The sequence below is a fragment of the Candoia aspera genome, chromosome 2 (assembly GCF_035149785.1).
Source record: "Candoia aspera isolate rCanAsp1 chromosome 2, rCanAsp1.hap2, whole genome shotgun sequence".
Lineage (NCBI taxonomy): Eukaryota > Metazoa > Chordata > Lepidosauria > Squamata > Boidae > Candoia > Candoia aspera.
Window position 1 is genome coordinate 197,416,375 of NC_086154.1, and position 72,089 is coordinate 197,488,463.

At 38.4% G+C, this 72,089-nt stretch overlaps 1 protein-coding gene across 1 annotated transcript; it reads left to right on the forward strand.

Moving 5' to 3' along the window:
* Nucleotides 1–7,090: 7,090 nt before the first annotated feature.
* On the forward strand, nt 7,091–55,711 carry RORB (RAR related orphan receptor B). Its single transcript, XM_063296709.1, has 9 exons — nt 7,091–7,204; nt 8,712–8,853; nt 13,685–14,086; nt 49,990–50,111; nt 51,480–51,612; nt 52,061–52,168; nt 53,352–53,462; nt 54,089–54,201; nt 55,556–55,711. The coding sequence occupies exons 1-9, from the start codon at nt 7,091–7,093 to the stop codon at nt 55,709–55,711; spliced, it is 1,401 nt and encodes a 466-aa protein (XP_063152779.1).
* The last annotated feature ends 16,378 nt before the right edge of the window (nt 55,712–72,089 follow it).

Genomic DNA, 72,089 nt, shown 5'->3' on the forward strand with positions numbered 1-72,089 from the left:
TGCTTAATTGTGGTTTATTGAATAAGTCACAATCAGCTAGTTCATATATTGCACTAAGCCATAAACTATGGTTTTCTGACAACAGGCTAGATTCCCCCCTTCTTTCCCCGAAGTGCAACTCAACAGCTCAGTCATTTATATGCATCTACTTCACATAAGCATATTCATTTGCATCAGTTCAGCTGTACTGTGGAATTGTGGGGACAGATGTAAAAACAGTCTTTTGAAAGTTAATTTAATATTCTATCTACCATCCATAGTTAGGATGGCAACTGTAGGCCAAACATTTTTGGAAAGTCCCAGGTTAGGAGAGGCTACTATATAATGGCACTATTTTAGAAGCTGAAGATTTAAGATAGAGGATGTTTGATGGAATAGCTTGCTGCTTTAGAATTGATCTGAAGCTGGTGCCCTCCAATTCCCAGAATTCCCAGGCAACATAGCCAGAGAATCCCCTGGCAAGTTTGTTTATTTGTTTGTTTGTTAAATTGGTGTAACCACCCATCTCAAACCAGTGACTCAGGGTGGCAAACAATCATAAAAACAATTAAACAATTAAACACAGTACAAAAAGAAATTAAATACAAATAGCAGCTAAGAGATATTAAAATCCGTCGGTGTCAGCACAACCAAGAAAGGGGCCCTTCACACATGCGGGACCTGAGGCCTGGGCACATAGCCAGGTCTTCAAGGCCTTCCAAAAGGCCAAGAAGGGTCAGGCCATCCTAATCAGAGGAAGGAAGATGTTCCAGAGGTCAGGCATTATGGCAGAAAAGGCACGTCTCCTGGTCCCCACCAGTCAACATTCCTTAGCTGACGGGACCCACGGCGTGCCCATCCTGCTGAACAGATTGGATGGGTAGAAACAACTGGGAAAAGATGGTCCCTCAGGTAACCCAGTCCAAAGCCATGAAGGGCTTTAAAGTTGACAACCAGCACCTTGAATGGCACTCAGAAACACACTGACAACCAATGCAGCCCCAAAGCAGTGGTGTTACATGTGCTGAATAGCTGACACCATTTACAACCCATGCAGTTGCATTCTGTACCAGCTGAAGTTTCTAAATGCTCTTCAAGGGCAGCCCCATGTAGAGCATGTTGCGGTGGCCAAATGGGAGGTCACAAGATATTATGGAAATATCTGGAAGGCATTCGATGGGGGCTATGATTTTTAATCTGAGCTTGGTTTATGTCCCTTTTTGTCTTAGGTCCCAGCCTTATTAGATTTGCTAGGCTCCCGTTAACATGTTGTCTTCAAGAAATCATGGGAAAAAATCTCAGCCCAGTCTGAGAAAAAGCGTTCACTTTTTTCATCTGCGCTTTTTTTTTTTTTGCTTGATTCTGTTCTTTGCTCCACCTGAGATATCTTGATGCTGTAATTGACCCCATTTTAGAGTGAACAATAAGGATACACATTCTTCACATTTCATTCTCTTTCTACACATTTCATCTGTGTTGAGACTGGAATAGATAGTGGATGAATCTATTGTTATACATTCATAAACATGAGCAATAAGCCATCAGGCTAAGGGCACATCCTAGCATTTCTCTCCAGCCATATATTGCCAGACAATTATGCTTTTTTCAAAATATAGTCCTACCCAAAACAAAAAATACTTTTCTTAGTTTTTTAAATTCTTAGAGGACAAACTTTGCAAAATAAATGAATACAACATGGGGCTGACAAAAGTAGAACCTTCTTCAACATTACCAATAAGGGAGGGTGATGAAAATAAAGGAATTTTCTAATTTTCATGTGTGAACTTTTAAAGGTATAAAGTAAGGAATGTCTAATCCTTATATTGTAATATTTAAAGTGCTGCATTCACAACCCTCTGAAACATCATACTAATATTTTGAGGTAACTATATCATCAGTATATTTTTTTAAATATGTGTGTGTTATGTATGTGTGAGTAATGGACACACACAAGGTATGTTGTATATTGTACAAAAAAAGCTAATAAAGTTTCCTGAAAATAAAAATAAAATATTCTACCTTTAGTGAAGATGTTTTCATTTAATTTTCAGCTATGTAAAACAAATGGACCTTTTTTTTATTTTTGATACATTGTGGAAGAATGTGGGTTATGGAATGCCTCTCAAGAGAGGCTTCCAAGTTTCCTAATCTTTGGGCACTGGGTAAAGACTCCTTAGTCTCCAAAGATTTTAGCCTTTTACTTTTTACAATGTATTGGCATTTTTTAAATCTTTGAATTTTGTCTAGCTAAAAGGGCAGGAGATGCCCTTTGAGAAATGCCTGCTCAACGCATCCTTAGATACCCAGGACCATTGACTCTGGTAACTAATAAATGGAACTAATTAGTCTTGCTTTGAGTGGGAAAAAAATGGCATGGACAGCAACATACCTCCATTTATCAGATAATATATATATATATATAACAGCATAAAAACAGTGTACAATATACGTTAGTATTTGTTGTTTATTCATTTAGTCACTTCCAACTCTTCGTGACTTCATGGACCAGCCCACGCCAGAGCTTCCTGTTGGTCATCAGCATCCCCAGGGATGAGTCCGTCACCTCTAGAATATCATCCATCCACCTTGCCCTTGATCGGCCCCTCTTCCTTTTGCCCTCCACTCTCCCTAGCATCAGCATCTTCTCCAGGGTGTCCTGTCTTCTCATTATGTGGCCAAAGTATTGCAGTTTGGCCTTTAATATCATTCCCTCAAGTGAGCAGTCTGGCTTTATTTCCTGGAGGATGGACTGGTTTGATCTTCTTGCAGTCCAAGGCACTCTCAGAATTTTCCTCCAACACCACAGTTCAAAAGCATCTATCTTCCTTCTCTCAGCCTTCCTTATGGTCCAGCTCTCGCAGCCATATGTTACTATGGGGAACACCATTGCTTTAACTATGCAGACCTTTGTTGTCAGTATGATGTCTCTGCTCTTAACTATTTTATCGAGATTTGTCATTGCTCTTCTCCCAAGGATTAAGTGTCTTCTCATTTCCTGACTGCAGTCAGCATCTGCAGTAATCTTCGCACCTAGAAATGCAAAGTCTTTCACTGCTTCTACATTTCCTCCCTCTATTTGCCAGTTATCAATCAAGCTGGTTGCCGTAATCTTGGTTTTTTTGAGGTTTAGCTGCAAGCCAGCTTTTGCACTTTCTTCTTTCACCTTCATCATAAGGCTCCTCAGTTCCTCTTCGCTTTCAGCCATCAAAGTGGTATCATCTGCGTATCTGAGATTGTTAATGTTTCTTCCAGCGATTTTAACTCCAACCTTGGATTCTTCAAGCCCAGCTTGTCACATGATGTGTTCTGCGTACAAGTTGAATAGGTAGGGGGAGAGTATACAGCCCTGCCGTACTCCTTTCCCAATCTTAAACCAGTCCATTGTTCCGTGGTCTGTTCTTACTGTTGCTACTTGGTTGTTATACAGATTCTTCAGGAGGCAGACAAGATGACTTGGTATCCCCATACCACTAAGAACTTGCCACAATTTGTTATGGTCCACACAGTCAAAGGCTTTAGAATAGTATAATATAAATTGGCCCTTTCTGTTTTATATTATACAGGAAAGTATAAAAAGAACTCTAGATCTAGTGGTCTCTACAGAAGCATCCACAGTAAGGAGCAAGGGGGGCAAGTGATGAAATATGCATTGTAATGTATGATGCATACCCATGACTTAGGTACTTGCATCCAACTTTATGATATTGCGCTGCCATTTTTCATAGCTGTAGATTGTAGCAGATGCTTATGTCTGTTAACTGATTGGCAAGAAAGATTAAACAGTAATCCAGTTTGATCAACATGGCTTAATCCAGTTCAGGATTCTGGATTGTGTTATAAATGTTTGCTTTACATTTTTCCTATCATAAACTACAATACAGGGACATCTGGGACATCGCATAAGATAAGGTAGGCAACAGTGAGAAAATTAGGAAAATGTCATTCCTTCTCTATTATTTCAGCAGACTGTATTCACAGATAAAATGATCCTTTCTGCTTATACCTTCTTCATAATCCAAGCCATCGTTCCACAAAACTTTTACAAAATTTCAAATTTGTGTCCTTGGATAAATTTGGAAGAGGGCATTCACCTTTCATCTAAGCTGAATGGAAAGAAGCATAGGCTAAACTAATTTGTCAATTATCTGCCTAGCTCCATGGGGGAAAGGTGAGTTGAAGATAGAGGAGGGAAACCTCATTCTCAGTTGTCAAACAAAGCTGCAGTGTCAACAAGATGTAGGAGATGCTGGCCATCATTAAATCTGCAAAGGAAACCTGGTACACTGTGTGTTAATTACAGTAATTCAAGATGTTTCAAGGAATATACTCACTTCTTTCAGCTGTTAATTGATTCAAGTTTCTGTTACAAGTCCTTAAATTGTGTTGCTGTCTTCTAGAAAAAAAGGATCATGCCATTGTCTGCATTTCCTAGCATATGTTTGCTATTGCAAAACAGGAAGCCTGCCTGTTTCTCTTTCCCTTTTGGTTAGTCTTCCCATACATTATTAGGAATATCCTGTAAAGATGCAGAACATGTCTGTTGTAATATTACCAGTCACTGCTGTCAAAAACAATATAAGACATTTCAGCCAACCATTGGCTCTTAATTCACGTGACTCTCTGTACTGAGGCTTGACGTTTGAATAGATAATGAAGTTCAGATGTTAAGGTGTCTCAGAAAGAAAGAAAGGGGCTGGTGGCACAAATGTGACCATGGCATATATTTCATGTAGGAGCTGGAGATAACAGACTCAAGAGAGAACTTTTTAGTTCCTCTCTGGAAGCCTTTCTATCCATAGATCTCCATATATTAAGGTTAATTTTTTTTTAAAAAAATCATGATACTCTGTAGAAGCTATATAGTGCTTTGAATATGTATTATATAAACTTAACAAAAAGTTACTTTTTTCCTGATAAACCTGTGTCTTGTCAGATTCCAGACTCCAGTTTGCAATTCATTTGTTCATAATGAATGTATTCATGTATATACAATATGTGCATATAAATCATTTGTAGTTCTGGCTTATGAATTAGCCCCAAAACAGTCATTGTTATACTGTATCATTTTATATAGTAATAAGCCTTATCCATACATCCTGATTGTCGAGCAATATATTTGCATAATTATGGGATTTTTTTAAATAGCATTATTTCCTGAGTAGTCTATTAGGTAACTGTGAAGCATGGTACCATGAGATTCCTTCTTTATATAGTATGCACACAAAGGGCCTTGATCCATATTACCTTTGAATGTCTTTGATTGAAGTCCTTAGGGCTGACTCATAAATGACTTTTTAACAGGGTAGAATTCTCATGTGGTGAGCTTTATCACCTAATTATGCATGTTTGTACAAAATAGTCCCCAAATGGAAAAAATCAAAAGTTAACAGCAGAAAAAACTAGCTTCCAGCTATTTTCTCTAACGCAGTATTTAATTTTTCTTATTGGAAACCATTTCAGATAGGGATGCACAGACCACTTGAAATCCAGCTGATTATTCCATACCTTCTGATAAATCTTCATTTGTTGTTCAAAACTTTTACTAATATACTGTACATAGTTTTGTGCACATTGGTTCCTAATACGTGGGGTTTTGCATACAACTTTCTGAATTCAAGTAGTGTAGATAAATAGTGTCTTTTGGGATGCATATATAGATTTCTTTACAACATTTGAATGCAGAGTGATAAATACTGTATTCATTACTGTCTGTCTAGATCACGTATTTCTTTTACATCCTTAACTCCATTCAGACACCTCATAAAGGTGTCCTGAATCTGCTTTATAGTAAATATGTGGCTGTTGCCATGGCTTTTAGGCTTCTGTGAGTAATTTTATGTCTGTATGGACAATACTTGTAATGCCAGGGTAAAGTAAAGATTTATTCCATTAAAACCAATGCATTTCTTAAGATCACCAAATAACTTAGGGCAATCTTACATGGAATGGCTGTCCAGTGCTAGCCCTAATCCTATTCAGGTTTAAAAAGAGCTACAAGAAAATCGAATGTGAATCTGAAGTGTCCTATCAACAATTTCCAACTGGAAAGCAGATTGAGAGACATACTGTACTGTAGTGACCTCTTGGACAACTTCATTCACACTATTTTCTTCTTATATATATTCCAACTTTCCTCTGAAAAGCTGAAGACAGTTTATGTGGAACCACACCTCAGTTAATCCTCAGATCAACTTTGTGAGGTGGTTGGGACTGAAAGATAGTAACTGGCCCGAAGTCCCTCAGTGAGATTCATAGACAAGTAGGAACCTGAAGATGGTCACCTAGAACTAAGCTTAACAATCTAATGCCTATATGACATTATGCTGAAATTTATACCAAACCGATTAGTTATCATAGGCTGGTTTTAATGCAAACCAGTATCCTTTTTCTTGATAATGTTGGATGGTCACTCTAATGCATAGTGGTATATAGGGAGAGAAGGAATTGTGAGGAAATAAAATTTCATTAACTTCCAATATACAAAGTGTTGCAATTTGGGTAAAAATCCACAGATGCTATAAATAGATTGGTGTCTTTTGATGACCTGGATATTGCTAATACAATATTTCATGGGGAAACTGTGGATCAATAATGTTTGTATTGTGATCATGATATGAACTGTACCATGACAAGTGTAAGTAAGAGGAATTATTAAATTATTAGAAGGTTGATGAGAAGGAGAGGCTAATTTATAGAGAAGAATAGATTTCCTTGAGATGTAATTATCAAAGAAGAATTTTGACTTACTGGCAAGATAAGTAAATGTGGGATGAAATCTATGGAGCATGCTCTCTAGAGCAGTCTAAGCAGTGTTTCTCAACCTTAGCAACTTTAAGATATGTGGACTTCAACTCCCAGAATCTCCGTGCTGGCTGGGGAATTCTGGGAGTTGAAGTCCACACATCTTAAAGTTGCCAAGGTTGAGAAACACTGCTCTAGAGCGATGGGAGTAGCTTGAAAGGAGCAATTGGAGTAGTTCTAGATTATTTAAAGTGAAGTAGGTGTTTGAGAATTCACAGCATTATAGGATAGAATTCCATAGTCAAAGCTGGGTTTCATCAGCTATCTATTCCATGATGCAAAATTAAGGAAAAGAGAAAATTGCACAAACATGCATCAACTCTTTCTTTCTGTTCCAGCACAAATTGAAGTGATACCGTGCAAAATTTGTGGTGACAAATCCTCTGGAATACACTATGGAGTCATCACATGTGAAGGCTGCAAGGTATGATATGTTTATATGTCTGTGTCATCATTGCATTCTGTAGCAGCTTCCATCATACCTGGATTAAACGAGAGCCTCCCGTAAGTCATTTCAACAAGGATTTTCAAAATGGTACAAAAATGTCAGGCTTTCTCCGTGATCTCAGACTACACATGCGATTTTTCCAAAATGTTTTAGGGCACGTACGAGTAGTGTGAAAAGCATGTGTTCTTCGTAAATATAAAACAGCCTCTCAACAAATACCAATACAGACATCTCTCTAGCTCAAGATTTCCTTCTAACTCTTATTTCAAATGGGTGAGAAAAATTATGACATTTCAAAGAAAAAGACTTGGGTTCTCCCCCACCCAGGCTAGTCAGGGGGAAATAAAAATTGCCAGTGCAGCAGTACTTCCCAGTTTGCCACACTTGCCTCAGATGTCAGGGAGGGGGGAGGGAAATGTGTTCTAAACTAAAAATGGAGCAGAAATATCTATTTAAACCAAGAAGGCATTGCATAGCATGCAGTGTTAGACTTTACATATCTGTTCTGAAATATCACTGCATTGAACAGGGTTTACTCCCAGGTAAGCATATGTCAGATTACAAATATTTAGCAGCTCATATTATTCAAAGCAATAGGAATTAAGATTTGAACAGTAGTTCACAAAGCTTAACAAACCCATCCTACCCTTCATATTCAGGGCATGCTACTTCTTTCTTGCTTCTTTTTCTGAGGATATCAGGTTTTCTAGAACCTCTGAAAATATAGTTAATAAAAGTCTTCCCTTTATCTATAGAAGTAGCTTCATCATTTTTATAGATGGTACAGCTGAGCACTGCCAGTCAAGAGGTTTTGGAGATAAATCTTGACTTAAATGTGGTTACTCTACATCAGTGTTCCTCAACTGCAGGTCCTATGTCTGGACATCAACTTCCAGAATTCCTCAGTCAGCCTGCTGGCTGAGGAATTCTGGGAGTTGAAGTCCACACATCTTAAAGGTGCTGCAGTTGAGAAACACTGTCTATATGGCATCATAAATTTCTCACTTTCGTATCCTGCCAATCCCTCCAAACTCTTTGGAGCTGCTGGGAGGAGTAGGCGTGTGGAAAATTATCCTAATTTGATCTTTACAACAACTATGAGAGAAACTTGAAGTTGAGAATGCAGGTGGACTAGCATTGTCCAGAGCTGTGTTTCTCAACCTTGGCCACTTTAAGATGTGTAGACTTCAACTCCCAGAATTCCCCAACTAGCATATGCTGGCTGGGGAATTCTGGGAGTTGAAGTCCACACATCTTAAAGTGGCCAAGGTTGAGAAACACTGATCCAGAGTATCATAGCTAAGTAAGGACTTGTGTTCAAGTGCTAAGGCTAACGTTCATGATTATCCCAACTTCATTTGTATCTGGCAAAACTGGTTTCGAAAATTGTAACACATTCAGAAACTAGTTTAATTGCAAGGATGGTGCTGAGATGCTGCCTTAAATACAGAGATCTAGCTGCCTTTCTTTTTCCCCTCACTAGGGATTCTTCAGGAGGAGTCAGCAGAACAATGCCTCATATTCCTGCCCAAGGCAGAGAAACTGTTTAATTGACAGAACCAACAGAAATCGTTGCCAGCACTGCCGACTGCAGAAGTGTCTTGCCCTGGGAATGTCTCGAGATGGTAAAGACCTTGCTCTCTGATTCACAGATCAATCCTTTGAAACTGTTCTTCCTTGCCGTCTGTTTTCCCTTCCCCAAAGGAAAGGCATGTCTCTGCTCTGTGACATAGATCCCTGCTGTTCCCAAAACATAAGGCTTTTTAACGAGGGGTTATAATGTCAAACAGAGAATAATATTAATCCAAGCACGAGATGTCACAATGGAAATTTGGAACAGAATTGCTGATAAGCATTAAACTAAATTTCTCATCAACTGTAAGGTGGTTTACCAGATCTTGGTTAAGCGGACTTTGGAATGCAATAGACACATACAGCATTTGCTATTTTATGTATATGTAAAATGGCATTATGCATTTAACAGACCTTCAGGTCTGTTAGGTCCCTTTCCCTCATTTGTCTGTTAAATTGGGGGAATACTTTAATTTCAAAACTCAAACATCACTCACAACATGCCCCAGGGTAGCCTATTATGATTAATGCTTTTGCAAACCCCTAGACTGTGCCTCATACTACTACTACTACTACTATTATTATTATTATTATTTAAATTTATAAGGCCACCAAATTAAAAAAAGACTCAAGGCAGCATACAAAATTAAAAACACCATAAGAAAACACAACCAGACACAGAAATACTAGTGCATTGAGTACATACACAAAAAAGAAAATTTCAGCCACCAGTTATAAATTATCATTGATAATGTGGGCAAATGCCTGTACTGTCTGTGCATGTTTGGGGGACAAATGCTGGAAATTTTTATTTATTTGCCTCTTGTTTTTATAAAAGAAAGGGGAAGGACCAGAAGCATTACTAACTGGGAGACAGAGCATTTATCAACTGGCAATTTTAAAGAGAAAGCACGCCGGGGTTGGTTGCATTCTCTGCACTCAGCTGTTCACTAGTACAGGCTGAGCAATGAGTGGCTGAAAATGTTGCCAGTCAGCAGCAGTTTCCAGGACTCTTTGACCCTGACCAGTATCATAATCAACTTGGACATTTTGGGAAGGAAGCAAAAGCAACTTTACCTGCAGCTGTTATGTAGCACAAGCAGTCATGGGCATTCCTTGGTATGCCCAGGTAACCCCTCTGCCTTACAAGCTGCACTGGTTGCCAGTAAGATTCTGCTTATTATCTATAAAGCCCTACAGTGTGTGTGTTTGTGTGTGTGTACACCAAGCAGTTTTCTTGGCAAAATTTTCTGGAAGTAGTTTGCTATTGCCTTCTTTTTCCCAGGACTGAGAGAGACTGGCCCAAGGTCATCCAGCTGGCTTGATGCCTAAGGCAGAACTAGAACTCAGTGTCCCACCTGGTGCCTTGACCACTAGACCAAACTGGCTCTCTGTGCCTACAAGGCATGGGGCTTAGTTATTGTCTGTCTCCCATGGTTTCTGCCCATCCTGTCCATTCAGACAGAATCAGCATGCTCCAGGTCCATCCATTAAGCAATGTCATCTGATGGGATCATGAAAGTGTGCTTTCTCTGTCACAATACCTGCCATTTGGAACAGCATTGCCCCAGAAATTTGAACTTTGTTCTTCTTCAGGCAAGCTTTAACGACTCAGATATTCCCCCAGGCCTTGGACTAGGGTGAGCAGAGGGCTTCTTTGGGAAGCTGGGTACACAAGGCAGGTAGTGGGTTGTTCCTTCCCTTCCTGATTAACCATTCTTTTTTTAGTGATTGTTTCCATGCTTTGTTTTTATTGTTGTTCACCACCCAGAGTCAGACTTACAAATATGGGGTGGGGGGGAGGGGAGAGAAAGAACAAGAGAGAGAGAGATTTCTGTTCAGGTATAGCTGAAAGCAAAATGGTAACATGAAAATCAGTGTGGTTAAATGCCCATTGTGAAGGCAATTTAGGTGGACTTACTAGCTTGTTCAGGGGCTTTCTTTTTTTAAGGAGACAAGAGACTGGACTAGAATCCAGTGTATATGATAAGGGAGTTTACCACAGTTAATACATTTTGCCTTGAAAATAAATGCAACTTCTTGAATGTTTTCAGTAACCTTTTAGGAAGAATGAAGCATAAGATTGAGGAATGCTGGCATGTTAATTTACAAGAAGCTGCATTTATTTCTTTTATTTTAATTAAGAAGACCAAACCTCTTACTCCATAAAACTTTCCAGTCCTCATATGGCAGCTGGTCAACTAGTGATGATGAAATGAAAGATTCCAGAACGTTTGAAATATTCATGCTACTTCTTAAGTGCTATCCAGAGAAAGGATGTCATTTCCAGCAGATGTAATGTCATTTGGGTGAGGGGGGGCAAATATTATCTCAAACTAAAAAGAAACATCTATTCATATAGGTGTCTCTTATAGTACATATTGTAGACCAGAGGTGATGCCTTCAGATGTTTTGGGATTACAGATCAAACGAGTCCCAGTCAAGATAGCTAAAGGCTTTGGTTGATAGGAGTTGCAGTCCAGCAATTTCTATAGGACCACATTTTCCCTGGTCAACAGCATCCCGGATGTGTGGGTGAAAGAGAGAGAGCAAATTAGGTCAGAATGATGAAAGCAATGTTGTGGCACCACAACATGAGCTCTGCCCCTTTGGTATGTGGGTCATGATGTCACTCACTTGTAGGAAGGCAGCATATCTTGCAATGCTTGACACGGCTTTCACCATTCTGACAAAGAGCAATGTTGCTGCCCTCAGCCCAGTCGCAGCCTATTGAAAAAATAGCTAATGAAGATGGCAATATTACTTTGCTTTGCCTAATACAAATGACAGAGATTTAGTTTCACATTATGACTGACAGTTTTCTCCCTTTTCTTGTCAGGAGAAATGAACCCTTTTATTACTTTAAGGTTATGTGTGACAAATCTATTCTGGAATGTAATCCACAAAATGTGCTTCTTTACAGGAAGTGCGATTCCTGCAGAGTGTTTTCCTTGGTCTGTTATTTCCCTTCATTGTAACCTGTAACATTCTTCCCCCCTCCAAAAAGAAAGTGTGTGAAGATAACAGCCCCGTTGACAGATTGTGATAATGGAGATTTAGGGGTTGTTATCTTCCGAAAGTACTAATCCTGTTAGTGCACAGATTAAAGGTTTGAGGAAAATTGATAAATCACACAGGATACGAATCTGAAGCCTGTACATTTTTAGAGAGCCCTGGTTTGCTCTGCAGTGAACACAGAGCGATGAAAAAGCAATTGCAAGCCTGCTCATTCTGCACAGCAGGATGTTGGTTGCCTGGCACTCTTGGAAGAATGTTCTCTTGATTTCAGTAGAACTTAGTCTAGGGTGAGCGATTGGAGTGAGCGAGCCTGGGAGCCTGGGTCCTTTGGCTCCATCTGTCAGGAAAAGGCAGCTGGCAAAAGAGTGTATGTACAAGGACAAGAGCTTGTCACTTTGTGTGACAATATCCTATGGTCTAAGTGTCCCTGTCAGAGTCTATCTTTATGTGCTTTAAAAAAAAATACTTAAAATATTCTGCTTTTCCTCAACAAAGCTCAAGTTCAATTTAAAAGAATTTTTAACTAAAAGGGCATCCTTATTACTTTTAAATAATTTGGAATAGTCTCTTGCAGAGGAAAGTATCACATCATCATCTTCCACTGTATTATCAACAGGCAAATGAAGTAAGAATTAAAACACTGTATTGATAGACCAACATTAACTGATGTCCTATACAGTATAAAACAACCAACATGTTACTTTAGAAAAAAAATCATCGAGTACTTTACTAAACTTTTTTTAATGAATGTATATCTCATCTATAAATTGAATTTGTAGGAGGATTAGACAGGGCAGACTGCTTTGGCTGAAATTTACATGGCTTTAAAGGAGAAATCAACTGTAAAACAATCCTGATAACCTTGATATGTGAGTCTATGAAAGTAATGAGTTTGGAGCATCATCTGTTAAATACAAGTATCCATTAAATCTAAATTACATATTTGCATTCATTTATATAATATCTGTAATTATGTAATTGACATAAATGGCATCATTTGCAGTAAAACTTTGATTTAATAGACAGACCATTAATTTAACTAACAAACTATTTATTAAATGGAATGAAGTTCAAGCTAAAATGTTCCTGTTGTATCTGAAGTTAGTTAAATTTAGATCCATTAAACTGAGTTTTTACTCTCTAGCAAATTAATCTCAAGATTACCAGTCTTAGGGTAAAGTTGCTGGGATTCCAGGGGAGTGATGTGGAGACATCTTGATTCTGTACTTTAATAGGTATATGATAAGCAAAGCTTTTCCCACCATGGAGTTAAACAGATGGAAATAAAACTGAATTACTTGAACTATTAAATGAACAGATTTTCTCTCCCATTAAAAAAAAGGATAAGATCACAATTGCTCAATATTAATTCTCTCTGAGTTGCTGCACAGGTCATTTTCTTTTAGCATCTGCACAGTAAGGATCAAATATATAGGACTGTGTTCCTATGTTGGTCTAATTGGGACAAAATAATAGATTCAGTTGCAATGATTTTCAAGAAGATTGTAACTAAAAGCAATCTCCCATGTGCCATGGTGCTTCTTAAACAGAAACAGAAACAAACAAAAGACATGGGGAGTTCCAGTGATGGACATCTTATACCATATTTATCATGAATCTAATAATATCAACAAGTTCTCTCAAGAAATCTGGTTTCTTAAGTTCCTTAGCTTTCTTATATGTGGCATAAATCCAGTCAATTGTGCTTATCCAATAACCATTATTAAATCACAGATTGGCATAATCTTTAAAAATTAATGATCTCTAATAGTTTGAAGCACTTTGTACGCTACACCTTGCATATAGCTCAAACTGGTATTTTAAAATAAGAATACCAATGCATTTTTAAAATTGTTATTGTTTCAGCTGTAAAGTTTGGAAGAATGTCCAAAAAGCAGAGGGACAGTCTCTATGCTGAAGTACAGAAACATCAGCAACGGCTGCAGGAGCAGCGCCAGCAACAGAGTGGCGAGGCTGAAGCCTTGGCCCGTGTCTACAGCAGTGGCATCAGCAATGGCTTAAGCAACCTGAACAATGAAACTGATGGCACTTATTCAAATGGGCACGTCATTGATCTCCCGAAGTCAGAGGGTTATTACAGTGTGGATTCTGCTCAGCCCTCCCCAGATCAGTCTGGCTTAGACATGACCGGAATCAAACAGATCAAGCAAGAACCTATTTATGACCTCACTTCTGTACCAAACTTGTTTACCTATAGCTTTTGCAACAACGGACAATTAGCTCCAGGGATAACCATGGCAGAAATAGGTAAGACAATCCTGTCTTTAGTGGTCAACATAATTTTCACAATGGTTGTGTGTCCATGCCTCAAGCTGCAAGGTTTCATTTGAAATGGGTTGATCCTGAACATATGTCTGATTAGGTTAGTTGTAGAGTCAGTTTACAGAATTCTAAAATGTTTACATTCCTTAAATGGAGCAATTCATGATCTGTTTATGAAGCTGAACACCACAGTCAGTGATAAATCAATCAAATGATAATTACTAAATAGGGAGCTTGTATCAAAAGAGCTCATTATCAGGAGGGTTTAATGATCTTTTTGACAACTATACACATTCTTGTCAACAAATCGCTCTGAAAGAGGATCATTAATAGGACTAGCATGGAAATTAATTATAATGCAGAACTTTGTGCTCTTTCATTGAACACTCAAGATTTACATCAGTAAATCTCTACTCAGCATTTGGAATAGTAGACTTCACACTGTTAATTCTTTGGAGAATTTTATTTCATGTGTGAGGCATAATTTCTTCAGCTGTGACTCTGATAATTGGAGTGTAACCTCATTGTTAGGTGTCTTGTGTAGCAAGAAAGGTGATGTCTTTATGGTGACCAATATTTTCTACTTGCAGCTACATTCAAAAGCCATCATTAATTTTCAAACAATGATTGTTGTATTTGTTATAATAATGATTTATTAAACTTGTATGCGACCCAATAGAATGTGCTTTCTAAAAACTCTTCTACTTAGGCCAAACTTAGCTGACTCTCTAGCTAGAAAAATACAGCCACAATTATCTGTTATGTTAGTATTTAAATACATTTATGAAGAGGAATAAAATAGACTACCTCTGGGCAATTACTCTTGGTTTGATTTGGAGATGTATGTTTGCAGTTTGAGGGCAAACTAGTGTGATCCAAGCAACTCCAAAATTCAGTTCAAAACAGATTTGTATATATTCGGTAATGGGAAAGCATCAAAATGCCTGCAGCTGCTTTTCTTCCTTCCTTCCTTTGGCAGAATAAAATGGTAGACCTTTTAGAAGGAACTGACCCTGCCATGTTTCAGTCACTTGCCATTCAGTCAAGGACTCCACTAAATGATTGAAATATTTCCCTGATGCCTCTTTTCAGGCAGAGATTAACAGGGATGAAAAAAGGACAGCACAGCAAACTCCAAATTGTCCCCCAAAGGGCCTATAAAGATGTGTTAAATCAATGCAGAAAGTATCCGACCTCCAAATGAAATATATTATTTTTCAAAAATAATTTAAACAGTATGCCCCTAGTTTTCTGAGATCCCAGGCTTCACATTATAGTGAAGAATTCCCACTGACTTGCCCTTCTGATCAATACATTTTCTGAAGTACCAGATAGATTGGAATAGTACCACTCTGTCAGTTCATTAGAACAAGTAGGCTGGCACACTCTGGTAAAAGGCCATAGAGATAGCAGACCACGAACAGGTTGGCCCAAAGAAAATGGCTTTGGGCTTGCTGCTCTCTTATTCTTAAAAGCAACAAACATTTGGGCCAGCACTTGTGAATCTTGTCTGAATCTTGATTTGAAATTTATATGCTGCCCTTAGTCATTGAAAGAAGCTGGGCAGCTTTAGAAATGTGAAAAATAAATAAATAAATGTTAATCCATTCACTCACAATTGAGAGACTTAAACCTGCACGGATCATGCAGAATTTAAAAGTAAGATGTGGCCCCAAAGGGCTCCTGGACTGGTCAGCTGTGAAACCACATTCAAAATGCTAAGAAATGAAGAGTGCTCTAAAATGGCTGACAGGACCATCCCAGATGTGTATAACATGGCTAACCTTACCACCCCAACAGAGCTCTGATAGGCAGAGAATTTAATGAGGTGATAAATTCATTGGCCAATCTCTTACTAAATGTCAGAAAAATACTGACCCCCCCCCACTCTCCCCCATTTTCTCCATATATGGAAATAAAGAAGCAAAATTGCATTTTCTCTGTAATAACCTCAAAAGCAGCAGAAAAGCCATTGAGTCTGTAAACCACTTTGGAACCATCTGATTCAGTTTGCTACATGAAAGCAGGTCCCCACTTCATTTTGTGAATCTGCTTCCATGGGAATTTAACTGAATCTTTGTCAGACCGAAACACCCCTTTGAAGCTTTGCATAGCCTTAAGCTCTAGAGCTTTCCTAAAACCACAGACTAATTAGAACAAAGCAATAACTCTTCTGGGGCTGTCTTCTCAGATCAGCTGGGTGTTAGCTGATTATACTACACAGACTGTACTTAGAACACTAAGTCAAAATGTAATTTATTTGTTTTTAGCTTACCATATCTCAACTGGGCTGCAAAAATCTGGATGACCACTAGCTGGCATCTAAAAGAATGTTAACAGTTTTAGTCTTTGCTGCCAAGTTGTGATCACCTGGATTTTTTGTAACCCGAATCTGGCAGTGCTAGCAAAACCCTTAAGCTAACATTTCCCTTACTTCCATCCCTTGAAACACAGGAGTCAAAAGTAGGGATGTGGCAAGAGTTCCTTCCAGAGCATCCCCAGCCCCAGAGCTACCATTCTAGTGGTCATCTGGAGCTTTGCAGCCCAGATATGGTAGCCCAAGCTCAGCAGTTATGTGATTATCCAATCCTCGTGGTTTATGAATATATATTTTTAGTCTGAGGTAGCTATAATAAATCTGATAAATATAAATATACAGTAAACATACATGATTTATGATATAGCATAATATATGAATTCAATCGATTTGCTTGAATTTACCATCATATTATAGGTTAGTGCAGTATTTCCAATTCACGGAAGAGTTGAGGGTTCTGAATTAAGGCTCTCAATTCTGAATTGAGGATTAAGAGACATCTAGAGTGCTGCTAGAGGAAGACAAAGACAGAGTCCGACCAAACACAAGCTAGAGCCACTATTAAGGCCTATCTTGTGGTGGTAAGAGTGGTGAAACATCAATATTTCTCCTCTCTTATTGCATCTGCAGAATGCCTCCCAGCGACCATGTTTAAGGACACTCGATCCCTTCTGGGGAAGGGGGGCCCAGTGACCTATCTTCAGGGCCATGCTGAGGAGTTTTCTGAGCATCTGCAGGATAAAATTGCTCGGATCCATTCTAAGTTGGACTCCAAGCGTGAGGCAGGGTCTGTGGAGATGCCGAGGGAATGGACTTACCTTGTTATATGGGAGAAGTTTGACGTTGCTGGGCCTGAGGACAGGATCCTCCAGACTGTAAACACCATCACATGCCAACTGGACCTATGCCCCTCCTGGCTAGGGAAAGCAGCACGGGAAGCGACATGTGATTGGGTCCAAGCAATGGTAAATGCATCTTTGAGAGAAGGGGTGTTACTGGCAGCCTTTAAGGAGGCGCTGGTGTACCCCCTCCTCAAAAAACCATACTTGGATCCTATTGTTTTGGACTATTTTTGTCCGGTCTCCCACCTCTCCTTTTTGGGGAAGGTGGTTGAGAAAGTGGTGGCACTGCAGCTCCAGAGGCTTCTGGATGAAACTGATTATCTGGACCCCTTTCAGTCAGGTTTCAGGCCCAAATATGGAATGGAAACAGCATTGGTCGCACTAATGGATGATCTCTGGCAGGAGTGGGATGGAGGCAGTGCATCCATCCTTGCTCTTCTTGACCTGTCAGCGGCTTCCGATACCATCGACCATGGTATCCTTTTGGGTCGGCTCAGGGAGTTGGGGATAGGCGGCGTAGTTCTGCGGTGGTTCACATCCTTCCTCCGGGACCAGTCCCAATTGGTGGTGATAGAGAGCAAGAGATCCAGCCCACGGCCCCTTATCTGTGTGGTACTGTAGGGCTCGGTACTCTCTCTGCTCCTTTTTAACATCTATATGAAACCACTGGGCAGGATCATCCGTCACCATGGGATGAGGTATCATCAATATGCTGATGGTACTCAATTATACATCTCCGTCCCAGGTGAAGTAAGTGATGCTGTCACCATCCTATCCCAGTGCCTGGGGGCTGTGGGGGTCTGGATGGGGAACAATGGGCTTCAGCTGAACCCTGGTAAGATGGAGTGGCTGTGGGTGGGGGGCTCCTTGGTATCTGGGAATTTAATATCTTTGATTCTAGATGGGGTCACACTGCTCCAGACAGATCCAGTGCGTAATCTGGGGGTTCTCCTGGACTCATGACTCCTGCTCAAAGAGCAGGTGGCAGTTGTGGCTGGGAGGGCCTTTGTGCAACTTTGTGTTGTGCGCTGCGCCAGTTATGCCCTTTCCTGGACCAGGAGGCTCTTCGCACAGTCACTCATGCCCTGGTCATTTCCCATATAGACTACTGCAATGCGTTTTACATGGGGCCACCCTTGAAGGGTATCTGGAAGCTACAGCTGGTCCAAAATGCAGATGCACAGGCAGTTCTTGGTGCCCCTAGATTGGCACATGTTACACTGCTGCTTTGTGAGCTGCATTGGGTACCGGTCTGCTTCCGGGTACAATTCAAGGTGTTGGTTATCATGGCATGGGTCCAGGGTACCTGAGGGACTGTCTCATCCCCATTGCATCAACCCATCCCACCCAATCATGCAGAGAGGACATGTTACAGACCCTGTTGGTAAGAGAATTCCATCTGGTGGGGTCCAGGAAGTGGGCCTTCTCTGCAGTGGTGCCCACCCTCTGGAACACTCTTCCTCCAGAGATAAGACGGATTCCATCTCTTGCAGTCTTCCAAAAAAAAATTGAAGAGTTGGTTCTGCCACCTCACTTGGGGTGAGAAGGGAAGTAATAACACCTGGAGATGGTTAGTGCCTAAAATGGCCCCTTTAGATACACATGAATGATATTCCAACTACCGTCATCTGGATTTTATATTGTATTTATATTTATGTCATACTTGTATTTATTTTTTAAAATGAATCTTTATTAATTTATTTAAATAAACATAAAGTTACATACAAACAATAATATCTTACAATACAAAAAAGAGAAAAAGAGAGAAGAAAAAGAAAAAAAGGGAGGAGGAGAAAAAGAAAAGAGAGAAAATGAATATATATATATATATATATATATATATATATATATATATATATATATAAAAGAATAAAATGAAAAATAAATAAATAAATAAATAAATAGAAAGATTTGGGTTTCCAACTTTCTAGACGGTACAGCTTAATATCCTAGCGTATTATTCTTTTTCCTTAATTCTCTAAATTGCCTTCATTAATTCTAATAAGAGATTATATAATTAAAATAATTTGCTATTTACATACTATATGTTCATATTAACTTTTTGAGTCCATTCCACATATTTAAAAAAGGATGTCCAGTCCTTTTGAAAGTCTTCCATATTTTTATCATTTAGTTGGTCCGTTAGTTTTGCCATTTGTGCCAAGTTTATGGATTTAAGTATCCATTCTTCCACAGATGGGATTAATTCTTCTTTCCACTTTGCGGCATAAGTAATTCGGGCCGAAGTAATCAAATACAGTAGAAGTTTTCCATAGTTTTTTTCCAAATCTTTGTTCATAAAGCTCAATAAGTAGAATTCTGGTGATTTATCAATGTTTACTGCCAACATTTTACAAATTATATTATGTATAGATGACCAATTTTTTTTTGCTTTTTTACAGGTCCACCACATATGGTATAAAGTTCCAATTTCTTTTTTACATTTCCAACAGACATTTGACGTATTTCGAAACATTTTCAATAATTTTTCAGGAGTAATATACCACATGTACATCATTTTATAAAAAAATTCTTTTAAATTATAATTTAATGTAAATTTTAATCCCTTAGTCCACATTCTTTCCCAAACATCGTATTCAATATTGTATCCAAAATTTTTCTCCCATGTGTTCATACATTACTTAATTTGTACATTTAATATTCTCATTTGTAATAGCATTTTATATGTTTTAGAGATCATGTGGTCATTATTAGCATAGATTTGTTCATCCCACCAAGATAGTTTTTTTGTAAATTTGTAACTTTTGGCATTTTAAATTGTTCTTTTAATTGAATATATGTAAACCATTGACATGAATATCCTTCATTTTCCAGTTCTTCTCTTGTCTTCATTGTAAATTTGGTCCCTTCAAATTTTATTAAATCTGAATATTTTAGCCACTTATGGTTTCCTATTGTTTCTCGCCTTACAAAAGCTTCTTGTGGGGAAATCCATAGTGGTATTGTCGATGTTAAAATAGATTTATATTTTTCCCAAATTATAAGAATGGACCGTCTAATACAATGATTATTAAATGTTTTATTTACTTTCAATTTGTTATACCATAAGAAGCCGTGCCATCCAAATTTTAAATCATGTCCTTCTAAATTTAGTAATTTATAATCTTGTAGGGTAATCCATTCTTTTAACCATAATAGACCACATGCCTCATAATATAACCTGAAATCGGGAAGACCCAAGTCTCCTCTTTCCTTATCCTCTTGTAGTAATTTGAATTTAATTCTTGGTCTTTTCCCTTGCCAAATAAATTTTGAAAGATCTTTTTGCCATAATTTAAAAATTTTATCAGTCATAAATATTGGAATGGTTTGAAATAAAAATAGCATCTTTGGCAAAATATTCATCTTAATTGCAGAGATTCATCCCATAAGTGATAAGTTTAATTTTTCCCACCTCAATAAATCTTGTTTAATTTCCTTCCATATTTTAACATAATTATTTTGAAATAAATCACTAGTTTTGGCTGAAATCTCTATCCCTAGATATCTAACTTTTTTAACAGTCATATTTGTATTTATATTTATTAGAGTATTTTAATGTTTTTATCTTTGTTGTAAACCACTCAGAGTCCTCCCTTTTGGGGGAGATGGGCAGTAGCTAAATTTAATAAATAAACAAACAAACAAACAAATAAAAAATAAATTTCTCAAACTTGGCCACTTTAAGATGTGTGAACTTCAACTCCCAGAATTCCCCAGCCATCATGCTGGCTGGGGAATTCTGGGAGTTGAAGTCCACACATCTTAAAGTGGCCAAGTTTAAAAAACACTGGGTTAGTGCAATGTATAAATCAGATCAATGAATAAGAGATTGTACAGTCAACCATATGAATTTATCATAAGAATCATTTGGTAGGTACTGGAGATAGAGGAAGATTCTACCTCCATCAACAGTATTTTTTCTTAATGGAATGTTGTGATTTCCATATACCGTAACACCCTAGGGCTTCTCCTCCCCCACCCGAGGAACCTTTAAAATAGGGCCAGTGAGAAACATATAGACACATAGACACTGCTTTAGCAGCACAATCTTACCTATAGATTGCTTTTTTTCCAGAGCCCTGCTTCTTGGTAACTGTGTAAGACTGCAGTGTAACTTTGTTACATAAAGCAAGTGGTTTGATGATTTTAAAAAATGACTTCAGGTTGTAAACATAAGTCTACCTCAGATTCTGATGGGGTTGACATATGATGAGCCATGGTTTGGTTAACATGGTTTACTAAATAAACCATGCCTCTTCTCTTGCAGAATTTATTAGCTGAGGTCTAGAGCATTAGCAAAGGTTAAGGTTACACCTAAGTCACTGAGTCCAAGAAACAGTTTCTGAATTTAGTCAGCAAATATTTCCTGTGTAACACCCAGAGATGGAGAATTCTGGAGATTTAAAAATATTGCACAATAGTTTTTTGGTCCTAATAAAGGTATTATTTGTACCCTGCAAGTTTGGGAATACAATAACATATTGAAAATACATAAAATACACAGGGCTGGCAGAATAATTTAAATATCCCATTCCTTAACAGCATACCAGAATTAAGAATTATAATCAAAATGTTTTGAGAAAGATGATTGATCTTTAACTTACCATTACTGTAAAATTAATCATGAGAAATGAGAGGAAACCAAGCATTGTACTATTTTTCAATTTTATGTTTTCACAGCAGCTTAAAATGGAAAAAATTAAGTAGGAAAGATGGTTCCAGCAAGGGAACAGAGTTACTGAGAATGCTTTTCATGTATTGAATTCCTCTTTATCCGGCAGTTTGTTAAAACCTCACAAATGGGACCAGCATTGAAAAAAAGTAGTAAAAAAGGTAGAAGGCCCTGTCCCTGCAAACTGCAATTCCAAACAGAACATGAGAGAACGGCAAGCTTCTTCAGATGGAATAGTTGTATTAATTTTTTGGTTTCTGGTTGCACTAGTGATAAACAGAGAATGACTCAGTAATTAAGGAAGGAGTGGGTACACAATGGCAACCCTGTTAGGTTGTAGGCTATCCCATGAGAAAGACATGATCAAGGGTTGAAAAGGTTCTAACCACATTTTCCAGATTGGGATCATAGCACTCAGATCCTTGCAGATCTAAACAAAGCTTCCTTATGCTTTAGAGCTGCAGAGAAGCCTTGAATACTCAGGTCACTATTTTAAACCCAAAGTTGGGACAGGAATTGCCTTGCTTAAAAGGCAAATTACCGCCTTTTAAGCAAGGCCACTAACTGAAGCATGTGCTACAGCAATATTTTTCAACCTTGGCAGCTTTAAGATGTCTGGACGTCAACTCCCAGAATTCCCCAGCCAGCAAGGCTAGCTGGGGAATTCTGGGAGTTGACGTCCAGACATCTTAAATTTGCCAAGGTTGAAAAACAGAGCGCTACAGGATTGCCAAAATGCAGAGCAAACAAGAACCCTGGTGCCTTGCTTTGTCATCCTTAGGTGTTTGCAGGTGCCTTTTTAAAAGAGGAGATGTTGGAAATGTTGGTGCTTATTTAGCCGTACATGTATTTTTACCAAACATAAGTTGTTTTTCAAGCTCTCCTCAATGGTAAAAAATTCTTAAATGGGCTGAACATAACTTCGGCTATTCTCATTTTTCCTGCACGTGTGTTTGCCCGGGCTGGGTGACTTTCACTCACAAGAAAACCCAAGAATTGTTGCTAGCTTCCTAAAATGGCAATATTAGAGATCCTGTGGCTGTTCACAGAAACAGACCTGGATTCTCACAGGAGGAGGATGTGGAGGGGGAATAGAAAGTGTTTTAACCATTTACATCTATTGAACACCGAACAGAGAAGCTTGTGGAATTCTCTTTCAGCATCAGCATTCCAGGCTGTCATTTGCAGAATTTTCCCAAGACAGTCCAGACAGTCATTTGCAGAATTTTCCCAAGAGAAAATTCCTGTCCCAACTTTGGGTTTATTTACTAAGTATCATTGAGCTCCAAAACATCTCTCTCTCTCTCTCTCTCTAATACATTTACTCTTATCCTAAACCTCTTCCCCATACACAAAGTGATTTGCCTAGGGACTTCTTATGGCACTGTTCTCTTTTATCTTCCTTACCCACAAGTAATTTTAAGATCCCTCTTAGAAAATCGTATTTAATTATTCTGGCTTTAAAGATTTATTGTATATATCTTGCTTACATAGATCAAGGTTGCCATCTAGTGAGTATTTAAGTCATCAGATTCTTCGCAGATGCAGTTGGAATGCTGCTTAATATGTGGAATATATTGCAGATTGAGTAATATTTAGAGGTTAATACAACACTGTGCCTGAATCTGGTATGGAGGGCAGATGGGCAACAGCTAGGACTGCTGCTGATTGCTCCAGTCTAAGCTCCCCGCCCCCCGCTCCTTTCTCCTGGTCACTGGGCTCCTGGCCTAGAGATTGCAACCTGCCCAGCGCACACATGCATGCAAAGAGACACAGGTACAACACAAGAGGAGAGGAGAGACACAGCATGATAATTCATTATGCATAAGAAAATATGAAGCTTCCTATGGCCACTCCTGGTAAGAGGCTTGGAAAGAATTCCAGCAGCCATGTTATTCCTACCTTGTTTTTAATAGGTATTTTAATTAAATAACACTAATATATGAGATGCTTACATTGTAAAACATGATATGTAGGGCTCTAGCACCATTCTTATTTATAGAAATGCCTCTGGGCCTCTCAGTCCTTTAGGCAGTTACTGATTGATTGATTCCAATTTATACGGTCACCCATCTCAGAAACATGACTCTGGGAAGTGTTTGAAAATGCAACCTCGTTTGTGTCTGGAGCTATACCCACCCTGGTTCCAAACAGCAAAGACTGAGAATACATTGTAGGGAAGGCTAAAGTTAGAGTGGCAAAGTAACTTTGTGAATTTATTTTCTAGTAAGTTGGCTGATGGAGGGATTGATGGATGGATGGATGGATGGATGGATGGATTTATTGTTTTTCTATCCTGCCTTTATTCTTTTTATAAATAATTCAAGGCGGGGAACATACCTAATACTCCCTCCTCCTCCTATTTTCCCCACAACAAAAAGCCTGTGAGGTGTGTTGGGCTGAGAGTACCTGGCCGTTTTGTGAAGGGGACAAAGGCTCGCAGTCCTATGCATGCCTTCTCAGGAATCAATTCCACAGAGTTCAGTGGGATTTGCTACTAAGTATGCAAGCTGAGGATTGTAGCCTAAATAGTGAATCACAGAAGATGGGGATCATTGCCACATGAGTGCACTGGCAGTTGAAGTCCCCATAAGTGCATTGAACTTTATTTGAAGGCTTGTAAAATAAAGTTCTTTAAAAACTACTTCATTGATTTTCCTTTTTCAGTATCTATTGCTATTTTACATATTAAAGTTACTTAAAACTTTATTTAGATACATAGAGGTAGTGAAAATTCCTCAGAATATTATGATAATCTTCAAAAAAATGTATTGTTTAAAATAGTCAAATGAATACTGTAACTATTTTGACTTTTTGGAAGAAGGGAAGACATTTTATGTAAGCTGCAGTTTTAGCTGTTTTTGCTTTTTGTTTTGCTTTATGTTTATATCACATCCTGCGGCTCTCATATCTGAGCTGAAAAAGTCAGATGGCCATTAGATGACACCAAACAAATATGTGTTTGTGTGTGTGTGTGTACTGTATATATATATATATGTTTTTTAAATAATACAAATTTTGAAAGAAAAAGTAAAGAAAGGAAAGTAATAAGTAAATAAAAGAAGTGCAAAGAAAGAATGAGAGAGGTTAAATAGATATTTTTAACTCTTTCCTGCCATCTAGTGCTTGTCCAGAGATTTGCAGTCAATATCAGGTCAGGTAGCCCTGTCATATCTATCGCTCCTGGTCATGAGTGAAATGTGCTCCTGAGGAATAAGAGAGATATATTAGAATTCCATAAAATATCATGAGATGCACAAGTTGAAAAGTTGAAAAAAGAAACTTTACACCAGCGCTTCCCAAACCTGGGTAAATTACCCAAAATTGGGTAAAAGTGTTTTTTTCTCTGGGTAACCACACATGGATTCATTATCCAATCACAACAGGGACATTAAATTGAGTTAAAGCAGTGTTTCTCATCCTTAGCCATTTTATTGGCTTAGCCTTACCCCACTGCTGGCTGGGGTATTCTGGGAGTTGAAGTCCACACATCTTGAAATGGTTAAGGTTGAGAAACACTGAGTTAAGTGTTGCACCTACATTGGGTAAAAAGGACTTTCTGATAAACAGTTTTGGGTAATGAAGGAAAAGGTTTGGAAAGCCCTGCTTTACACTCTTGGAAGGGTATAAGAGAGAAGTGAAAATAAATCTACTTAATTCCTTACATATTTGCGGAATGGGGATTTCCTCCCTCCCTCCCTCCCTCCCTCCCTCCCTCCCTCCCTTCCTTCCTTCCTTCCTTCCTCTAGAGAAATGCAGAGGCAATAAACCTCCACCAGTCAAGAACCATTTCCCCCACAATGACTCAACCAGAGCACTGAGCATCCTTACCAGCATAGTATTGGATATGGGTCCATGTTTGCATACAAAAGAAACATTCCAAAGGAATTTTACTTCTCTTTAAACAAAGAGTTTTTTCTTCTCCCAAAACTAAAATGAAGAAGGGGGAGGAAATTAAACTCTGGATCATTTTAAGCATAATAGATGAGCCTTCTCAGCACAACTCTCCCTCCACATGTTTGAAATGTCTCAGTACTTGAGTATTTTTCTATTCTTGAAATAGAAAAAAAAGGGTGGGAGAGCAGACTGAGCCAAGCTTCTGGGAGAGTCAACAATAGTAGGTGATTGTGCGGAAGCATGGCTAGAAGGTTGTTCTTCCTTCTTCTCTGGTGTAAGATCCTTGTGGAGCTTAGTTACAAATACACATAGTAAGACCAATTTATGTAAGATGTTAGCCCTGCATGAGCTAAAATCCTAGGCACTCCCAAATAAATATGTAAGAAATATTGCACACCCTTCAGAGATTTATTCTGGCAGTGACAGCCATGTTCAGAATGAGTCTGTGCAGGGAAAAATTATCCAAAATAAATCAGTTTTAAAATTAATATTTTAAAAGTTTTTTTTTCTTTATTTAGATGGTGGAACTGTCTAAACCTCTAGGGCTATACAAGCTTCAAAGGAGCTTCATTTGATTAGGTTTAAAACAAAACCCATCTTCAAAGCAGCTTCATGAAGCAATGGGTCTTCTTGCATCTAAGAGTGAAGTGACAGTATTTTTTTCATTTCACTGTGCTTCGTAGCCTCTGTCAGCCTTTTCCCATAGCACTTGCCCTGCAAAAGGCCAAGAACAGCCCTCTCCTGAAACATTAATCAAAGGGCTTCCACATTTGATGACTTCCTTGTAGCGTGGAATTGCCCACAATGAGTTCTTAAGGTGGCCGGCCTCAAATCCTTTCAGCATGTTCTGACTTTCTTCTGTGGGCATTGCAGACAGTTCTGAGGTCCACACCAAGGTGTTTGGAAGCACTTTGGGCAACATTGCAGGAGAGGATCCCTCTCCAAGCACTGGCCCAAAACTCTTTGAGGCACCATGAATTGTTTTACTAAGATGAATCACCTCACCTTTTCACTTAAATGGAGCATCGCCTCCAGGGGCCCACACACTACTTTATTTGAAGGTCATTCTCACATTTTTGTGGCAATATCAAACACTGGTAATGGGGCAAGGAAAATATATATTTGCACAGGACAGGGACAGAAAGAGAAGAACAAAACCAAAGATGATGTGAGGGAAACAGGTAACTGGATAGAAAAGAAAAGAAAAAAAAAGCCCTGTTTATTAAGGGTAAAATTCAACAGGCAAGCAGCTCTTTACAAACAATTGCTAATGCTCAGGTCCCTTGTTAAAGGCACCCATGTTTTTCAGCAACAGTGTCCGTAGCCATTGAACCTCTTGCTAATTTGTTTGTTTTCAACCATTTATTATGTTTTCATCCAGGAATGTAAGAATGTAATTGTTAAATTCCTGGTTAAAATCTAAGACTGACAACTCCCCAATTTATAGACAATTATTTGTGGGAAAATACTTGTCTTCCTATATGTAAATACAATATTGAATATCCTATTCAAACAAATATTTTATTGTAAGCTATCCATAGTCCCCCCATAGGGGAGAGATGGGCGGTGAATAAATGTATTAAATAAATAAATAGATAGATAGATAGATAGATAGATAAATAAATAAATAAATGGTCCCGAATGAGTAACATGTGGAATGGGACTGAAAGAGTAGGTGTTGCCCTTAACCTCTGTTTGTTATAACAGACACACTGCATATATGATATGCAGCCTGCCAAATATGTACAGTATGCATTAGATCAGGAACAAGGGCACAACATTACTAAGCCGTGGGAGGTGACTGCCTTGAGGCCTGCAGATAGAGTGGGCCTGAAAGTACTCCTTGCCCCACACCTGGTCATGTGGGCCTCACACTCAATAACTACAGCCTCGGAGGCCAACTCAGCATTTGACCTCTCCCACCATTGTGGGGGCCATCTAAAATGTTTGACAGGTCTTAAGAATACTCTCCTTACACACCTGATCAGGAAGAAATCCTTCAGTTCAATCTTACTTCTTCTAATTCATTGATTTATTTATTGTTGTATGTATAAACCATCTAATTCTTTAGTTTTAGGGGCATTCAAAGAGGGGAGGGGTGGAAATGGCAAGATGGAGGCCATAACCCCATGGCAGGGCTTGATTTTTTTGCACGCTGCAGAGATTCCTGAAAACTTTTCAGACACCTTACATACAAAATCCCAAGAACAGCAAAAAGAACCATAACTGGGAAGCAGAATTATCAATGGACTTAATTAAAATTCACTAAAAATAGAAAAAAAATTAAGCCCCAAAGACATGGTGCAAAAGTTACTTTCCTAAAAGTCACCATAAAAGCATTCCATAGAACTGGGGCAGCCATGTATATTAATTTATAAAGAATCTGGAATGTAGAAAATGCCTATATTGCTATACCAGAATTTTTCTCCTATCCTGAATTCAGTGGGACATGGTGGGAGTTTTTTGACATGACCAATTGCTTAGCATGTTCTTCTGATGTCCAGCCATCCTCCTTCACTGGCAGGAATCACTGGAGAAAGTGAAAAATCTGTCAGACTTTTCCTAAAGTGATACTTGAATCAAAAGCCTTGCAGGCAGGGAATAAAAGGCACAATTCTGATCAGATTGTTCTTTTGTAACAGATACTAGAAAAGCTGTTAATGCAAAGAAAACCAGCAACTGCAAACTGTAAGGCTCAAGATTCAAACCTTACTTCTCTCCCCCTCACCTCCACCCCCCACCCCGGGTTTTATAGCAGGCCAAAAGCCACTTGGGAAGAACATTTGGCATCTATGCAATGTTTCCATGATAGATATCAGCCTGTTCTCAGGCCCTTTCTTTCTGACCTTGTTTGATAGAGCCCTTAATCTTAGATAAGATTATGACCAAAGCCAGTGATGGATAGAAGAAGGGAGGAAGAGCAGAAAATAAAGGTTTATCCTTACACCCAGCTGTCCTGTCACCAGAGTGAGACAGCAACCATTTTTTGAGTGCAGAAATGGAGGATGTCTATCCTAACAGTCAGGAACCACTCTGAGACAAGGAATAGGTCTCTAATGTTTTATTACTGCTACATTAGACAGAAAATCCTAACAAACTGAAGAAGCGTGGGAAAAACCCAGACAGATAAACCACAAAAGTTAAGGCGGGTCTGATCTGTGTCTCTTTGAATGGCTGCTTAACTCCTCAGTACTACGCATGCATTTTCCCCCCTGGATAGGGGCCCCCTCCTGCTCACCATCAGTACTCATGACATCACCCTCCCCTCCAGATTCACATTCCATTTCAGCCCCTTCCCTTCCAGAGTTCCTTCTTCCCTCCAGAGTCTCATAAGAGTCCATCTCCCCCTCCAAGCTCCCATGGGAACTGGGCAACGATGGAAATTCTTCAAAGGAAAACTCCAAGGACGAATCAGTGCTGCTCTCCAGGTCTGATAACGCTTCTGGCCCAGGTGGCTGCTGCTGGAAAATAGCTAGATAATTAGAAGATTCTTCCCCCCTCCCCCTTGGGAAATGCAAGCCGGAGGTGGAGGGCTGCGGCTCCCCCTCCTCCTCTCTCTCTGGCCTCAGAGGCTCTGGTGGGGGTGGAGGTTGCCAACTTACGAACTCCTCTGCTTGGGATTCCTCTGCTTGTTCAGTCAAGTGAGGAATCTCTGCTGGAGTGCGAGGCTTGGGTTTGTGAGGGAAAAGCTGATGGAATCGTTGAACCAGCGTTGGTGCATGCACATCTCTGGCATTTTCCCACGTGCGATCTTCCTCAGGGTACCCTTTCCAGTGTATTAAATATTGGATGCCCCTTCCCCTCCTCCTAGAGTCCAGAATTTCCTCGACTTCGTATTCCTCCTCCCCCTCCACAATTACTGGAGGGGGGGGGCATTTGCAATCGTAAGTTACTTGGGGGAGGGTCTTTGGCTAGCAAGGCTCTGTGAAAGACTGGATGGATTCTCATGGATGCTGGCAGCTTTAAGCAATAAGCCACTGGATTTATCTGTTGTACCACAGTGAAAGGGCCCACAAACTTAGAGTCCAACTTCTTGGAGGGCCTGGTAGAGGTCAAAAACTTGGTGAGAGAGCCACACTTTGTCTCCTACCGCAATCGCTGGCCCCTCTTGTCTGTGAGCATCTGCAGCTCTCTTGTAAGCACTCTTTGCCCTGTTCAGCTGCTCCTTTAATAACTCCTGTGCAGCTTGTTGCTCTTTCAGAAAATCAGCCGCGGCTGGAACAGCTCCCTGCTGGGAGGAGGTGGGCAACACCCAAGGGTTAACCCCGTAGAGTGCTTGGAAAGGAGACATCTTGGTAGAGGATTGCACAGAGTTGTTATAAGTAAATTCTGCCATGGGGAGTAGGGCTGGCCAATTGTCTTGCTGATAAGTGGTGTAACACCTGAGATACTGCTGTAACCATTGGTTAATTTTCTCAGCTTGCCCGTTACTAGCCGGATGATGCGATGATGATAGGTGGATCTGGACCCCTAATGACTGGAAAAGGGCCCTTCAGAACCTGGAAGTGAACTGAGGGCCTCTGTCACTCACCAAGTGATTTACCATGCCTCTATACCTAAAAACATGGTCCATAAACAACTGCGCTGTGACTTGCGCAGATGGGAGGCCCTTGCAAGGAATAAAATGTGCCATTTTAGTGAAAAGCTCCACCACCACTAGTATGGAAGTCAGCCCCTGGGCTGGGGGTAAATCAGTGATGAAATCCATGGAGATTGTATCCCAAGGCCTACTGGGGGTGGGTAGGGGTTGCAAGAGTCCTGTGGGCTTCCCTGGGAGAGGCTTGGCTCGTCTACAGGTATGACAAGAAGCAATGTAACCCTTTATGTCTGCAGTCATCTTAGGCCACCAGTAGTCTCTCAGAGCTCTATGGAGAGTTTTGAAAACACCTCTGTGGCCTGCCGTTTGATGGTCATGGCAAAGTCTCAGTACTTCTTCCCTCAATGAGGCGGGAATGTATAATCGCCCACTATGCCAGAGGATTCCTGCCTCCACATTAAATGGGGAGGCGGTGTCTTGCGGGCTCCTCTGGAGATCATCCATCCTGGCCCTGGCATACGGGTCCTGTTGCTGCTGAGCTCTGACTCTTGTAAATAGGTCCTCTGCTTGTCTGCCTGCTGCTAAAATCTCTGTCTGGTTCCCCCTTATAGACTGCTGAAAGTTGTGAGGTTGTAATATAGTAGCCTGTACCTCCTGGTGAGTGGCGGGGGTTGCCTGAATGGATTGAGACAGGGCATCTGCCAAACAGTTCTGTACCCTGGGAACATAAGAAATAACAAAATTGAAACGGGAGAAAAACTGGCTCCATCTGATTTGGCGTGGGGTGAGGGATCCGGTATTTTGTAGAAGCTCTAAATTCTTGTGATTGGTGCAAACTTTCACAGGAAAGGTTGCACCTTCTAGCCAGTGCCTCCACTCTTGAAATGCTGCTTTAATTGCTAGCAACTCCTTGTTAAAAACATCATAGTTTCTCTCTGCTGATGAGAGCGTGCAGGAGAAAAATGCACAAGGTAGCAATGTATTCTCTGTTTTGTAAGTATATTGCAATAAAACAGCAGCGATAGCAAAATCTGAAGCATCTGAATGCATTATGACTTGCTTTGTGGGATCAGGATGCTTCAAAAGCGGCTGGGATGCAAAGAGCTGCTTAAATTCTTGGAAGGCTGCTTGCTTCCTCTCCCCCCAAATGAATTTTGATCCTTTCTTCAAAAGCTGTGTGAGGGGTTTAGCCCTGACACTAAATTTATTTATGAATCTCCTGTAAAAATTGCAGAATCTTAGAAATTTTTGTACCTCTTTCACATTTCAGGGGGGTTGCCAAGAGAGAATTGCCTGGACCTTAGAAGGATCCATGGATATCCCTTCTGTTGATATTTTATAGCCCAGGAAATGTAATTCAGTTAAATCAAAGGCACACTTCTCTAGCTTGGCGAACAGCTTGTTCTCTCTCAGTCTTTGTAAGACATTACGTACATGGGTTACATGAGTTGTAGCATCCTCAGAGAATATTAATATGTCATCTAGATAAATGACCAGATACTTATCTAGTAAATCAGAGAAAATTTGATTCATAAATCGGGAAAATATGGCTCCTGCATTAGACAAGCCAAAGGGCAAAACAAGGTACTCAAATTTACCAAATCTGGTATTGAAGGCAGTCAGATATGCATGCCCCTCTTTCATCCGGATCAGATTGTATGCATTCCTGAGGTCCAACCTAGTAAAAATGTGTGCTTTCTGTAAGCGATCCAGCAGATCAGATATTAGGGGGAGTGGGTAATTTTCCTTGACCATGACTTTATTGAGGGAACTGAAATCATGCACCACTCTCATGGGTGCCTCCTGGTTTGCCGGTGCCAACGGGTCAGGCTTCTTTGGTACGAAGAAGGTAGGAGCAGACGCTGGGGAAGTACATGGTTGGATGAAACCCTTTTGGAGATTAGAATCCAAGTAATCCTTTAAGGTGGCTAGTTCCTTGGGAGACATGGGATATTGTTTCCTTGCTGGAATCTTGGCTCCTGGTATCAACTCAATGGTGCAATCACAGTCCCTATGGGGGGGTAGTGCTGTGGCCTCTTGTTCACTGAAAACATCTGCGAAATCTGCATACTTGGCCTGCAACTGGACCCCCCCTGCTTCCGTGACTGTGTTGGTTGCTGGAGAGAGAAGAGCGGCTTGAATCTTGTGGTGCTGGCATTCCTTAGCTGGGAAGGAGATTGCTCCCATAGTCCAGTTCAACAATGGGTTGTGGATCTTCAGCCAAGGTGTGCCCAGGACTATAGGCACATTAAGTGATGCAGTAACATGAAGTTGGATCCACTCAGTGTGGTCTCCCGTTCTTAGTTGCAAAGGTTCTGTGAAACTTCTAATTGGCCCTGCCTTGAGGGGCTGGCCATCAATGGTCTCCACTTCTATGGGACATGGCAATTCTAGGTCAGGATGTTGAGGTCTTGTACAGTCTGTACATCAATAAAATTGGTGGAAGCTTCGGAATCCACGAGGGCCTCTAGCTTGGTGCTCTGGGTTTGCGTGCATTATGACTGGTAAGTAGTAAAAGGATTGCCTGGAATCCTTGGAATGAGCCCTTCTTAATTGATTGAGGGTCTCCCTTCTGAGCTCTGGGGAGGGAGACCGACGGAGTTTCCCTGGCTGGAAGTCGAGGTGGAGTTGGTTCTTGGTTCTGCTGCTTGCCCTGGGGCTCTTACGGAATTTGCTTGGCTTCTCGCTGGGCAAGCTCTCACCATGTGCCCCTGGACTCTGCAGTAGAAACAGAGGGCTCTCTCTCTCCTTCTCTGTCTCTCAGCCTTGGAAATAAGCCTCCTGCTCGCCCCAACCTGCATCGGCTCCTCTGGTCCTGAGTAAAGAGATGCTGCGGAGAGAGCTGGAAATCCTGGAAGTGCTCGGGAGGCCCCTGTTTCTCCCTGGCTGCATCTGTCTGAGCTCTTCTAGCCTGGTGTCTATGACCACAGACAGTTGATATAAACCTTCTAGGGTAGCTGGTGTTCCCTGGTGCACTAATTCATTTTTAATTTCTTCATCCAGCCCCTGTTTGAATTGGTCTTTCAAGGCACTCTCATTCCAGTCCAGATCTCCTGCTAACAGCTTGAAATCAGCAATGTAGATTCCCACCCTCTTGTTGCCTTGCTTGAGCTTCCGAATTTCCCTGCTGGCAGTGACCTCTCTGATCAGGTCGTCAAAGTGTGCTCGGAACCATGCCAGAAAATTCTGGTAGTCGTTGAGAATTGGGTTGTTGTTCTCCACCATGGAAATAGCCCATTTGGCTGCTGGGCCCTTTAGCAGACTTAAAATGAAGGTGACTCTGGTTCTCTCTGTGGGAAACTCTGCTGGTCTGCTGTCGAAAGACATTGTGCACTGTGTGAGAAAGGTTCTCAACTGTCCTGCTTCTCCTCCAAACTTCACTGGTAAACTGCCCTGGGATCTCAAGACTACTGGCAGAGCTGCTGCTGCTGCTGCTGATGCTAGCACCGTTTATTGGTTAATCGGAGCTGGTTGTTGTAACTGCTGTAGCATGGCTGCTTGTAATGTGTTGATCTGGAGATCTACTTGTTGTTGATGTTGTTGCAATGCTGCTGCCAGTTGTTGGATGGCTTGCCGAATTTCCTGGTTTTCTGAAGACATTTTCCCAAATGTCTCTTCCTTTTTTTTGTTCCTCCCACTTTCAATGGGAGTAGAGAGTTTGTTAGGATTGATTTCCTAACAGTCAGGAACCACGCTGAGACAAGGAATAGGTCTCTAGTGTTTTATTACTGCTACATTAGACAGAAAATCCTAACAAACTGAAGAAGCGTGGGAAAAACCCAGACAGATAAACCCCGAAAGTCAAGGCGGGTCTGATCTGTGTCTCTTTGAATGGCTGCTTAACTCCTCAGTACTACGCATATGTTTTCCCCCCTGGATAGGGGCCCCCTCCTGCTCACCATCAGTACTCATGACAATGTCAGCCTTTACCCCCCTCCCTCCCATTGCAAATTCAGCCTCTGCTGTGCTTTGAAGGTGGGTTTTTTTAATCTTATGTCACATCATGTGGACTTGTTCAGATTGGTTGGAGTGCTTCATTTCTATACAGACTTTGTACAGAAAGGAATACCCCATTGACTTAGGCCCTTTTCTTTACTATCTGCATTATAATTCAATATATATACCGTATGTGTGTATGTGTGTGTGTATTATATTAATTATATGAGTGTAGTTTAAAATATAGGATTGATTCTTTCAGAAACAGATGATAAGTATGAATATGCCCTAAGAAAGAAAAAAGAATTGAAATGAGGTGCAGAGCAAACTCTAAGCAGTGAAAGAAAATGGTGCATAGAGGTGCATATAAAAGCAAAAGTATTTGGCCTTGGGGAATAAAGGGAGAAATAAAATTAGCAGATGAGTTTAAAAATAACACAGTTAAAATTGTGGTAAAATTATTTCTTTATGGTTAATAACGCAATGCCCACTCTTATGAAGGTAATTTCTTTTTAAAAAAGTTATACAACAGAGTGAATTTAAATTGTCTATACTTCCTATAAATAAATCCAGTTCATTATATCACATTGCCATCAAATAAGGTCAATGTAAATTGGCAAATAATGACTTTTGGCAGTATTCCTAATTGAGGGCTTACAGTTTTTGCTAGCATCAAAGCCCTTCAAATACCCTCCTTTTCATTTTGAACAATAATGACCATTCCAGGGAGCAGTAGATCAGCCATATCCTTCTGTGAGCTGGATTTTTTCCCCCTTTAATAGGTTTTTGTTTTTTATGCTGAATCACTCTGAGGGCAAAGAGTCACGAATCTCGAAGAGTCAGACACAACTTAACGACTAAACAACAACAACAACCCTGAGGGCAAAACATTTAGAGGAAAAAAATTCTGATGACAATATTTTTAGGAAATAATCAGAATAATTAACCATTGTTTGGCATGACGTGAATGTGTATGTGTATGTGTGTGTGTGTGTGTGTGCGCGCAGACACACACACTTCCTTCTACCCCACCTCAGTTAAAGTGACTTCTCAGCAGGTTTATTTATTTAATTAATTTTTATCCCACCTTTATTATTTTTATAAATAACTCAAGGCGGCGAACATACCTAATACTCCCTCCTCCTCCTATTTTCCCCACAATAACAACCCTGTGAGGTGAGCTGGGCTGAGAGAGCGTGACTGGCCCAAGGTCACCCAGCCGGCTTTTGCGCCTAAGGTGGGACTAGAACTCTCAGTCTCCTGGTTTCTAGCCCAGCACCTTAACCACTAGACCAAACTGGCTCTCAGTTACTTAGAATATAAATAGAACTATATCCACAGTCACATATAAAACAAAACAAAAACTAACAGAATCCCCTTTTGGGGGAGATGGGTGGTGATAGAAATTTGAAAAATAAATAAATAAATAAACAAACAAACAAACAAATAATAATGGTTAAAAACAAAAATCAGCTCCAAAACAAAGATAAAGCCATAAAAGGAAAGAGAAGGTGGCATCCCATAAACACAGGGGAAAGCCCTCTGAAAGAATTCCATCTTCAAAGATTTCCAAAAAGACAGTAAGGAGAGGACCAAGCCGATATCCACATGTTCCACAGCCTTGGCCCTGACACAGAGAAGCAGCATCTTTTTGCTTCAGCCCTCCAAACTTCTAAAAAATGTGGGATTTGCAGCAGGTTTTCTCTAGTTATTCTAGCAGGTTGGGCCAGAAGCTGTTGGAGTAGGCAGTCCTGCAAAGAGAGAATGATAGAGAGAGAGAGGTGAGAGAGAGAGGGAGAGGGAGAAGGAGAGAGAGATGTATTTGTCATGACTGGGTGGTGCAACTGTCAATCAAAGGAACCTCCTCCCATGTGATATTCCAGCAGAAGGCAAAGTGAAGGAGAGGGATCCGGGAGGAGTAGGTAGAAGAACAAGTCTGATGAAGAGTCAGTCCAAGCTTGGGAATACATCCCCCTGTCCTGAAGACAGGACTGGGAATATTTTTAATATTGAAGTAGACTAGTATTACTGGGATAAGTGAGCCTGTTTAAAAAACAATTTTAATTATTTAATAAAAGTCAGTTTGTTTATTTAATTCTATGGTAGCCAGTTCTCTGTGATATCTTATGTCTTTCTCACATTCTACCCAATTATGTTACATTAGATATTTAAAGAATTTCTAATCCAGAAATTTAATGGAGCAACAGAATTAAACAATAAAACGAAGAGGCTCCCACAAGAAGCAGGTTACATGCAGCAGTGTATCAAATATCAGATGGTATAAACTGTTCCTGTCTTTCAAGCCTGACAAATCTTCTCAGGCTGGCAGATGAGGTTGAAAAGAGGGTGTCACTGCAAAATCAGTACATTTTCAGCAGCAGCATTAAACTTTTGGAAAGGACTTGGAGCTAGTGTTTAACAACTGGCAGAATACATTGCTCATTTCTGAAATCTATAATTTGGAAAATGGCTATATTAGTTTTTTGAGACCTGATGGCTTCTGCAATATGACATTTTTTTCTTGCTAGCTGTCAGTAATTGATATTTATTTTCAACAGTGTATATTATTTGATTTTCAATACTTTCTGGTCTGTCAATATCTGTTGCTCTAAGGACTCTGTAATCACAGTACCTTGTAGGAGGGATGGGATATTATGTGGCCTTCAACCAGTCTTCGATTGCAACTTCTATCACCTCCAGCCAACATTATGATATGATATATGATATGATATGATGATATGATTTGTAGTCCAACAACAGATGTAAATCTGCATGCTCCCATCCCTATCCTATGGTATGAAATCAATACAAAACTGGAATTTGATAAATTTCAAAACAATCCTTCCTTTCTAGATACAGAAGATTAGGATTATAGCTGAAAACAAAATTAGCTATATAGGTGGAACCCTACATTACACAGATGTGCAAATAGTGCCCAAGGCAAGGTTAGGCAGACAAGGCCTCTAGTCTTTGCAATTTGTACTTCTAGGGCAGTAATTTCAAAGAAGTTGATTAAAATTGACATAAGAAAAGCAGAGGCCAAAGCTGAACCATGGCAACATTTTGTAGAAAATATTCTTAGAAAGTTTACTCGAAATTAAATTAAATGACAATAAAGTTGGATAGTTAAAACCAAAATGAATCATATCACACTAAGTTCAGTTCTGACACATAATTGGTGAGCTACTCTAAGACATTAGACAGCTGAATGGCAAATAGTCATATGATCTGTTGAAGAAAATTACCCTAAAGTTGTTTGAGATTCTTTACCACAGAGATGCAGATTTTTACATCAAGCACCAACAGAGTCACTTTTTTCCACCACTCCACACAAAATAAAGACATGTTTTTTAAAGTACCAAGGCAATGTTTCCTGCATAATCTGATGCCTTTTGAACAACAGGTCCTTTATCAAAGGCATTACAAATCATGCTTGAAAACAGAAACATTCCATTTCTACACAGGGCAATCAAAATTTATTTATGTTCAAAGACCACACACAATAAAAGACCAGCAGACAACACAATAACAATAAACGGAAATTTTAAAATTGTGAGAAAATCCTAAAGCAATTAGCAGCTAACAATTAAGAGCATGAAGAAGGAACCAAATGGTTTCTAACAGCTATAGCTATTGATAAGAATTTTGTAACCTTCTTAGAGCTTTCTGAAGAGTATTCACCCAGAAGAAGGGTAACAGCCTCCTAGTCACAAAGGCAATTAGAATTATTAACAATTGGAAGTATTACACTTGATCACCAACGGGTGTACAATAGACATTTTAATAGCAGGTTCTATCTTCAGGTCTGAACAGAAAGAAGTTTGACTTTCATATGGGAGGCTTATATATCTACTGATTGTTGCCCTAATAGGTAATACCCCAGAAACACAGATCATATTTTATTGTAGAAAAAATTGAAACTGTGTAGTATGTTTTTCTAGATTTCATGGTCTGCATAGAAATGGAATGTTTATGCTTTATAAAACATTTTTTTCTTGTAAATCTTTTAGATTGTAATGCCACTAATAAAGGATAGAACATCTCAGAAATACTTCTGATGGGTCATTATGTTCTCATTCATTCGCATGTAACACACCCAAACTGATCCAGAAAATTGAGGGAATCATGACCAAACAAATTATAAACAAGCTTTGAAATCCTAACTGTTTGATTGTGTGCCATCACGCTGGTGTCAACCCTTAGCAACCACCTAGATAGATTTTGTCCAGGAGAACCTGTCTCCATCCTGGTCCTTCAGGTCTTCCAACAATGCACCCATCGCTGTTGTAATTAAGTCCATCCACCTTGCTGCTGATTTTCTTCTTCTCTTTTTCCTTCTTCTCTTTCCTTAAAGTAAACTCTAATTCTGTAAATAAGTGCAGAGTTCTGTACATCTTAACAAAATCCATATTATCTGTTCATATAATGTTATTGTTAAGATTGTAATTGTCTATACGGTACTGGTTTTCTGAATAAGTAAAGGACAGGATATAATCATTTCCCCTTGACCACCATCACCACACCACCAACTCCAAGTTTTCATTCTGGGCAATGAGATTTTTTAATATGTATTTAACTTGGAAATAGAGAAAATTATGCCACTTCAGACCAAATAAATGGACTTTCTCCCCATTTCTCTTTACTTCAGCTGTTGCTGCTGACATCATTTCATAGACACTGATGCATACAAAAATATTTGTAAACAACTACAGGGCTTTGGAAAAAAGGAGGAACAGAATCATTATAGTAAATTGATCTTTTTTGTCTTGTTATTTTTCAGTAAAATGGATACAGTGGTTATACTGAAGTACGTAGAATAGTGGCAAAAGTGAATACAGGGCTTATTCAAAGTGATTAGGATTTAAAAATTGGGAAAAGATTGAAACATAGATTTTTAATTTTTATTTGGCTCCTTTGGGTCTTAGGAGGCCCAGAAGCTAAAAAAAACAAAAACAAAAAACTTTTCAACTTTTCAAACTTTTCAAACTTTTAAAGAAAGATTATTGTTTTGCAAACCAAGGATAAAGAAGAATATCTTCTTTGGACAGTTAAATTGAGAGACCTTCTTTACCCTAAAAAAAAAACTTAGACAATATTGAAAAAAAACTAACAAATATAATCTTTGAGTTTTATTACAAAGCCAGTTTTCTTGGAAAGAGAAAGGAAATTTGTCTAAGGAATTAGATTGTTTTGGATGAAGCATAGAAACATAATCTCTAGAGATCAGAAGAAAACAGAACCACCCTGGTTAATCAAGAGGAGGGACCTGGGTTGCTTCACTCTATATGAAAATACTTAAGAGAATTCAAGTGTTCATGGTGAGAATGTGGTGTTTGTTTTTGTACTCAGTAACAAAATGGCTGAGTGGTAAATGTAGCTTCTGATACTTCAGACATAAATCCCAAGAGAAGCCATCATGAGGATCCTCCTTTAATGGGTTTTTTTTCACTTTGAGAAATGTAGGAAGGAAACTTCAGAGTGATGAAAGGATGTGTAATAGAAAGTAACATAGCAATAGCACATTCATCATTTGTAACAATAAAGTTAGCTCAAACCACCACCAGAAGAAACTCTTAAATAGTCAGAAAAACAGAAGCTTCATTCACCAGGGCAGAAGATTTCTAAGAAACTGTAAAGCAGTTTTTAGCAGAATATTGATTTAAAAAACGTTCTAGAAAGCATTTGAAGAGATTCTGTATGGGGTTTAAACAAGTGCTTTTTTGAAAGTACATTTATGTGCATTAGAAGTGGTTTGAGAGGGCTGAGGAAGAGTAACTGGCCCAAAGTCATCTGGTTGGTTTCGTGTTTAAGTCAGGAGTAGAACTCACAGACTCCCAGTTTCTAGCCTGGTTCCTTTAACCACTACACCAAACTGGCTGTCTTTTTTGGATAGTTTCTCAGGATGGTATATTTTTGACCAAATCTTTTTTAAGAAGTGTTTAGAGTGTTCCCCAATAAATAAATAAATTCAAGAACTACCACCATAGGCTAAACCTGGACTGTCTAGCTTAAAAATTTTTGAAAGCTCTAGAAATACTAAAGATCGTAGAACTTTGGATTACTTCCCCTAACCTAAGGCATGCATATGGGGCAGATTTTATTAAAAAACAACACTATTTATTGAGAAATCCCTTTGAAAACCTAAGATAGCTGTATGTGCATACACGTGCACAAATGTATACAATCATTAAAATAAATCTGATTTATTTGACTTTCTTGAGCATTGTCTCAGATATATGTGCATCATTTTTTGTGGAGAAGTTAAGCTAAAAAAAGGATTCTGAGATTTCTGGAGACAAAATGCTAAAGTGATGCTTTGACTATTTACGGGAATTTCAAATTAAGTAAAACCTGTCCTTTTAATAAGGATTGTCTATTATTTTGTCAAATGGTGAAAGAAGCTAGATTTCTGATATCCGTGGGACAGAATGACCATCTAAAGTCTGAGTTTTGTCTTTCTGTTTCTATCTTCCCATGAATTATGGAGTTATATTGTAAGATTATGTGCCAGTTTCAACAAATAGATGTATTCCAAACAAACAAACTAAACATATACAGGTTTTCTCTTTCTTTCTTTTATGTGTAATCTCTCTTCTCTCATCTTCTCTCATACACATATGAACATGCACACACACAAACCTCAAAAATATGAAAAAAATATTAAAGACTGCTTTTCTCCCAAGCAGAGAATGGGACCTGTATTTATGTTATTTGCTTATTTTCAGCATAGCCCCGCAGTAAAGACATTCTTGAAGCCGGATACATCTATTACCACTTCAGAAGTTGGTGTCTTGTGCTTTGCAGACTGTGGGGATATTTTCTTTCCTTCTATGAGACGGGGAAGGGTTTGAGAGGTTACATATGATAACAACAGCAAGACTCCTATATGCTCAAAGATGGGACGATGCCCAAATTCCCTCAACGGAGGACTGGTTGATGGAACTGGCGCAAATGGCTAAGCTGACAGCATTGATAAGAGAAAACACGGTAACTGGATTTGTTCCTATTTGGAAGCAAATCTTGGACTATTTGCTTGTCATGCAAAAGAATGAAGTCTTGATTTTACAGTAGGTTTTGATGATTGAATGGTTTGATTTTAGAGAGACAAGGTTACTAAATGTTTATTTAATAGTAAGGGATTAATGTTTAAGTACTTTTATACTGGTGCTGGAAGAGCTCAGAAGCCTCTGGTCGGATATGCTTTTTTGCTTATTCCTGCACCAGTTTAGCTTTTTCTGTTTCTTTTTTAGACTTGTATTCTGTTGGTCTTATATTCTACATTACGTGTCTTAATTATATCTTGAACAATTACTACTTAATAAAAAAGGAAAACAAAAGAAATATAGCAAAACAATAGGTCATCAAATTGGTGGCAATTGCCTATGAACACAATGGCTCATGGTTTAATGTGACAGTTTAGCTAGCCATTGGAAATGTACATTTTTCTTTGCTCCTAGGAAAATAAGAGAGTGTTTTTTCAAAAAAATAAAAGTTATTTCCAATCCTAAAATAAAATAAAATACTGAAATGAAGCTGCAAGTGTATTAGAAAGACAGAATCCATGCATATTATAGAATGCTACGATACTGTATAATACTAGCATACAAGAAATTCCTTTTCATTCTATGGGTTTTCCACACTGCGGCTTTCAGCTACTGGACTCCTAGGCATTAAATAGCTGGACATGAAGCTGGCCTAATAAATCTCTTCCCAGATTTTCAATCCTTTCCTCCACTTTGGCCACAGTAATGTTCAAGTAAAGCATTTCACATTTCCCTTGCTGAACCCATTTAAAACAAAACAAAAAGTGCAAAGAACAGCCACATTTCAGCATTCCCACTGCTAAAGGTAGCCATCAGTGGCAGAGGGCAGCAACAGGGGGCGTGTGGCCACCAGAGCACCCATCAGCCAATTGGAGCAGGGACATTTGTGTCAGAAGGAATGAAGCACAGCTAGTGCACTAAACTGTCTTGCTTGTGCCAGCAGAGATGTAAAAACACCACTTCTGATGTGAAGAAAAAAAGCTTGGGGGGAGGTTACCTTCCCAGCAGCCTTGGTCCAGCTGATAACATTATCCATCCTCCCACTCCCCCACACAATGATGGGTGGCCTGTTTTTATGCTGAGGCAATCAGAAAGTAGGGATTACTCCTGTCTCCTTTCCTCCTCACATGATCCATGAGGTTGGCAAACTCAGGAATCAAGGACCACAGCCTGGAAGGCCAGCACCATCAATTTAAACTAAGAGTTTAAAGACCCAAAGACCCAGCCACTGTAGAGATTGATAAAAAGAATAAATAGGGATGAAGTGGGAGAAATCTGGGATCACCCAACTGCACTATTCTGGAAGCAGTAGCTGCAGAACAGAGCCTGGAGGGCCTACCTACCACAGTAAGGCAGGCAGAACACCGCTATGGTGTGAACTAGCTGCTTAGCCATTTCTGAAGGAAGATATGAATGAATTTCCCAGATATTCGGAAAGTAAACATTACAAGTTGAAGTCTTCTCAATGAAAGGCTTTTGAAGTAAGCTTCTCATTGATAACTTCCAAATGACATATCACAGAAGGCACCGCTCCATGATAGTCCTGAAAAGTAAAAGGAACAAGGGAAACTGAGAAAGTTGGACAATCAGGATTTTAAAAAAATCAAAATCAGTCTTTGATATTTAATAAGGCAGTGGGAACTCATCCAATTGGAGATCCCAGTTAGGCAGTTAGGGAGTGTAGACCACAGAGATCCTAACTGCATTTATCCTAATGCAGTCCTTCTTTTCCCTCCTGTAAAAAACGTTCACTAGCTGTTTTATTGGATTCAGAAATGTGCCATTTGTAACAAAGAACGCAGATGTCAGTAGTAGAAAATGCAGTAAAGGCAGAAGGTGTGTGAATTCAAAATGGATTCCTAAAACAGCTTGGGCTAGGACAGTGTTTCTCAACTGCAGCACCTTTCAGATGTGTGGACTTTAACTCCCAGAATTCCCCACCCAGCATGCTGGCTGGGGAATTCTGGGAGTTGAAGTCCATACATCTTAATGTCACCAAGGTCGAGAAACACTGGGTTGGGATAGAAACTGAAATGAGCTCTTAGCAATGTAACTATATCCTATGGGTAAGTACCTAATTAAAATCCATTACTAATTTTAATTGAGGATGATTATCAGTATTTTAGGAGACATACTTCAAAGTTCTGCTAAATTACTCACAGTAATTTTCCAATATATTTGACTCCCTCCCCCACTCCCAAAAAACCCCAGTGTGGATCTGACCCACAATTGTGTTTCCTGAAATGTGGAGTTTAAAAGAGAAAGAGTAAGTGGGAGAAAGAGTTGCTGCCAGTGGAAAGCCAGAGGTGGGTAACCTCAGAATTTCTAGCATTGAGGGAGTAGATTGTACAGCTTCAATGCTTCAGGAAAAAAATAATCAGTGACCCAGCTTTGTTATAATTTCACCTACACCACACCTAAATTAGTATTAAATTGACTCTTTTCCCAGACTTTGCAAGATTGAGAGAATGGGTAGGTCCAGAGCTGATTTCTAGCTGCTAAAATGTTGCAATGTTTTAAAGCCTTTCAAATTTTCTGTTAATTGTAATTGTAAAAATTTAAAAATTGTAATTTTTAAAGGAAAATGTAATAATGGAGAAGTGACACAGATTGCCCAGATTTCTAGATCTCATCAAAAAAAGTTTCAAGTGTCTTTTCTCAATTTTTAAAATATTATTTAGGCTTTTACTTTTTTTGTATTCCACTCTATAGAGGGAAGTAGGGTAATCCCGTTCACTTCAGGAGGGGCAGACCCATGATCAATAGGCTGAGAATCCATCACCGTTAAAAAAATTATAATCCCAGCATTCTAAATCTTTCCCTTTTTCTCACCCAATGTTTCTGGGAGTTCAGTTCTGTGTTTTCCTCAAAATGACTGTATCCTGCAGGTCAGAAATTTCATTTAATTTACTAAAGTTAGTCAAGGTTAAATCTCCCCCCCAAATTTCATGATTATCAATTTAAAATGGAAAATATCAGATTGAATTAAATTGCAGCTAATAATAATTAAGAAGAAAATAGACCAAAATGCTTGAAAAATCAGTTCCATTTTGCTTTTTTTTTCCTTCAAAAGGCTACATTAATTTAGAAACTATCTAGGCCTCCTAATTTAGGAAGTTTCTACAACAAACAGTCTGAATTAAGAATAAAAAATAAGACAAATGAAAGGCTTTTGACAAATTTTAGGGAAGTCTGACAGGAAATGGAACAGACATACTCTGAAATAATGTCTCCAACACACAGGTATCATTTGTATAACATTCTGTTCTCAACTATTTTAATCTTAGACTATTTTCACAATCTAAAACTCAGACTACATACTGTAGAAACCACAGACATTTTGAGACCAAGCAAGATTATACTATGCAGGCTGGTAAGAGAGAAGGCAGATAATGAGAGACCATGGCATTTATTTTTTCTTTTATTCATCTTCAACTGGAAATTTTTCACCTGTGCGGCTCAATTGCCTGCATTCTCACAGAAGCCAGCAAAAAAGCAGAAAAATATTGGGGAGGAAATTATGTATCCTTTCTACAATCAGCCTCTTTCTTCCCATTTCAAAATCTGACTAGGCTGATGTTGTCTTTTAAACAAATGTGAAAGAAGAAATATGGAACTCTATTTAATGTGGATTTTCAATCCATAGCCATGTGCTCATATTTGTTTCCTATTTCAAGATTGTAGAAGAGGTATTATTGCTCATATAAGAAAAGTGTATCAGTTACTTCCTAGGCTTATAAAAAGCAAACTATCTTTGGCAAAATCATTCACACTTCCCAAGAGTTAAAAAATAAGAGTTGAGAAATGAGCAGCTGGTACTTCATAAAGCCAATAAAGGAGAGAAGTGAAATGTAAAAAACAGAAATAAAGAATATTATAGATCAATATTCTCCTACTGAACTAAGCAATATTCCATTTTACAATACCTTAAAGTCTAACTGGTTCTATCTCTCTAATATCTCCAAGTTCCAAGTATCTATTTAAACCTCCAGCAATATTCATAACTTAGTCATAAATCACTTTTAAAGATACTCTTGTCTTGAAAGGTATGCCATAGCTTAAAAATAAGGTGTTGTAGTATCAGAAAAAGAAAATAGGAAATCAGAGGAAAGGTGAGTTGTTATTTTAAAAGTTACATGCTACCTAATTCCACTCTTGTGGTATTAGCACTGTTAATGAGACACTGCCATTTTTCCCAGCAAGTCATTTTCATTATTAATGAAGCTACCCTTACAAAATACATTGCAGGTTTAATTATCATTGGAAATGTAATAAATCACAAAGTGAATTGGACAATAGACTATTACTGTAAAGTGACATTTGCTATATGATTGCATTGTGTGATCCTTATCAAACTGGAAGAGAGCACTTTTCAATGAAGTCACTTCCATGACACAACTGTAACACAAGTAGGATATATGCTAAATCTACCTGCAGTTCAAGCTATAGCCAGTGTACCAAGTGAGAGGCCTCTCAAAAGCAATAGTTATCCCTACTGCTATCATAATACAGAGATCTAGTTAATATGTATTTCACATGACATGGAAACACTCCTGGCAGATCTATATATTCTTAGTGTCAACTGACACTTACTTGAGGAACTTCCTTATAATGCAGAAGCATCTGTGTGGACTCCATACCTTATGGATGTGTATGTTAAGCGCTGAGAGCCAGTTTGGTGTAGTGATTAAGGCACCAAGCTAGAACCTGGGAGACTGAATTCTAGTCCTGCCTTAGGCATGAAGCCAGCTGGGTGGTTTTGAGCCAGTCACTCTCTTTCAACCCTAAGAAGAAGGCAATAGCAAGTCACTTCCAAAAATGTTGCCAAGAAAATTGCAAGGACTTATCCAGACAATCTCCAGGAATCAAGACTGACTTGAAGAAACAAACAAAAGCCCCTGTAAGCACTGGCCACATGCTAACCAAGTGATCTTGACTCACAAGTAGATGAAGTACAAACTGTCGTACCTTTTATTTATTGTGTACACTTCTAAAGGGAAATCATAATGAAGGATTGATGTGGGGCTGAGTTTTGAAATTAAGTTGACACTTTCATTGACATATGCCCTGTGAAAAAGTCCATATTTATTTGTCCTACGTATCTTTAGCTTTTTCATTAAAACAAAACAGAACCCATTTTCTGGAGACTTGCAGCCCACGGTTTTCCAGTCTCACACTAATCCCTCTTTCTCTGTTTCATCAATGCATCTAAGGAAGCAAATAGTTTCTGATGCTTATGTTATCTGATTAGACCACAGATGGGTCTCTCAAATTCTGGTTTCTGAAGCTTAAGAACAGCCTTCCTCCATGGGCTTGCAGCACAACAAACTCAAGTCTACCTGAGACAAGCATCAGCACAGAGGATCTTCTCAGGTGGCTGCTCTGCTGGCAACCTCAAGGCATTGTACATGAAAGGTTGCCATCATTTTGAAAAACAGTGGGCATTTTGTGAAAAAAAAAAGTAATGTAGTTTCAACTGTGACTTCAAAGATAAAGGAGCACAGAAATGTTTCTGAACCAATTTATTTATCTCAATGCCATAACACAATAGAATTGGCAGTGCTGTGAACGTATTAACAAAATATTAGCAGTATCACTAGCATATGACTGAAGTAAATGGATGTTATACTGAAATGTCTAGTCCTCAAGTATCTTTCTCAGCCACTTTAGTTATTTTGGTTAATTTGTACAGACAGCTTAAAATGAAGTATTTATTAGTGCTTGAGAAGGTGTTTTCAGTGTGATAGCTTGGAGAATTGTTTCCTGGCCAGATTTCAGAGGCCCAGTTAGAATTTCAACATCTTTGCATGCTTACTTATTTTATGTTTATTCTGTCTTTATTTTTGGTCAGCTCAAGGGGAAAGGTCCCCTGTGCAAGCACCGAGTCATGTCTGACCCTTTGGGGGGATGCTGCTTTTGCAATGTTATTCTTGGCAGACTGTAGCGGGGTGGTTTGCCATTGCCTTCCCCAGTCGTCGCCTTCCCCAGCAAGCTGGGTACTCATTTTACCGACCTCAGAAGGATGGAAGGCTGAGTCGACCTGAGCCGGCTACCCGAGAATCCAGCTTCCGCTGGGATCAAACTCAGGTCTTGGGGAGAGTTTCCATTGCAATGCTGCCACCTACCACTCTGCACCACATGAGGCTCTTCAAAAACTGGCTCTTACTACACGAATAATTCTTGCTGCCAAAATTCAATAATTAAATAAAATTCATTTTATTTATGTATATGTTTAAAGAAAAATCAGTTGAATTATTTTTGAAGCTAGTAAATGTGAAAACTGGGACACTGTCCTGCACTATGGGGTTCTGCCAGTTTATAGGAGGCACAGGATATAACTGATACCATGTTGCATGAGTAGACAATGTACATCTTAGCCTCCCACAGAATTACCCAGGTTAAGAGAAGTTAATTTCTTAAAAACACCTGTTTGCTTTGTTTATGGAAAAAGAAGAACTGCCTATCCTGAAACTACCAGATTTGGCCTGCCAAAATCCAGAGGACCAGAGGATGGCAGTGTAGAGTTATTTCTGTACCTGGATTTCGGCAGCCAAGATGTGGTAGCCATGGCATGTTGTCAGAGAACACAGCAAAGTCATAATATAAATACAGAGGGACCTGGATATTAATGTTCAGGTTGACATAAAGACACGTCAAATCCTTAAAATGGCTGGCCTAGGACAAAAAGACTTTTCAACTAGAAAAATACCTAACTCTGGGCCTGACACAGGGCCAAATAACATCCTTAACCAGAGTGAGATTTGAGCTCCTCAATTCTATTGTAAAATATGGGTGATTTCATCAAGTACCTTATTCAGAGAAGATGCATATCTGTGGTGCACTAGAGGACATCACTCGTATTCTCTTTGACTGCCAACTATATGCTTCAGCTAGAGCACAGCATTTAACATCACTAATTGGCAGGACAGTCCATTGGGACCCCATCAACAGGTGGTCTTACCTCCTGCAAGGTACAGGAACAAAAGGGGACTAAGAAGGACTGCCAAAGCCATCCAACGGACAGCTTCCTCTTAGATCAAAGTGGGGTCAACTGCCAAGGGGATGATCTTATCTGATTATTTCATTGAATATCTTTATAGATGTTGATAAACTGTGTTATTTTACCCTATTTTATTTGATACGGTCATATGACTAATCAATAAACAAACAAACAAAACAAACAAAATCATATAATTGTTTGATGCAGAAGTTATCTTGAGTTGATGAAAGAATCAATTGATCATAATCATAATTAAGCATTTAAGAACAAACATCATTGACTACACAGACATCTGTCTTGAGCAAAACTGTCTTAAGCAAAGCCTTGTTTTGCCCTGCAGAAGTTGACAGATTTATTGTTCATGGATTAATTGCCTCACACTACATGGCCTATAAAGACCTATCCCATTCTATAATTCTATGTTGAATGCACAGTGTCTATCTCTGTTATCATACTGAATAGTTAATTTACTGTCATCTGTTTTACCAAGTTTAATAAAAAGGAATTAAATTGCCTTTCAAATGCAGATGAGAAGACAGCATCTTTACCTTTCAGGTACATTCTATTATCATAAATAGTAAAATCCCCAGCAGTAATTCACCATGCAAAGAAGTCAAATATTACCGCATCTACGAATGATATGGTAATAATCATTTGGATCATTTGAATCATTGTGGTTGCACCCAAATATTCAGTAGAGAACATTATGTGACTTTTGTAACATCTTACTGCTTACTCAGCAGCACCATTACTTAACCCAGGAATAAGATATTCTGCCATAATTCAAAATGACTGAAAAAGCAAGGTTATGTTATAGGCAACTCAGCACTCCAGGCCCTATTATTTGTGTGCAGCACTAGCCACCTGTGTCTGCTGCTTGGGGCAACTTTTTTTTTTAGATATTTTTTTATCCCACCTTTATTATTTTTACAAATTACTCAAGGTGGGGAACTTACCTAATACTCCTCCTCTTATTTTCCCCACAACCACCCTGTGAGGGGAGTTGGGTTGAGAGAGAGGGACTGGCCCAAGGTCACCCAGCAGGCTTTCATGCCTAAGGTGGGACTGGAATTCCCAGTCTCCCGGTTTCTAGCCTGGTGCCTTAACCACTAGACCAAAGTGGTTCTGGTTTGTTGTGGTGCCTCTGTCATCTCATAATCCCTGAATTTATGATTTAAGACCAAGGAAATTTCAAAGGGGATTGATAATCACATTGTCCATTGATTGTAAAATTGTGTATTTATACCCTAAATGCCTCCAAAAATCTATATAATAAATGAATGGATAGCACAGTTAACCATCTTCAAGATCTTATATCACTTTGGACTGTCAATGTAATATTTCACTAAATGCAGTCATTGCAATGAACTACTGCTAGAAGCATCCAGTGATTCTTGCCATTAGTTTTAGCTTATGATACTGCCACTGCCATGAAGGAATGGCTGTAACAGATTGGGGCAGCCTACAAATTTCATAATATTATGATATATTATTCTTATTTGATTTTTATCCTGCCTTTCTAAGCCAAAAACAGTGTATATTACAACATGATTAAAGTACTTAAATATGAGTATATGTGTATGTATGATTATTTATAAATCATATGTTATGAGTTTCATCCTTCTTGTTCCTGTCTCTTAGATCGAATTGCACAGAATATAATTAAGTCCCATTTGGAGACGTGTCAGTATACAATGGAGGAACTACACCAGCTAGCCTGGCAAACCCACACATATGAAGAAATCAAAATATACCAGAGCAAGGTACAAAAATCCAATAAAATGTCTTGTTTCTTTCTTCCTTACCATAAAGAACCATTCTCTGCATTACCTATCTCAATTCATGACTACACCTACGGTGATTGCAAAATTGAATGATGATGTTTTAAAAGCGAGGCCAAACTTTCCAATCTCCACATAATTTTTTGTGCTAACCTGTTGTGTCTATCCCTTTGAATACCTACCCTCAGTTCTGTTTCTGCTTTTTATTTATGCACTGCGGGAAAAAAATCCTTCCCCTTATATTTCCTGAATTTAATTTACTGGATGATCTGAGATTCTAACATGATTTTTTCCCCCACAGTGCATATTTTATGTACATCTATCATCCCTTTCTTACTCACAAGAATAAAACGCCAAATACTACAACTCTTCCTTACTCTATAATAGAGTTGCCTCTTTCCCTTCTCTGAAAATAAACCCACTTCAAGCAGAGTGGGAGGAAAGATGTTTTCCAACAGTCCTAAAGCCCTGTCATATGGTTATGCCTTAAGTCATTCTATGAGTAGCTGAAAGCAGTTTTACTTATTTCTGTTACTACAAGATTTCTGTACACAGTTTGTATATTCATTACCATGTATTTAATCATGCAAGTTTCCAGATGAATGTGGACTTAGAACAATTAATGAAGTGTGCACTACTGAACATCTAATTCTCTGTTCTTTTGTGAGTTTCCATCAGTAATTTTCTCATTAGAGAAATATCAAAAGTGGATTCAGATAATTTGGTTGTGTTAAGAATCTGGCAGAAATAAGGTATGATCTGCATATTCTAAAACCCAGACTTGTTCTCATTGCATAGACCAAAAGTCATTCCTGGGTTTAATTAATGAGAGGTAATCCTAATGCAAGTCTTTTCTTGTTATGAGCCTCTAACAGTCTACCTTCCTAGAGAAAATGGTGATTGGAATCAAAGTCCTTGGAATCTATACATAATGACAGTAAAGCTGACACCTGAATTAAACAAAAGCGGGTGCCTATATAACATCCAAAGGGACAAATAATTTCATGATGATCATAATCTAAATCAAGGGTAGACAACTTTTATGGGGGTTGCCCATTTGGGAAATGAGAATATTTTTTTAAGTGACCGAGAGCCACAGTGAATGGGACAATGGCATTATGTTATGCAAGTGGGTAGGCAGAGCCAAGATTTTCCAACAGGATAGGTGTGGGAGTGAGTGTGTATGCATGGGAGGGGAACTGGGTTTTTATGAAACTCACCCAGATGCATTAAGCATTAGATCTTTGGCAATTTGCTACCAAATTTCAACAGCATAATCTCTGCCCATCCCTGATCTAAAGGACATTCTCACTTTGGTTTCCTTCTTTTTCATGTGATTTCTTCTTGAAGTCAAGAGAAGCATTATGGCAGCAGTGTGCAATCCAGATCACACATGCTATTCAATATGTAGTGGAGTTTGCAAAACGGATAACGGGCTTCATGGAACTCTGTCAAAATGATCAGATTCTACTTCTCAAATCAGGTTTGTGGAGGAGATTATAATAAAGTCTAAAATACTTAACAGTTTATCTAACATCAATATTTGATGAATAAAAGTAGAAGAACATGCAGGACCTTTTAGGCTCAGTAAAATTACAAATTCTTAACATCATTTCTTTTTCTATATCAGTATACAAAATAGAAAATTGCACAGTGACTGTCATGTGGAAACACCAACGGTATACAGTATGTTTAGCTTCATATAAATGTGATTGAAAGTATATATTAAACGATCATCATCACGTGAGACAGTTCAAAAAATTATGTGACTCAACATCCTGCCAGAATAGAGTTTACTCTATCATGTGTTACAACAGTCACCAAATATCAGCCACAATACTTCTATTGTGAGTACAGAGCTACAGAACTGGCTACACCATCTTGTTGGGATATTTCTGTGTAACACCTCAGGCCTTTTGTTATCATTCCAGGCTGCTTGGAAGTTGTTCTAGTGAGAATGTGTCGTGCCTTCAATCCACTCAACAACACCGTTTTGTTTGAAGGAAAATACGGAGGAATGCAAATGTTCAAGGCTTTGGGTAGGCAGGTTGTTTTGTTTACTCAAACTGAAGACTTTGTAAATAATTTGGATAAAGAACTACATTTCAGCTCGTCACCACTTGCAGAATTAGGGGAACAGGAATCACCTGCTAGATCCATTCTCTCAGATGAGTACTAAAATCCAGTTCCTATCAGAATCTTCTGCTTATCTCGCATATAATAGCAGTAAATCACAGCCTCTTATTTTTGAATCTCGGTTTATTCAATTTATAATTTTATATGCCTTTGCCATGCCATCTGGGGAAGCAGAACTGAATTCCATTTCATTACTAGATTTATTAGCCGCTACCAAATTATTAGAAAACATCACAGGCTGAAAAATCATACCAGGTTTGGAGAAGGTACGAGTTTGGAGTTTAGATCAACATAATATGGAGGAGTCTAAGGCTTTAGAGTGGGGGAGCCTAGGCATTCACATCAGGGGAAGAGGAGGGCAGGTTGATCAAACATGTGCCATAACATCATGGCGCAAACCCATGACTTCAGCTTTTATGTCTGACAGCAGGATACAAGTATGAAAGGACAGGGGATGTTTTGTGAGGTCACAAATTCTACCGTATTCAGAAAGATTTAAAAAGTGACTTCAGCCTTTTTCTAGACAGCTAACCTGAAAGGAGAAACTACTTCTATATAGATTATATTAGTTGAATGAGCACATTAGATTTATAATAAGAGCTTAAGTGACAGGTCACAATTTGCCTTCATAGCCTTAAGTGGTTCAGATATGTGAATTACTGGCAGCTCCATTACAAACCTGACTGATAACTGGTTCACTAAAGTTCCTCTTTCAGGTATTCTGTCTCTAAAGGTGAGGTGGGCATTTCAGATAGCAGTATGCAGAATTGACAGGCAAATGACACCACTGTTGTTCCCATAGTTGATGTGACTCCCTTGAATGGAGCAGGGACTGAGAGTGATTGAGCTGTTGATAGAGCTGAATGGAAGGCTAGATCTCTTCAACTATAAAGTACGCTGGTTGAACTGCACTGGAAATTGAAGCATGTGAGTGAGAGATCCATTCCCTGCTACTATCAAACCCATGCCCAGAAACTTCATGTAGTTGGGTAATAACTTGGCAGCAGTGCTTAACAGTTGAGCTGTACAAATCCTATACCAGAAAATATTTCCAGAACTTGATGTTGTTATCTGTGCTGCCTACAGGTTCTGATGACCTTGTGAATGAAGCATTTGACTTTGCAAAGAATTTATGTTCACTGCAGCTGACCGAGGAAGAAATTGCCTTGTTTTCATCTGCTGTTCTGATATCACCAGGTAGTTTTCTCCAGCTGATTTTCCTTTCTTACTCATCCTGTGTTCAAAGTCTACCACTGTCAGTCTTTCTCATCCTGTAGCTGCTATGCATGTCACCTATGTAGGCATATTAACTTAATCAAGGAAGGCTGAATGGATTTAATCTGCATCATTTCTGAGCCCCCACAGCTCTCACCTCTTGTAGCTCAGGAACCCTCAACATCCCTCACTGAGATGAGTGAACTGGACAGGTTGATTGTTACCTGGAGGAGGTGGTTTGCAAGTACCTCCTTTTCTTTGAAGAGTTCTTTAAATTCAATGTCCTTTAAATTTATAGATCAACTTCTCAATCATAAGTAAATTTATGTTCCTTTGGACTGGATGCCATTGCATGGCACAGCTATGGCATTAATAGGTTGTTCCATTTGGGAAGTGCATTGAGGATTTGTCTACAGCAAAATGGAAAGCCATCATTCATTTAATTCAAAGTAATTAGATTTTGATTTGAAACTGAAATAGCATACTTCCTCCACAAACTAGAGTTACTATATTGTTGAAAATTAAACCAATTACCACGAATCTTCTTTCCACCCACTAATGACTTATGTTTATGCTTATTTTAATTTTGTGTTATTTTGTTTGGCCAGATCGAGCTTGGCTCTTAGAACCAAGGAAGGTCCAGAAACTTCAGGAAAAGATTTATTTTGCACTTCAACATGTGATTCAGAAGAATCATCTTGATGATGAGACTTTGGCAAAGGTAGATCATCAATACAAACAGACATTCACAGAGAAGCCAATGTCTAGAGATACAACTATCCTAGGTTATTTGTTTTTCTCATTTGTAATTACAGTTTTCCCCAGTAAAGAAAACAATTACTCAGATGTAATGATTCCCAAACTTACTTGGAAATGCTTTGTCAATTACATCAAAGGAAAGAACAGGCCTGCAGGCATATAGACCTCCATGGGGAAGCTTGTTTAAGTAACAGCTTAATTTATACATAATACCCTAACTAGGTTTTGGGCCCAATTCTGGCAAAAGCTAGTTGTTCTTGGGACACTGTTCCCTGTCTCTAACAAGCCATTTCCCTTTAACTACTATAGTTGTGGAACTCCAGTAGATTCATGTGGAAGAGCAGGTGATGTAGCTGGAGATGTGTTGCTGGAATCCCTCTGAAGCACCATTGGAATCAAACCACAAATTGCAGGGGATCTTCTCTGCAAGGCCCTTCTCACTCCAATGCCCTCATTGGCTCTACACTACCAGAGGCAGTGTTTGATTGGTTATGCTCACTACTAAACTTTGGAGGGAAGGTTACTTTGAAAGGCTGCATGAAAGAGCAGCCTTGACTGCACTATAGGACATTCTTCTTCAGTGTGGCTACAACCTTGAGATTAGCTGGCAGGCTGAATAGCAGACAGGTATCAAGGAGGTGAGGAAAACAAAGAGGAAGAGGAGGAGATTTTGCAAAAAAAAAAAAAAAAAGAAAACACAAAGTATTGAAAGTTGAGTAGGCAGACTGTTGGCACAGCCAGGGAAGTGGGTCCCCAAAAGTCATCTTGCCTCTGGCTCCCCTCAGAACTGGTGATGTCATTGCTGCAATTTTTTTCCTGCTGAAATGGAAGCACACAAAGCTGCCCTCTAAGCAGTTGATCATGAGAGAGACAGACATTTACCATAAAATGAGATGTTTCAATCTGAGCTTTCATGCTTATTTTTCTCAAGTGTATTAATGCGGCCTTAACTGATTAACCTAATTGACAGGATGTCTGTCATAGAAGTTCTGATTTTGTCCTTATAGCAAGTCACTGTTTGTTTCCTAAAATTGATTTTAGCTACTTTTGTTCTCTATAATTTATCTGAGTGATTTGAACTTCTTTAAGCAGCATTTATTTTGTTTTATGAACTTTTTAATGCACCGTGTTAGCTTTAGTTTGCAAAGAAAAGCCAGCCATTTTAGTAAGCAGTACCAAATTAAATTCTACTGCAATGCTTTTAAAAGTAAAAAAAAAAGAATGATGTTGGAAGAGTTTGAAAGTATGCATTTATGCACCCTTTTATCTGGAATAAAATTTCTCTCGGTTTATATCTTTCTCTGTCTGCCTTCCAGTTAGTAGCCAAGATACCAACTATTACTGCACTTTGCAACCTGCATGGAGAAAAACTGCAGGTATTTAAACAATCTCATCCTGATATAGTGAACACACTTTTTCCTCCACTATACAAGGAACTGTTCAATCCAGATTCTACCACTGGTTGCAAGTGAAGGGAAAACTAAAGCTCCTGGAATGCATCACTGATCAGACAAAGGAATTGTTTTCATGAAGACTTTCTTTAAAATTTGTAACTACTGCAACACTAGGAATGTCCTGCACTTAATAGAATTATTTTTCACCGCTACAGTTTGAAGAATGTAAATATGCACTCCTGAGTGGAGCCTCTTTGGTTTCTCTTCTTTTAGTTAATTTTTCCTTTTCAATTTTTAACTGAGCAGAAAGTTGCAAGTATAGAATACTGGGTGTTATCTTTATTTTTTATTTTATTTTATTGGGGCTATGTTCTGGGAGACAACTGTTTATAGATGTTTACTGTAGATAAAAATGAAATCAGAGGAGTAATTTGCAATATTACTCTGTTTAGTCAAATATAATTTAAGGAAAATCCACTAAACTAGGCTTACCTATTTCTATGTTTTAGCTAGTTAAATGCATGTGGCAATTTATAGCTGTCTTGGAAACAGGCGTGTGTGTGTGTGTGTGTGTGTATGCAAAAAGTCATGGACTTTCCCTTTGTGTGTGCAGCATCAGTACATTGAGGGTTTCATACAGACTCAAAAATGCCCTGCTTTCCCTGAATTATTGGCACAAGAATGGTCAAAGCACATTTCAAAGCAGTAGAGTGAGTATCCCAAATCTTCCCCTATTGCTTTTTCTCTACTCAATCAGTATACAAAGGTGGTTGGGAACTGTCCATTACCCTATGTGTTAACTGGTGGGGGTGGGGGGAAGGGAAAGGCTGGGACATAGAAGCCCCATATGGATTCTCTGACACATGGGGAAGCTTCATGTCCTGTTTCTGTATGAGCAGTATGTATCAGGGAGGGCCAACGTTCATACTCCTGAAGCTGTTCTATCCTTCAGACTGTAGTCAGGGTCAGGAAAATATTTTTACACACCATTCAATCTTCTCTCCACTGTAAATTCTAATAAAACCAAATCATCTAGGGCATTATGTAGAAAATCCAAAAAGAGATGCAATATTAAATATCTCATATACAGAGAGACACAAAACTAGACATCTTTTGGAAAACAATTTTATTTTCCTCTTTGGATAAAATCGCAGGAAATGTTTTAACCAAGATTTTTTTCAAATTCGATACCACCACTGGAGAGAGGATAAAATTGCTTTATGAGTCAACTGTTAGCCATCCCTGAAATGTACCAAATACAATACACTTATATACATATATATGAGGAATGTACACACACACACACACACACGCACACTTGTAGCATAAAATGAAATCCCTATTTTTAAGGATGTTCTCCTGCATTTTTAAAATTCTCTTTGTAATGTATTAGGTTTATGTTGGGCAAGTAGGATTTTGCTCTGCCATCCATATATAATGGCAAGATGGTACCATTTCTGATCAATTTGTATATAATGTTTATGCGTACTCAGCCAGTGAATGAAAAGTCAGATTTGTGTAATTGGTGCCAAAGCCTTGTCTGGATAATTCAAATGGACAGAGAGAAAATTAATGGGAGATTTTTCTTTTCATCAATGATAGCGCTAAAGCCTACATTAAACATACTATTATTGGATATATTGCCAATAAAGTGTTTAAATTGCAGAGTACAACATACAACATCCCAAACAGTACATTTGTTTTGTGGACCAGATAATTTATTTTATTAGCCTTCCCTGAAACAAAAACAATTAGATGTTCAGTTTGCTCTGATAGCCTTCAAGGGCCAACAGAGCAGGTCCAGTGATATATAGCTTTGAAGAATGAAGTAAAAAGTCACAAGGCCATCCAGTCATCAGCTAGAATCTTTTGTGAGAGTGGAGACTTCCCATATGCATAGTCCTTATGTAAAGATACTCCAATATCCAGATCAACAGCTGTTTTCATTGGTTCGTTTCGTATCCAGAGCTCCGTTTGCTTAGTTTCTGTTCTGCAATAAAGCTGAAGAAGTAGATCAATGTTCAGATTTTTTTTTTCCTACTGATGATCCTCAGTTAAGAAGAAAACGGTTATTCTACAGAATTTTATCCACTAGCCCCAGGAGTCTTTGGAATTTTATTCTACCTTCCCCTGAGGATTATAAAGGTGGAAAATTTGCTCTATTACTCCTTTAGGATTGTGTGATTCTTCTGATTCTGCACACGTCATTGTTGAAGATCTTACAAAGAAAGAAGTTCTCCCATTCTCTCATAACTGGGCCTGCATTATTCCTCTGTCTCACCGTCTTGGAAACTTAGAGAACTATGGAATACTTCATTCTTTTGCATTCCACCTGCATTCAGATGTCTGCCACCCTGTAAAATCATTCTTTTTAGTTTTTGGCATTAACGTTCCTTGCGGATTACAGTGTTGACCACTATTCTTTTTAACTTGCACTATACACACAGTATTCTGCACTCCAGGTTTTCCTCTAGAAAATATATAACACAGCTGTGGTACAAGTACCATTTTTTTTAAAGTTATTCAACATCTCTACCTCTGATTTTCCAAACCAGAAGCACATTATCTTACAGTCCTCCTGAAGCTGTCCTTTCCTAAAGTGTTGATCCACTGAACTCTGAACAGTATAATGAGAGATAAGCAGACTCCCAGTCATGTAATGTAGCTTCTTCTCCCTCATACAGCCCTGCAGAGTTCACCAGCTGATCCCAGAGTCCTTCATTACAGATGGTGAAGATGCTCCAAGCGTCAGTGGGGTTGGAAAATTGCAATCACTGCTTCTGCTGACAGAAGCTTGTTGCTGGAAGGGGTTAATTAGCTCCTACCCATAATTTAGAGATACCTGTCATCTGTTACAAATAGACATGAAGAACAACATAGCATTTCTTCCTCTCTCACATGCACACACATATCACTACCATAATATATTTCCAACTGTTTAGTTTTGACAGCTGTTTCTTTTTCTTCTAAGGCTCCTGTGCCTTTTGAAGACAGGCAGAAGCTGCACACTAGCCATGCCACAGTGTTGTTTCACTATGATATCACCATTCTTACAAGAGAAGTGTGTGAACTGCAACTAAAATTTAAAAAAACCTTTCTTGGGTCAATATGAACTACATCCTGTTTTGTTGTGTTTTAAACTCTACTGCTGTTCCTCTTTAAGGAACAGGAGAGACAAGGGAAACTGTCCCGGTAAACGATACCCTTCTTTTCTTTAGTTGATTTTTCTGTTCTGGAACCAACACAGCAATAACAGTTTATATTGTATTCTGATAATGTATGAGCACTGAGCCACTTTATTCCCAGTGTCTGAGCAGACAGATGTAGACTGCTTGTTACACTTCTACAGGGACTTAATTTTGTATAAATGTCACTCCTGCTGGCTCTCTGTATAAAGAATTAATTCCAAGAGTCATATTTCCTTCTAATGGAAAGATTACTTTACTGATTGCTAGGAAAACAGGGTAATAGAAGACACTCAATTAAACCAGGCTGTTTCCAAATGCAATATATATTTGATGATTGGTTTGCATTAGGGACCTTGCAGGATTTGAGGCTGGGAGGTCTTGAGCTCTTTCAACTCTCATTTAACACAATCTTCTTGATTTCCCTTTTTTTATTCCATCTTGATTCTACATTGTGGGAAGATTGGACAACTTCCAAGCAGTAGGATTTAGACTGAATTTGTTTTATTCTCAGAGCTACACATACACAAACAGCTACTCAAGTTCATGACTCCTTTAATTCCATCTCTGTGCACAATGTCAACATGTTGTGAAGGAAGGAAGGAAGGAAGGAAGGAAGGAAGGAAGGAAGGAAGGAAGGAAGGAAGGAAGGAAGGAAGGAAGGAAGGAAGGAAGGAAGGAAGGAAGGAAATGGATAAATAACAATTTGATTTTTTTTATTAGTAAAACTGGAGAATTCCTGGGGCCCAGATCAAGTATAAGGTCCATTAAATGTTTGCCTTCTTTCTGCAAGCCTTTACAGAGAATCAGATCTATGATACAAAGGGAGATTCATGTCATGATTCCTTTGCACAAAGGGATTTATTCTCTCCATTTAAAATAACAGGAGAGCCCATCCAGCCAAGAATCCCATGTACACCATGGAGCAAATGTGGAGCTGTAGACTGGAGTGTAATTATAGTCCCCAAAATAGCACTATGGGAGCAGTGGTGAAATGCATATGGACTTGGAATATTAAAACCTGAGATTTCAATTTTTTCCTAACACTTAAAAGTATGACTGTGATGACCCAGCCATTTTGCCTCATTTCTGTAAGCTAATCTGTGCATGCTACACCAGAAACACGAGCGCCATCCTCTTCTTCCTTTTGAAACTTTCACTCTTTGTAATTGACAATCACTGCTTAAAGCAGATGTTGCACTGTATGCCACTCAGGGATATTATTACCTTATTAATAATAATAATAATATATAATATGACATTAATATGAAAGAAAAAATATTAGAAATGTGTTGAAAGGCACAAATTGTGATGCCAAAATGTGGAAAACCCAGACAAGGCTTTCAAGCCAGCTTTAGAAATGAATGGTTAGAAACTGAATTCACTGTTGTTTTTCTTCAGCATCATTCACCACTTATTTTACATTTTCATTTGGAGCACAAAATCCACATTTTGAACTTACAGTACATCTTTTGGAATCAAATTTTTGTGCAGATAAGCAAAATTTCAAACCATTGGCAAAAAATAATGATTTGGAAGATTGACAAAGATGGATTTTTTGCACTGCAATTGTATATGCACTAACTTGAATATACATCCTCTGTAAATCAGTGAGACTTGGGATTTAATCTAGATAAATGAGTTAGGATCAAGGTCTTGGATTCTGAACATTTCAATGTATTAGGAATTAACTGCCATAGTTTTGCTAATTTACCACATGGAGAAATACGTAGGATAATACTAGAAAAAGTTGGGAGGGGGAAGTATCCGTAGTTTCTTATTTTAAAAGAGCCCTTTCATGGATTCTATGTGCTGGCAAACCAAAGTTTTCCATGGGCTATGGCACTCTTAAAAAACTTATAGCCAGTTCACACAGTCACTTTTAGTACCAAATATTTTCTGGGGCTATCGACAGTAATGTGAATTACTGGCATACTTTTGGCACCATTCTATGATCTGTGTGTGTGTGTGTGTGTGCTGTGTTTTCAGTAGCCATTGCAAAACTGCGGTAAAGTGTACCTTTGTGTTTTTACTTCTCATGATACATTTTACCACCCAAGATCTGCTCATGGGGCAAATGTATACCCAAGCTTCAAATTGGCTGGGGGATTGGTCCTTTGGAATAGCATACTGAGAAATATTTCACAGTTTGCAGTGGGAAAATCTGAAATGCAGTCTCTGGTATCTCACATTCAAAAAGGAATATTGTAATTAGTGACATTAAAGATCCCTGTGCTGGATCTGGAGATGATTCCTGTGAGAGCAGACAATACTAGAGCAAATATACAAAAGTTAGACTTGGTTAATAAACACTTCCTATGCTCCTTTCTTCCATGGAGGCCCATTGTTCAGTGATAGAACATATACTTTGAATGCCAAGGCCCCAGTTTTTTAGCTCTTAGGATCAATCAATCAAAAATTTATTTATGGTCCAAGACCAAGCACCTCTTAGGATTATCAAGGAGAGATACAGAAACTATTGTCTGTAGCCGTGAGGACTATTATAAAAGCCAGTAAGTGTTGATAATGCTGGAATAAATGAATCCGTGCTCTCCCTCTTAACTTTCTATATTCCAGTGTATTCCTTTTTCCTTTCTACAACCAAGAATTTAATCTGGGCTGGTTCACAAACAACTACTGCTATGTTTACTCACCAAAATCCTTTAAGATATCTTCTCACTGTGAAGATTTACAAAGAGCCTGTGAAAGATGAAAGGTGAATGTGCCTTCAGCATTGATTGGCTATCCAATGCCATTCACCTACTACTTTAAGTAGTCAGTCAGTCATGACTGAGAACTCTTGAGAAGCTAGTATGCTATACTCATTAATTTGTTGGACAGAATCAAACAAACCCAGGTTCAAGTCCACCCTCAGCATTGGAAATACACTGGGCTAATCATTTTTTCTTAATGATTAGCCAAGCTCATTGGTTCAGGTTTGAACTCCTGGAGAAGATGTGGAATATAAATCTAACAAACAAATGAAATAAATGACAATAGATTTGAAAGGCAATAGAACCTCAGTAGGGAAATAAAAGGTGTCTTAAATGTGGAATTTTGCATATCATATTTTTTAAAAATTGTAAATATAATACCATCCATTATTTTAAAATTTGATACTTATTTTAATAGCTTACCATGCCTTCTATGTGAATAAAATAAAGCTTTAACACCCCTCCTCCAATCCATTTAGTACACTCCTCTTGCAAAGTAGTCCTGTTTTAAAAAACTAAATTCTACATGAAGGAAAAATAAAGGGGAAAACAAATTCAAAATATTCATTTAGTACTAGTCACTTCAGGATTTAAACTATTCAGGAAGGAAGGAAGGAAGGAAGGAAAGAAGGAAGGAAGGAAGGAAGGAAGGAAGGAAGGAAGGAAGGAAGGAAGGAAGGAAGGAAGGAAGGAAGGATCTCCTTAACTCACTGCAACTGAAATATGTAGTAGAATGTGCTTGCCCCCATCACTCCCATTTAGAGAATGGAAAAAACCTGTAATTAAAGGCATTCTTACTCTTCCTTGGTTTTGGTTCTTCAGCAATGATAAATCCTAAGAACTTTGCTTCAGGCAATTGTGGCTTTATTGTACTGCCTCCAGTAGTCAAGTCACAAGAGCTTTTGGATTAGAAGTCACAAGAGCTTTGTCAAGGAGGACCTAACTTAAGGAGGGTCTTACTGAAAGGACATACTTAAGGAGGACCTTACTTAAAGCATAGCCCAGAGATAAAAATTCTGCAAGGTTTCCATTTTCAATCATCGGTCACCCTCAATTACATTCCTTTTCCTATCTTTTGGTCAAATTCAATCAGCAAGCCACAACTTCATAGACTTCTTTGGCAGAGTCCAGTAATAGGGTTAAATGTGCATAAATCTAATCCACTGAAATGACTGACATGTAAGAAAGGACACACAGAAACAGCAGTGCAGTGAATTATATAGTTCCACTAGCCCAATATTGACACATCCGAGTCTTTCCAGTCACTGCGCAGCCTGGTCTGACTGAAATGTCAGCCTGTGCTGTGACAAACTTGTCAAACAACTAACTTTCCCTTTTCACAATGGCATTTGATACAAGCAGCAAGCATTTTTCCCCTTTGTATCATGCTCGCTACAGGACCATGCTTTGAAGTTCAGCAACAACGAATAAGGAAAAAAAATCTAGCAGTATCTTGAATCGGGACAGGGTTGGTTAAGAGAGCTGTTCTCCTTCATGTAAATGGCAGTTGTCCAGAACTGTATGCATCCACTTCAAAATTCACTTACTCTGAATCCACCTCATGCCCCTTTCTGTGTCACATGAAAATATTATGATTGTGCAAAGCATTCAAAAGAGGTCCTCCCCAAAGTGTCTTTTCACAAGTAGGAAGATAATACCACAGTTTCATGAGTTATCTGTCTGTGCATGTGTGTGCAAAGCTATTTCACTACTACACTGGCAGTCCTCTGAGGGACAGCTTTCATAGCAGCAGCAAAAGCCGTCCGAAAGATACAGCTGCTTTAACACTTCAAAGAGGGATGCTCAGCTTGCAAATATGCTTTGCAGGGCACCTCTTCCAAATGCTTTGCACAGCTATAAATGTATTCATAAAAAGGTATGCTAGAGATTCATTTCTTGTAAAATGTATGAGGGGTATATCTATTTAATCTAATCTTCAGCCCTGATAAGACTATGAAAGGATTCTACCATCTTCTTGGATAAGCTGTTTCATTATTCAAATATTCTTACACCTGGAAAACTCTTCCATACACCTAATTCTGGACTGTGTTTTGCCCTCAGAATAGTTGTTTCCCCTTATTTAAAAGATTCCTAATATTTCTCCAGTGGTAACTTCCAGAACTTTCTAAAAAAAACAAAAACAGCAATCTGAATGTATAGTGACATGGACTGATTGTGCTCATACACTAATGTTTTGTAAACAAACAAAAAATCCATCCTTTCAGTTTACATAAAAAGAACGCACAAATATTTTCGAGGTGATGTGGTGATCCAAATATTTTCCCAGCATCACTACAGACCATGAGGTTAGAACTGCATACAGTGAGTTTAGTATCCTGAAATGTAATACTTGTTTATTTTCCTCAACCCAGTGGTACAACCACTCATCGGATGAGTAAAAGATTGGATAAAGCAGCAATAAAATATGAAATTTCTTTTTTGTAGGAATATTTGCAGAAAATGTTAGTTTTGCACGTTGTCTTCTGTAAACTTTCAGAGAGAAAAAAATCTTCCACTGTAGTTATAACCGTATTGGTTTGTTGTTATTTTGGCATTCTGTTAGGTTATTTTTGACAGATAGAACTGTTAATATGACTGAAGATACTGCTTTTAGTTAAGGGGGAATGTATGCTTCTTTCTAGAAAGACAGAGAAGTTTAATGTAGGTAAAAATTGGCAATTCAAACATGTTCAGCAGGAAAAGGAATTCAGACATAATTTAAGAAGAAAGTTATTATCTTGGATATTTTAAAATTATATTGCCTCATTGGATTCTTTGTTATTCAAGCAGCAGAAATCCAAATGGATGATAAAGTTAGGTTACTGCAAAGAACAGATTTTATCCTGAAGATAAAATTCAAAGATTTTATCTTATAAAAACAGCTTATTTTTTAAAAAGCACTTAAAAATTCCTGACATAAAGAATCAAAGCAAAATGGATTAGTATGCCAGCTTCTTCTAAGGATCAAATGCACTATGACTGTGTTCTTTTCAAAGTATTACTTCAGTGTCTGAATCAGGCAAAAACTATTTAATAAGATGTTCTACAATCTTTTGAAATTCCATCATGCAAACCCAGCATTCCTCTTCTGGTGATGGGAATCTGCTCCTGCACTTATTTTGGAAAGCCATCAAATGGCATAACAGATATCTTTCTCTTTGTCTCATAGCATGACCTACAAGTCTACCCAAGACATCGAGATGCAACGATAGCGCTTGTGGCCATTATAAATAAAGCACAACTGTAATATATTGAGCTTTCCAAACCCCATTTAAAACACGGTGGGTAGGATTGCTATGATATTTTAGAATAACTTTTTTTTTCCTAGGACTGCTTCTTGCATTATTTTTCAGATGCATTCATATTGCCCTAGGCCATCTCCTCTATTGCACAGAAGAGGAATAATTAACAATCAAATATTCCTATAGCAGTGAACTCTGTCAGGGCTAGTAAGATGGATTCAGAAGTCACGTAGTGTTAAAAAAGTAGGTTGTCATGCTACCCTGATAGCCTTGCATGAGACACACCTACGTCTGAAGGCTGTATCTATTTCTTATTGAAAGGCCATGCATTTTTCCAGTGCATACTGAGATATACAAGTTGAGATGGTAAAGAAAGGAAGGTATTAAGGGTTATATTTTGCTCTGTGAAAATAGTCTTGAATCCCCCAGTGCTTAGAGACCCTGCCTAGTGTCCTATTATGATTTCTGTGATCCACCAAAGGAACTACTTAATGAAGACATGTATCCTGGATTCAGGCTTCACTGGCTGTCCTGAAGTGGTGTAACCCACTTCTTCCTAATTCAGATTACAAACAGCAAGCATAATGTCATTCAGGGAAGATTTCTTTTATTGATTTTGGCAGTGATATCATGCCATTTCCTTGTATAGGTCAGGATCTCCCTCTTCACAGTCATAAAGCATGACAATTCATTACTGGACTTCCTTTGAAATGTGGCTGAACCAAGATTTATGCAAGGTTGTCTGCCACATGAGAGCATTCACATCAAAACCATTGATCGCCAAAAATTATTCCATGATGGCTTTGCCATTTCAACTGGTATTTTTATTGAGCTTTTCCAAATGTTTTTTTCCGACATGGGCATGGCCTGGAATGGAGCTGTTCAAAAAATAATGCAAAAAGCTATTTTCATGTGACTACTTTTCAAAACTAACTTATTCTGGCTGTACATGAGAGGCAATTTACATACATCAGGAATTTAATTATCTGCAGAAACTCTGTGCTTATCACCCAACTTTCCAATATCTGCCTCATTTGATCAACACTGAAAAAAAAATCACACACATATAGAAGAATAAAGCCTGAGTATGTACTGTAGAAATGTAGAAGACAAATACAATATTTTTTCAAATGGAATTACTTTTAATATATACTGGCAGAAGATCTAATACTATGTATGCTGTCTCTGTAATATTTTTCTTGTAAATAACTTTGGGACAGTTAAATACACTGTTGTTGTTTTTTTTTCTATGTCTGTGTTTAAGCATAAGACTTTGTAATGCTTTTTTAAGGAGAAATAACATCAAAGAGCAAATTATGTACTTGCTTCCTATGAGTGTAATGTACTTCTCAGTTTTTTATGGAAACTGATTGTAATAGATAAAGCCTTTTGAACAGCCTTGGTGTTTAGTGTCATATTCCTGTTTTATAACAGGGAGGGGGGGAAGAGTTGTCAGTAAATCCTATTTCAACTAAGAGTGCAAATTGGAAAATACCTAGTGGAGTAGAAAACCCTATTTGCAAAGTAATTGCTCAAATAATATTTCTAGACAGTATACTGTATGGGCAGATCCTTTGGGAAGTTTTCCTGCAGAGATCCAACTGACACACAGGAGTTTAAACACCCAATACCTGGGCCACTCTGTATTCATTTCAGTGGCATTTGGACAGGAAAACATTTTGATGGATGGCATTTATGGCATCTTCTGACAAACCCTTCCAGTGTAAATTAACTGAAATGAAGTTTTCTTTCAAATGAACAAAATATTTTTGTACATTTTTCATTTGTTATTTCAATTTGAAGTCAGATCACTCTGTAGCTACAAGATGAAGCCATAACTGACCTTCTCTGAATAATATTTGAAGGATCATAATAGGGGAAAATTTCTTAATAGAGGAAAATATCTCTGGTGTATAAACAGCTATGAAAGAAAAGCAGATGGGATCAAAAATACAAATACAAATGATTTAGGCTGCCTTTACAGGTTACCTAAATTGAATTTTCATGGGTAGTATTTTATGATGACCAATTTATTTTAAAATATATATTTAGATTTAAATAAAACTTTCTAATATTTTTTGGAAAAATAAATCCCTTGAAATGCTTCCTTGCTTTTAGAATTATGAGATAAACTGATCTTCATATACTTCCAAGTTTCAGAACTTTAATATTTTTATTCTATTTCCAGTAACTTTTATTAAAGTGAAGTGATCTATAACATCTTTGACTGTGCCATTGGAGCCAAAAATTATTTGGTGCTTGGCTATAGCTGTTATTGTTGTAGGTTTAAGTTATCTCCCTGTATGGATAGTTCGCAGTTTTGATCAAACATTAATTGCCACTCTAAAAAAAAAAATCATCAGGTTTATGTTGTTGCCTGAAAATTGGCACAGAAAAATGAACTATTTTCTAGAGGAATGCACTTCATAATCTCAATATTAATTTTGCCCATGAAGTTTAATTGTATAATACTGATAATAATTATTGGCCTGTAGATGCAGAAGAAACAGGTGACATAACATTTGTTTGATATCTGCAGTTTCCTTCTGACCTCTCTCTCTCTCTCGGCTCTTTCTCCTTGTTTAATATTTATGTGAACGTGAGTAAAAACAAAAAAACAAAAAAACCTACAGCCTGATTCATTTAGAAAGTGACCATTTTTTTTCTTACAAATGTTTTAGGACCAGCATCCTCAACCCTTTCCCATTAAAGTTTTTAAAAGATTTTGTATTTCTTTAGAATGTATTAGCTTTTTGTCTTATTTTATGTCCTGTAAGTTATTAGTTCAATACTGTTAGCATTCCATAATAATGCACACATGATTTCTGAATGTTTTCTGTAAATGACAATCAATGTTGATGAAGTTCCTTTCTTTAATGCTGAACAAAATTAAATATATATATAAGAAAACAATACTCTGGCATGAGTGTCTTTTTTTATTAAAATGAGCCCTATCCTTCGGATAAAATGGTTCATGCCTATCTGTAGATTTAAAAACCAGTTTCCATAATTCCGACACTGTTGCATGATCAATAAATGGAAATTGGTGGTGCTCCCTCTGCAGATGAAGGGCCAACTACAGCTAGATTTCTAAAAGGTATTATTATAAAGACAATTTTGTTTTCAATCCCATTCCTATCCTCACAATTCCTAGCATGAAATTCACATTCCATGTAAGAGAAAGAAACAGTTCTGAGAAAAAAAATGCAGCTATGAGGAATAATGACAGAGGAGGTTTGTAGAAAAGCAATTGGGGCTGGATATTGCTCGTCTTTATAAAGCCACCATATAGCTGGACTTAATTATGTATTTAAAATTTATGGCAAGAAAAAGTAACACAGTATGCAGAATGCCAGCTGTGACAGAAAGCCAAATCAGTGTATGTGAATTGCTTTCAAATTACATCTGGCAATTTCTGGGAAGTCAATCAAGTTCACACCCACCTGCTCTTTGGTTTTAGCAAATCTCTGCTCCTTAAACAGTAGTTTTGTGGGGCAAGAGCAATTCCATTCATGGCTTCAAATAGCAGTTTCAAGGGGAAAAGAATCCCTTGGGTCTAAACTTCTGTGGAAATGCAGTAGTTGCTTCTTCATTTAAAAACAAACACAAGTAAAAGGGAAAAAAGCACCGCTCTTAAGCACAGCTGCAAAGCTTTGTTCAGTGTTCAGCCATGCTGTTTGACTCGCCGCTCAGTATCTTTGTGTGCCCTTACTCTGCACTGAGCAGCAAGTTCTAAAGGAGAGTATTGTCTACATTTGTTTGAATGTGATTAAATCTCACCACATAATCAGGGACTTTGCTTTAAATGCCCCATTTGGATACAACTGAAGAGGACTGGAGTCATTTCAATCAGCTTAGGGACACTGAAATCAGAGGGATGTAAGCACTGCTGGTATGTTACTGGGGAAATATCACAGGGGAACACTTTCAGATGATGAGCCCAGACAAAAGAGAATGGTGCTTCAGATACACAAGCTTATTTCCTATTTTGAATTAAGGAAGTTTTACTTTATTAACTCCAACTATAATCCTCAATCATTTTCATCAAGATTCAAGTGGGAAGAATCAGTAAGACTTAAGTCGCACATGAAATTCAGTTAATTCGATGTATTTTAATCCAGACAAACAAACGAACAATCCCCAAGATAAAATGACATTTAAATACTAAAAATTGAAAAAAAAGGTCCATATGAGCATATTACTCAATATTCATTCATTCATTCATTCATTCATTCATTCATTCATTCATTTACTTGTATGCTATCCATCTCCCAAAAGTGACTCTGGATTAAAAACAGCAATGTGACAAACCAACCATAGTATCCAACGTCACAAACAATCCTAACTCATAAGAAGGCAACATTAACTAGCAGAAATCACCTAGCTATCCAGCCCAAACACCTAGATTTTTTAATACATTACAGAAGGCTGACAGGATTGGGGGCATCTGGATCTCCAGAGAGATGCTGTTAACAGAGCAGGCATTCCCACAGAGAAGGCATGATTCCAGGGTCCAGTAAGATGACATTGTTTAATGGAAGGGACCCAGAACATGTGCTCCCAACTAGTCTTGGTGGGATGAGCAGAAGTGATGGGAGACAGGCATCCTTGCAAATAGCCTGGCCCTATGTCATGTAGGGCTTTATAGGTGACAACCAGCATCATGAATCACACTCTGGGAGTCACTGCAACTCACAATGTTTTATGGGTTTAACAAGAAATGCCAAACCCTTCAACAACACTGCATTCTGGACCAGCTGCAACTTCTGAAGCAGCCCCATGGAGACTGCATGTAAGGAATCCAACCAAGAGCTGACAAAGGCATAAATTAGTGTGAGTAGAGCTCTCCAGTTGAAAAATGGGCACAAATGACACACAAAATTAGCCTATGCAAAGGCCTTCTTCAAGCAGAAGTCATGAGTCCAGGAGGACCCTCAAACTGTGTACATACTCTCACTGGGGAAGTGCCACCACACACACAGTCAAGGATGGAAAATGTCTTGATCCAGGGGTCCTTAAAACCCACAGTTACTCAATCTTGTCAGGCTTGAGTGGAAGCCTATTCTCCTCCATCCAAACCCCCACAGCCTCCAGGCACTGGAAAAAAACTTAATGGCAGCACTTGGTTGGCCCAGTTGTAATGGGCTATAAGAGTAACCTTGAGGAACAGGAGGAAGAGCTGCAACCAAGACAACAGTCAGATAAAAGACATGTGAGTCCAAAGCAGAAATATATTTTGGGAAAGCATCTCAGACTTGACCCTCCCTGGTTCTCACAAAGAAAAAAAAAGGAGGGAGGAAGCATATTCAGACTTGCAAGATTTTGTTACTGTAACCAGGTAATAAAGTAGAATTAGAATTCATAACTTTAGTTTTCTTGTCTGGTCTCCCTCTACATCAGGGCAGATATATATGATTGGGTATCATCAGCATATTGGTGATACTATATCCCATGCTGGTGGATGGCCTCACCCAGCAGCTTCATATAGATGTTAAATAGGAGTGGGGAGAGAGTGAGGTACTGCTAGACACTGTGAAGACTGAAAGACAGGAAAAGAGGGATCAGTCTTGGGAGGAAATAAAGGCATTTAAGCCAATAACTGAATATTTGAGCAGGCATGCTTTTGCTTCAACTAATTTAAAGGATGAGGAGTGAATTTTGGCCCTCCAGATGTTGCTAAATATGACCTCACATAATTCTTGACCACCAACCACAATGGCTAGAGCTGAGGGAGGAGAAGGAGGAGGGAAGGGCCTGAAGGGAAGGGAAGGGCCTGCATTTCTTATACTTTTAAAATAATATGCAATTTGATTCTTAAAAGCAATTAAAATAGATAGGTATTTATATAAGTACTGTATATGGTATTATATGTTATATAAGCATATATAATCACACAGTAAATGTGATCCTTTTCTTTGTATCACACTCTGTTGTAACGGGATAGAATAGAAATGCAGTTATTATTCTTTTAAGAAGTAGGAAAAATGGCTAGATATGGAAGGAGAAGAAAAAAAAATCCTGAAACAGAATGTATCCCAAAACCACAAAAAGTATTATCACACTCTGTATAATTTATAGATATTCAATTTACTTAAGCCAAGCTGTTCAGGATTTAAAATTCAATCATTGCTTTTCTAGCTATTGTTGATTACCATAGCAACAAATATAAAACTCCATAACATGTCATGGAGCATGTGCAGCTTAAAGTATGTGTCCCTTACATTCCTCCATCCCAACGCTACAAATGCCACAAAATTATAACAGCAACTTTTTGTTCTGTTAAGGCAAATACCTTCTTCAAAAGCCACAATTTGTGTATATAATTTATTAAGAATTTTAATTACAGTAGTAAAAATTAATACAAACTAAACTTAAAGAAAGAAAAAAGAATAGTAAGAAAGAATAGAAAGTGCAAGAAAAAAAGAAAAGAGAAAAGAATATGATAAAGAAAAAGAAAAGAAACATATAAAGAAGTAACTTTCAACCTTCTTTACAACAAATATTGATGTATTTAGTAACTCTTCACCCCCTATAAAGTTACAAACACATATCGCTTCATCCCATATCCCATCCCTTACCTATAAGCAAATCAATAAAACATCAACTTTTCCATCCTGGTGTCAGCAAAAAGTTCATAAGGGGCGGCTAGAATTTTGCAAATAAATGTCTTATTTTAACCTTGATCAAATAAACCAACTTTCTATTCCTTATTTTTACTTCTAACAGTCTTAATCTTTAGTTCATTCAAATATTGTCATAGGATTTGCTTTCTCTTCTTTGTCCCATTGCACAGAGTTCTTCAAAGCTTTAACAAGCATCTTTTGTAGATCCAATAAAGAAAACATTTTCCAGGTCACTCTCTTGGTTTGTCATTTGTATTTCCCTTTTAATTTTAAAAACTTCAACTAGTTTCTTTTGTATATCCAATAAAGCATCCTTTTCCAAATCATTCTCTTGGCCTATCATTTGTACTTTCTCTATCTTGTTAGACAAAATTTGCTCCTCATACGTCATCTTTTGTCCATCTTTTGGACATAATCTATTCATAGAATTGGACATCATTACTGTCACTGTTGATATTGTAGCTACTAATTTCTGGCTCCTTTCTTCAAAGATTTCCTTTAATATTTCCAACATTATGATGTTTTCTGTAATTTTGTAAGTCCCAGTTAACCAACACCAAAAGCTGACTTGTATTTTTTTTCCTTCTACTTAGAATCTTTAGTCCCCTCTAGTGTCCAGTTTCTAAAATCATAAAGTTGCTTATCTTTGTTATGAGCCAAGATAACAAAATAACTCTGGTTCCCACAAGAAG

Coding starts and splice junctions, on each gene's coding strand:
- RORB (XM_063296709.1), top strand. CDS start 7,091: ATGCATCAACTCTTTCTTTCTGTTCCAGCACAAATTGAAGTGATACCG. Junction 14,087..49,989: donor GATAACCATGGCAGAAATAG/GTAAGACAATCC, acceptor CCTGTCTCTTAG/ATCGAATTGCACAGAATATA. Junction 51,613..52,060: donor GATTCTACTTCTCAAATCAG/GTTTGTGGAGGA, acceptor TTATCATTCCAG/GCTGCTTGGAAGTTGTTCTA.